Raw genomic sequence first — 72,089 nt, 5'->3', positions numbered from 1 at the left:
CATTCAGATAATCCTCACCCCTTCTTCCCCACAAGCACACAGACTCCTGCGCTCTACCATGGGCCTAGCAGCTGCAGAACTGGGATTTCCTCTATTAGGTGACAAGCCACTGAGGGCAGGGGCTGTTTCTCTCCCAGGCTCAACAGCCCCATCACTAAGCACAGGTTCTGGGCACTACCACTGCGTATGCCATCCTGTAACAACAGGGTAACATCAGCATGAAGTAGGTGACCCCAACGACTCAGTCACTGTGCTCCATGGTGTCACACTGTGCACCCATAGTTGTTGGCATCCAGCAGTTTTTTCTCAGAATGGTTGTCTGAAGTGAAACAGGACTCAAAATAAATACATTAATTAGCAAAACTTCAATTTGCCAAGTCTGTGGTCATTAGGTCAAGTCTTGAAGGGAAGACTTTTCATAAGAGATAAATCGCAGGGCTGAGCCCAGAGAGTCCAGTGTGCACAGGAAGTGGATACAAGGCAGCCTTCCTCATCCTGGTACAGGCCTGGTTGTCCCCTCTTCCACAGCACTGCTTCAGGAATACAGTGTCATCATCATCCACTGTGAAGTAATGGGGAAAAGTATGTTAAACTCATCCACCCCTGAGAGCACTCTGCGATAGTCACAACTGAACTGGACTATGGGGCATTGGAGATTTCCTGTCTCCAGAAGGAGCAGAAGCCATAATAAAGCACAAGCCTTAGAAGCCTGAAGCTTCTTGTTGTTTCTAAGCTATCTTTAAGTGATCAGGTAAAGATCTTTTATTATCTCTATTAAAAAGCATTTTTTAATGCTACAGAACAAGATGTGCAATGAAGCCTCTTGCAATGAAAGAGCCTGCATTTGTCAGCCAGGGAACAGGCTTTACCTCAGATTCCTGGAGATATATCCCTTTGCCATCTTGTGTTAAGTTGCGAAAGGCCTCTGCGAAAGAAATAAATGAGGAGCTTTAACTTGATAGCCAAGAGATCAGCACCAGGCAGACACTGTCTCAGGAAAAACCTCAAAGGCAGAGCTTGTAGGCTATTCATAAGTGCACGAGCTTCTCTTTCTGTTCCTGGAAGACCCCTGAGGGGTGGGACATGGGGAGCAGCTCAATAAAGTCAGGCATGTTACTGTCTGTCCATCCAGCTGTGAAACCTTGAAATGTAGGTGATCCCAACCTCACCCACTACAGTTTTGAGACATGTGCAAAGTGCCTACAGCACGAGCTCACAGAGTGAGTATCAGCTGTCTCATCATCACAACTGCACTCCCACCAAAGGTATATTTGAAGGCTCTCTTCTTCCTGGGAAATGAGCGGTCTCCACCTCTAATTTGCCTACCTCCTCCTACAGAAGGCTGGTGCAAACCTGCAGGGAGATAAATCACTCTGATATGTACAACCTAGATGCCTGTAGAAAGTGACTGGTGGAAAGGTAAAGAGCTTCATTTCCTCTATATTTGTCTCTTGCTTTAAGTTGATTACTCTTGGTCTATTCAGAAACCCAATCTTTCTAATTTTGACCTTCTCACTGCCATCTGGAGCAGCCTCAGAAGGGCCAGGGCTTAGCTGGGCAACCCAGCTTGCCTGGCAAGCCACATAGTGCCAGCCTCATCTCCCATGATCTCCACTCGAAGCATGAAGCACACAAAGCTCTCAAAGCTGATCTTCAAGTCAGGATCACCATATCTGATTGCCATCAAATTACAGACTTCACTGCTGAGTGAAATGCCTTCGTAAAAAGAGAAAAAGGAAAAATAGGGAAAATAGAATGAGATGGCAACCCCCAGCTGTAGGCAGCTGAATGTTCACAGCTATAAGTGTGCACACAGGTGTGAGTATGCACAACTGAGTGGTCTTCAGCTCTTCTTCAACAGCTTGATTTTTCAAACCTCCCCTAAGATTATCAAATATCAGACAGCCCAAACCAGACCACCACATGGAGATATCTCCTCCAAACCTGAAGGAGTTTCCCCTATACTCACAGTCCTGCCAGAGTTGGAATAAAGTACACATGAAAAAGAAAATCCAAAGGAAACTCATGCAGAAAGCATCAGTCCCAATGTCAAGCAGAATTTACAAGGAATAAAAGTATTTTCTACTCATGGCCTGGGATTTTCGTTTGCTTTAGCAGAGTTCCATCTGGGTTTCTCACTGTGCTTTCACTGACTCAGATGAACTGGGTAAACCACATGCCAAAAAGAGGAGTGATATTTAAGCTGTAAACCTGCGAAAGACTGAGCACCAGCCCCCACACAAAGCTCAGGAACAGCAACAAAGTATTTAGACCCATGTGTATGGTCTTCCATTTCTAATTCAAGCTTCAGACATTATATTAGCGAAGTCTGGCACTAGTATTGCCTCTGTGCAAGTCCACACTTCCAGGTTCAGTCCCTCAGCTGTCATCTTCAGCAGAGATAGCAATTTAATACGAGCTAGATCTGGCCTCCCGCATGTATCTGCACAACCCCACAGAGTCTTCTAAAATTACATTAGCAACGAACAGGAAGAGATTTAAAAACTGGGTGTAAAATAGACAGACACTTCTGTTTCAGAGAACTATCAGTATGAGACCACACTGGGCCAAAGGTTAAGTAGCCCATCCCACAGCTAAATAATTTTCAGATATGTTTACGCAGCTAAAGAGGGAAGCAGAGATGGCTAAGACCATGCAGCCTGTTATATTTTCCACTCCTCCTGGGTGCTACCTACAATTCTCAAGATGTTTCCCAGCCCTGGGCTTTTTCCAGCCTTTAGGAGGAAAAGGATGAGACTTGCCAAGATGTGCTGTGGGCTCACCTGTCTCCTGTACAGCTGCATGTAGTTCCACGAGGTCAAGCTTTCCTGATCTGCTAGTGCCTCTTTTCCGGAAAACTTCCTGGAGGGGAATGTATTTTTAAACAAAACAAACACCCAAAAAACAACAGACAACACCGAAGAGATTGTGAGCAGGGAGATACTGCAAGGGGACAGAGAAAATGTTGTTATACCAAATAGAAAAGCAGCCTTTTCCACAAGACCCTGAATTCCTGGATACTTAGTGTGCCAGATGCATTCAGCTTTGTGGGAGAATTAAGGTCAGAACATCTCAGTTAAATGTCAGAGAGCACCCATTACATAAAAAAGCCCAAACAAACCAAAACCTCATAGCCACTGTAACATTCACACAATTATAATATGAGGATAATGATTTCTTAGCCCACAAGCCTATCTATAGGCTTGATCCTCCTCCCACTAAAGTCAATGGAAACCTAGATGCTGATTTCAGAGGCAGCAGGAATAAACCCTTTCCCAAACCAATAACAGTTCAGTTGTGACAGAATGGAATTACGGAGGATAAGAACTTCAATAAGCAGAGCCATGTCCTAGTGGTATAGAAATCACAGTAACACCCAGTCCGCCCTAAGTAATAATGCACCAGTCAAGTAAAATTTGAGTCAGAAGTATCACTCATGCCAAGGATACATCCAGGAGTGCCAAGATGACCCGGCACGCATCCAGACTTAGGTGAAAACTCTGGAAATCTGGAGACACACACAAAAAAAAAAAGGGGGGGGGGGGAGGGGAGAGATTGTTTTGAGGAGTCATTGAACATCTCCCAGGAAAACGGACTCTTTCAAAATTCCCCTTCCCTTGAGGTGGCTCAGGCCCCAAAACGTTTGTGAAACTTTACACCCACTTGAGCAAACGTATAATTTATGATAATAAAAATGAGGCATCAGGATGGATTCTAGTAGTCTCAGAAAGTCCAATATGACCTCCCTCCAGGCATGTAACACAGAATGAAATATGGTGCACTATCTCTGGCTATTAGAAAAAATGGAAGGAAAAAGACACCCAAAGCTGTAATCCCAAACAGAATTTACTGCATGACCTTGAGCAAAGTTACTTGACCCCGAAGAGCTTTGGGGAGCAGCACTGCAGATTAATTGAAACCCTTGTGCTAAGCATCTCTCTCTCTGTTTCACAGACTTTCTGTTAATACCTAATTAAAATTCACCTTTAAAAAGGCATCACTGAAAACATGATGCTGCATCAAAGCTTAGCATTCCTGGTTCATACATAAGTTACATAAAGAGTAAGAGAAATAGACTCTAATCTCACTCCAAATCATGATTAGAGATTGTCTGTAGACTTCCACGGATCAAGGGACAGAACCGTACTCACCAATCCCTTCTCTGCAGAAAGTGAAGATATTTTAATCTTGTAATAGCCCTGTTTAGTAAATACGAATGTAGTACTGTAAAGTTTTTAAATTCATGTCTTAAAATTGATCATTTATGAAAAATAAAGACTCTCTGTTCAACATGGTCTTCTCAGAGGTAAGACAGTGCCTGGTGGGTTACTTCGCAAAGACAGAAAAGCTATCCTGGACTAACTTCGTAGAAAAAGGAGCAATGCCAAATTCAGCTTAAGTGGAAAAACATCACGTCAGTCTTTTTTTCATCTTCTTTGTCACCTATAATGGCTGGATGGTATATTTCCTGCGTTGCACGTTGGTTGTTACGAGTGAAGAGACTGGGAAGGAAAACTGGATTCATCATTATCATCATCTGTAACTTTGTTGTTGTTGTTGTTCAGAGAAAGCAGCCACTGCAATACCTCGCTGCTGTCCAGATAGCATTATTTGTAACTAGGGACCAAATTATGAGCTTGAGGAGTGCTCTGGGCTGCCACTGGCAGAGTGGATGTCAGAGTCCTCACGAGAGAGACAACCTGAGGGCTCACCTGGTTTTCACAAGTGTAAGTTACACAGGCTACCCGCATCTCCATCCTGTCTCCCAAACACAAACATGGCACGGAGCAGCCCTATGCATTGCATAGCAGGGAAGAGGAAATAGGAATAGCAGGCATGAACGAGGCACATCAAGGTAAAGACATGACCCCCTTCCACCGCATAACTGCCTACAGACCAGGCTAATTTTCTACACCTTCTAGTAGTGGCACTGCCGAGAATGTGGCAGTGGCACAAGGTGAAATGAGATACAGTTTCAGAAGCGAGGCTGAGGTCAAGCTGGGTTTTGGAGGTCAAATTCAGAGTCTGCATCCACACACAGTATCTACGTTTGCTCTTCTCTCTCATTCTTTCAGTTGTTGAAATTCAAACTAGATTATTTTTTCCTATAAAATTTCTACCATGTTGATTTACACCCCAGCAAATCCTTTCTCTCTGGAAATCTAACCTCGCATCAGAAGAGTCACTTCAGTCCAATTCAAGCCAGTTTCTCTTCCCAGAATTCACAAAACAGATACAGGAGTTGAGGCTTTTCTCTAAGAGGGTTTGTTTTACAAAAACATTATTTCTCAGCACTTACTTCTCCAAGATATATTATTCAGGATCCTCTGGAGCTGAACAGCATTTATTTCAGGATTCTGTGATATGGAAGAGAATTTTTTTTTAAGTATTAAATCACTTTTCTCCCTGTTTCGTTTTCCCAGCATGTCTCGTCTTCATTCTCTGCTTTTCTGGCCCTACTCCAGACACTGGGAAAATCAATAGAAAAGACTCTCTTCGAGTATGACAAGATTCTGAGCCTGCAAGAGGTGCAGTCTTCCCCAGGCTAAGTTCTTAGGGCTCCACACAGATCAATGCAGTACTGCAGATTTACACTGAGGAGCCAGACTGTTAACCTTTCAGCCCTGTTGCCAGCTGTCCCACCAAGCACACCGTCAAAAGACCTGCTTCAAACATTTCCTTTTTATCACTTACAAACAAAAAAAAGATGGAAACTCTTGAATACCTCCTCCCCAAACTTTTCAAAGCAGAGACTTTCCCTCCTCCTTGTTATACTAATGTTTACAAGTTTTTTATAAACTGCGACATTTGTTTGTTTGGAGGATTTTTTTTTAAATGTTGCACTTCAAAAATAAAAGCCTGTTTTCAGATCATTGAGGCATGCCAGGGAAATGCATTGAGAAATGCTTCTGTGCATATTCAGACCTCCTGACAGCAAAGGACCAGCACCTCACAATACATGGCAATTCCTAGTGAAAGCCACACCATTCTCAAAATCAAAATCTTAAACAAGTGGCAAAAAGTAAAAGCATGGCTTGTTTTCAGTAACAGCTTCCATTAAAATACTGCTATCAAAAGTGCAAATGTGTTTTTGTGAAATTGTGTTTGCCAAATACAGGGTATGCTGCTAAATAAACAGAGCAACCTTTTCTGAAAGGTGAAACACTTGCAATCCCTCACCATAGCTAGTGGGATCCCTGAATGTCAACTCTATCCCAAATCAGGCCAGAGAGACCATTAAAAAGAATCTTTCACAATAAGGATCATATTTCACTAGGAAAATTAGTGAAAAAGGAGATGATGGGACACCTGGAACATAGTTCACCTCTCAAAGCAAGTTAGCTGCCATCAAACTGTGATGAAGGATGTATGAGACAAGTGTTAATACTTCAGGGGGTGTTCTTTAATAGGCGACTTTCCCCAATGAGTGTAAGAACACCCTAAAGGGTAGGATGGATCCACACACCCCGCACTTTGTCCCCAATACAGGCAATAGGAATTAATCAGCTTCTGCAGTCCATTCTCTTGTTCCCCTGGTACCCACACCTGTTAGAAAAGGGATCTTAGACAGTACATCCCTGCCTAGTCCTTTAGTATCTGTTTATGGACCTGCTGCCCATCAGTTTGCCAATATCTTTTGAGCCTGTTGATACTGTCACATCCACAAAGTCCTGCGGCATTACGTTTTAGGCATTCACACCCTGTTGTGTAGAGAAGTATGCCTGTCTCAATGCTAACATATTCCTACGCTTTGCAGTTAAATCTGCTACATGGAATCAGCACTGCAGACACAGCTCAACTTCCTATGGCCCCCCTCTGTTCCCCACACTTCCATATCCAGACCTCCCTTGAACATCCATGTGCTTTTACTTTCACAGAGCTACCTAATAGCTCTGGAGGAGTTTACTCTGGCAGTTCATGTACACACTTACCTGTTCAAAATGCTTTGTGAAGAAATCCTCCCAAATCTTGCCTTCATACCTATCAACAATTTCCTTTAAGATATTAAAAAAAAATATATAAAAAAAAATCATTAACTCCAGGAAGAAAAATGTCACCATCCAAGAAAGCAAAGATGCTTTCCCAGAACTGCACTCTCATCCTCTGCCCTTCTACCTTCTCTCCACCACTGCAATCAGTGCTACATCACTAACACAGCCCACTGCTAAGACAGCATTTCTATGAGGTGGGGAGTTATTTCTTGGAAAGAAATGCTCAGTTAACACACAGTGGGGAGAAACATTTCCCTCCCACCAAGCTGTGTAACAACAAAGGATGGGGCTCACTCCATGCCAAGAAGAGAGAGAAGGCTCTCTGTCCTCCTTTGTACAGGAGAACAGAGGGGATGAAAGAAGCAATGGCCCTGTTTATGGAACAGACTATGCTATAAACTCCCTTGCATAGGTTGCAGATGTGCATGCACTGTCACTGAGCTCAGTTATTTTGAAAATAACCTATAGACCGCTGCATGGGAACAGTACTGCTGTCCCCATGATGTCTTTAAAACTGTTAAGGCATGAAACGAGCAGGGAGAAGTGCAAGAATGGACCAGGAGTCTCCAAAAAGTCATGAATAGGAAAGACTGCAGAGCACGTAAGATGGTGTCACTAAAAGAAGTGCAAAAGTTGCAAAAAGGCAACTAACAAAGGCATCCAAAAATTTGCCTGTCCCCGACATTTGACTGCATCTGTCCACATGGTGCAAGGGACTCTGCCTGCAAACCCAAACTGCCCTTTCAAAAGTGCTGCAACACAAGCACTCACATTCTCACTCAGCTTCTCCATAGGGCAGAGACAGGAAAAACCCAACACCTGGAGCTGAAGACTGAACCACAGACCCCCACTCCCCTCATACTCACTCACCTTACAGAGGGTGAAACTGGGGTTCCCACCCATTTCCCTGGAGATGCAAAAAAGCAGACACATTAAGGATGTATCACAGAGTTGTGTGTGTCATCACAGGTGGCATCCCCCAACCCCAGAAGGGGCCCCAATCTGCTGTTGCAGCATATGTTTTTTTTTTTCCCCCACAGTGTTACAGCTGCAGTAAGGGAAGCCCTCATGCCCATACAGCTCCCCAGGGGCTGCCGGCATCTGAAGTGTCCAAAGCACCATTTCTGCACAAGCAACCACCCTAGCATCGCCAGCAGGGTCTCCTGGCAAACCGATGTTGCATTAAAAACTGTTGTCCTTCTCCAGTCTCAAACATGAGCACGCTGCAAGAATCCCTTGTGTAGGCCTAGGTCAACACTTCTTGAAAGGATAATGCCAAAAGCAGTGCTTCATCCACTGAGCATCCTATGCCGGGAGAGACCCACAGCCAGCCTCTCCAAAAGAGATTGTGCTGCCTTTTGCATGGTAAAGTCTTTATGTTGCCCCCATTAGACTCAAAAGACCAGACCATCCCACCATCCCAGAGAATTAGGTGCTGTCAGAGGGGCAGCAGCTTCTCACCAAAGAACATGCTTCCTGGAGAAGACCCGCAGAATGAATTCAGACTCCTGCTGAGGCTCCAAGGTGGATGGGACAATCACATAGACACCAGGCTCCAGGTGGAAGTCATGAGTCACTTCCCGCTCATCAAGGAAGACCTGGTGCTTGTTCACAGGCTGATGTCGGGTAAAGAAAGCTGGGGGCAGCTTTCTGTTGCTTTCCTGGTACTGTTAAGGGAAGAAACAAAAGCAAATGTGTTCTGAACAAGTGGACAAAAGCATGTGGAGAATTCACAGGCATGGTATAGACAGCCTGCCTTCACACCTCAGATTTTTTTTACAGCACAAGCAGATAACTTCACAGAATCACAGAATCACTAAGGTTGGAAAGGACCTTCAAGATCGTCAAGTCCAACCATTAATCCAGCACCACCATGTCCCCTAAACCATGTCTTGAAGCACCACATGCACAGGTTTTTTGAACACTTCCAGAGATGGCGACTCCATCACCTCCCTGGGCAGCCTGTTCCAATGCTTGACCACCCTCCCAGTGAAGAAATTTTTCCTAATATCCAATCTAAACTTCCCCTGGCACAACTTGAGGCCATTTCCTCTTGTCCTATCGCTGGTTACTTGGGAGAAGAGACCAACACCCTCGTCATCACAACCCCCTTTCAGGTAGTTGTAGAGAGCGATAAGGTCTCTCCTCAGCCTCCTCTTCTCCATACTGAACAACCCCAGTTCCCTCAGCCGCTCCTCAGAAGACTTGTGCTCCAGGCCCCTCACCAGCTCCGTTGCCCTTCTTTGGACACCCTCCAGCACCTCAGCATCCTTCCTGTACTGAGGGGCCCAAAACTGAACACAGGATTCAAGGTGCGGCCTCACCAGTGCCGAGTACAGGGGCACGATCATTTCCCTACTCCTGCTGGCCACACAATTTCTGATACAGGCCAGGATGCTGTTGGCCTTGATTTTGCTTGAATTCTGACTGAGCTTCTGGGGTTTTTTAGCATACTGGTAAAGGTCTACATAAATTCGACATAAAGTGTCTTCTAGCAAATACATGTCCATTGTCTGTCTCTACATGCTTGCTCTTTTCAGGATGTAACTTTTTCTAGCAAGTGCTCCACAGAAATGTGCAGTCATCACCGGACATTAAGAATTTTTTTTCCTGATGAAGAGATGAACCTTTACCATTTCAAAGTTTTGTCTGCTTTGTCAGCCAGAGCTTTTCCCATTTAGACCAGAACATGTTCTGAAGATTGCATCTTTAAATATATATTTGCAAAACGTTCAAATGTATGCAAGTAGTTATGAACACATTAACATGGAATGCAAATAAGGTGACTGGACACCTACCTAATTTGACATGCGAGTTCATCAGTTGTGCCTGCAATTTTATTCCACACATGTAGTTACAAAACTGGTTATCCTGTCCTCATGTTCTCCCCCTCCTGGTCTCCATCCCTCCGTGCAATTCTAATTTGGCTCCATGGCTTCCTCCACTTCGATGACAGAGATGCTAAGGATTTCCCACCTGCAGGAACTGTGTATTTGTCTGCCTCTTTCTACTGCTTGTTCTAACTTAACCAGACGCTGTACTGACATCAAACACAGAAGGCACAGAGGTCATTTCTGATACCGTCGTTTCACAGAATCACAGAATCTTCACTATGAGGGTGGTGAGGCACTGGAGCGGGTTGCCCAGAGAAGTTGTGGATACCCCACCCCTGTAAGTGTTCAAGGCCAGGTTGGATGGGGCTTTGAGCAACCTGGTCTAGTGGAAGGTGTCCCTGCTCACGGCAGTGGGGTTGGAACTAGATGATTTTTAAGGGCATCTTCCAACCTAAACCATTCCATGATTCTGTAACAGGGCCCAAAGGACTCAGTCTTCTTCCAGGACATGGTGGTTCTCACCATGCACCACGCTTGCTCAATACTAAAATGACAAAGAACAGGGCTTTCTACAACATTATCAACAATATAAAAGTACTTGCAAGGAACAGCAGCAAGGACCAGGTGGAGAAGCGGCTTCTGTCAACCTAAGCTACTGTAAAAGTCATTTCTATACTGGTAGAAATGGCTGCAGGCAGGAACTGCTCTAGAGACTGTTATTCACTAGCCAGAACACCCCTCCTGTTCCATAGGTGCCATGCACTTTGTTCCCAGCTTGCCCTTTGTGCTAAGGATCTGGCAGCAGCAGATTTTTCAGAGCATCTGTGATCTGAGCATACTGTAGGAGCAACCTAATCCCTTAGCCTTGACTTCATGCATGCGTCCTTGATCTGCCTGTCACTCTTGGTTCTTACAGATGTTTTGCTCCAGAGGCAATTTTCTGCAATAGGAGGATGGATAAAGTGTTGATCCAGGCAACATTGAATTAATTTTTAATGCCACTGAGTGCCCAGTACAAAAGCCAAATAAATAAACCTGCTAGCTAAAACCACTGTCATCTTCTGATCTTGGCTGTTCCTCAAAACATTTAGCCATTACTCCACAGCCTCATAGTGGAGATGCTATTCCTCTTTCTTTGACAATATTTTTTCTTACTAATAAAACAATCTTTCTTCTGAAGGGCTCAGGGTTGCTCCTCTCCATGACCGTTATGTTAAATTTAAAGTTTTTATATTCCAGTCAATACTTTGTTGACTGTAGTTCCAGTACCTGAGATGCTCTCAGCTTGCCATCTCTCTGTATTGATCTTGGCAATCGCTACAAACCTGAAATTACAGTCCTGGCTGCCACCATTCCCCCCGGGTGCAGCACAGCAGTGAGCTAGGACCATACTCAGACCCACTCTGCCTGGAAGTTTAACTCACTTGTAACCCTGATGATAGTGCACAAAATATTTAAGTCAGGAAGGAGTGGCATCTTACTTCATGGTTACTATGCTGCAAATACAGTAACGGGGAACACAATTGTGCTGCCCTGACCATACATCCAAACTAGCTCTTTGCCAGCTCAAATTCAGAAGGACTCTCATTTAAGAGGTGTTCTAAGTACTAACAGGGTGGAAGATATGTCCTTTTAAGATAAAAGGAGGTAAACGTTTCCCTGTTTTAAATAGCCCTCTAAGGTCAGGGTCAAAATTGGGACATAGATCAGGGTTTAACTTCCAGGGCCCCTCCTCAGGTTCCAAAGGCTCCTGGGTAAAGAAAATGCTAGAAATACAGCTGGCCTGAGGAAGCCAAAAACACCTGTAGCATCAGCTCCAGAGCACCCCCAACCAGGAAGGAATCTGAGCTCCCCAGGAGACCCCTGACTTGCATGGGACAAAGACTCTGTTGCTACCTCATGCCAAGACTGGGAGGCAGCAGAAAGGTGGCTCTGGCTCCCCTGAGAGCTGCAGCGAGTCCAGCTCATACACAGCCAAGAACTGAGGCACCATCCCGCAATTACAGGAGGGACAAAGTGTTGATCAGGTAAACACTAATGCCACTCCTAACACCTTTGAAGACCCAGTGCAGAAGCTGAACAACTCATGCCCCTTTTTAAGGCCACTGAGCCCTCCTGATATGGCTACTCTTCAGAAGAGTCAGTATAGTTCTGCATTAAGAGTGACTTACTGTGGAGCCTCACTGAACTCAAATACACTGTTACTAGCTGTCAGCCAAGGAACAAAGGCAAACACAACACTTTCAGTGTTGTCATAACAGCTGCACCAGTCCAGGTCCCCCAGCAAATAGCCAGCAGCGGTAGCAAGGGACTCATCTGTAGGTCCACCTGGAGGAAGAAGAGAAACAGAGCATCTGTCAGACAGGGACCTCTGGGGCTCGCACAACATAGCCATATCATTGCTAGGAAGGAGCTACATATGTTCAACTGGGGTCTTTGCCTTCAGAAACCTCAGCCCCTCCACCTGAAAACCCTTCCCCACAGCCATCTCTCCATAACTGTGCAAACTCACAGCAGGAACAAGAGCTGTGGCTCTGTTCAAGGGAGGAGAGTGGCTCTGCAAGGCACTCAGATAAGCAGAGAATTGAACTCCTTCTATTGATACCCACTTACCCCCAGATACACAGGGAACTAGTAGTATTCACATACGGGCAGCTGCCACATCATACTAGGAATGCTTCTCAAGCACAATTTTATTATGGTTGGAAATAACCTGAGGGTACTGCTCTTCCTGCCCCAAAGTAGGGGGACCCCTGACATCCTCTCCCAGCTCTTGCACATAACTCTCAGAGAAGGCAAAATAAAGCCAAGCGTGCTCTGAAGCAAGAGGCATTTCTGACACACAGCACCTTGGCGAGGCAGCAAGTGGGGCATAGAGCCTGAGGGAACCTAGCCCTGATGTGTGAGGAGGCTGGCCACAGGCAAGGAGAAAAATGCACCGATCACCCTGAATACAATAAAACGCTTGGTCTGAAAAGCTCTACAACATACAGGGGCTCAAAGTTTTCCTATTTGTGAAAGCAAGAAAGGCAAAGCAATTCTTCACACCTTGTAGAGTGAAATTCCAATGAAGAGGTGAGGAGCTCGGTTCCAGTGTTTGCTGCTGTGTTTCTGCATCAGAGATATAACCACATTGCAGGAACCCAGGCTTTTCTTACTGTCTTCAATTGGTAAAACATTCAGCCAGTACTGAGGGTTCATCCAAAAGGTGCCTAAGCAAAACAAGAAAAACATTTTGATGTAATTTTCCATCACAAAATTGGTTGCCATCTTCCCACACAATGCCTGTCATCAGACTGAATGGGTCACAGGTTGTCTGGACCACCAGACCCCACAGGGATGTGAACTGCACCCTAAGATCAAAAGTCAGCAGTGCAACCACTATGTAAGACAGGCAGAAGGCCCAGGAACAAGGAACTACATTTCTACTCACCTGCAACTAAGAGCATATTTTGTTTATAAATGTATCACTATACCTCTATCGCCTCCAGTGTATGGGCTAGCTGACTTTCAGACCCCACCTGTTCTGCTTCCAGAAGGGCTGACCCTCTGCATTTCCCATTCACTTTAAGTAAAGTACCACTCCCTGGAGGTGCTGAGGATGCAAATTTTAACAGGCAAGTTTAATGCCCCAAAGAAGCTCAGTGTTGGCAATTGATCCTAGGATCCTGCAGCTCATTTCATGCCATAACTAGCCCACTGCCCTCTGTTTGCAAATGATAGCAGAAGCTAGTCAAAGTCCTTCAGCTGTTTATTTCTGATGTTTGTGTGGAGGGTTAAGCAGGAAGAGCATGTTGTCAATTTTGTGTTAACAGGTATAAGGTGCTGGCAACTGAGTAAGAAGAGCAACGTTACCCCAGAGTCATCCAAAAGAGCACCCCTCACCATTACAGAATCCCAGACTTCCTCTTGCTGTACTTCCTTTAATCCATCTCCCACTCTTCAGGGAGTACATCCACTTCTTCCCATCTTCCTGGCTCATCAGGTCTGGAGTTAATTTACAGATCATTAGATCTACAAAATGACTCTTAAAATCTCGCAGAGACATCCTGGGAAAAAGAGTGCCAAAAAACATCTTGTCAGCAGTTTAGTTTAGTCCATATGGCTTATAAAAAGACAAGGGAAGGGAGCAGGGAACTTCGAAGCCACACCATTCTGTTACATATGGTAATGCTCATATTTTATTAGGCAGTAAAGAATAGAGCGTCTGCTCCAACAGCAGCATCTAGCAGTAGCAAATGCACAACTAAAATTTCAGCAAAGGATAGCAGAACAGAGATTAAAATAATATTGCCACCAAAGGGACAGCAGTGAAATGACACAGGCAACACCATTGCCACCTCGTGGCAGAAGCTGTGTAGAAACCACGAGGCTTCTACAAGACAAGCAAGAGTTTCCCAAAGCTATCTTAAAAATAAAAGGCAGGACAAAAGCTCCTGAAAGCTGCCCATGTCTCCAGCAGCCCTGGGACACCTAGCAGTATCCTGCTTCCCCCTCACTCCTGCCATTGAAGAACAGCGCATCTCTTCCATGTCAGCACATGCTTCTCACATTGCCAAGCAGAGGACAGCAGGAAAGCAAGAGCAGGCTGTTATAAAGCAGATCACATCCACACCGCCCTAAGCAACAATGTGCTGCTTCATCTCCAGATGCAGCCTCAGAGCTACTGGCAGAGGGGGGAGAGGCAAAACTGTGCCATTACCAGAATTCTCCATCCTCTTTCTTTTTCCTCAGCAAAATCTTCTCCTTTGGGCTCAGCAGCTCCCATTTGTAAGAGCTGAGGGCAAAAACATGAGGTGACTAGACAAATGTGGCCTCAAATTCAAGGCAGAGTATATATATAATATGTAGTTGGCCTCTATAAAAAGTGGCCAAATCCCTGTCCCCATATATCTCCACATTTATCCTCCACTAAACATAGGCGCCCTATGCCTTCAGCCACGGGAGACACTCCACAAGCACTCTGGATACCATGAGAGATAGCTAAATGGCTCCAGTTTTCTCCAGCAGAAGCCAGAAATGCTCCATTTCCATCAGCCAGTCCATTCACTCGTGCATGTAGCTTCCAAGTACTTAAAATATAAAAATCTAGACCTGCTTTGTTGGTTAATTTTCTGTCAAAGGAGACATAATAGGAAGAGTGTTTGGCATAATGAATGAATGAATGACTAGGACAGCACAAGAGGCAGCTGGGAGTCGTTTAAAAGGCAGGCCTACAGTATGTTGCTCATTATGCTCTTCAACAGGAACAGCTGGTATGTTGTCATTATGTGACAGACATGCATCAGAGAAGCTACTGCTCATCAGACAAGGTGAAAGTCATTCACATTCCCAGCACCTCCCTGTGCTCTTCCCTCCTCCCTACCCCCAAGCCTCAGCGAAAGGGAAGGGGAAAGGGAAGGAACATGCTCCGCTTCAAAGAGGAATAGGACACAAGTCTACAGTTGCCCATGGTCTAGAACACAAACCATTGTCATTCATGGATCCCAATCAAAAAAATTCAGGCAGATGCAAATATAGGGCTCATTTGCCTCACTAGTTGCTTCCTCTCTTCTCATACCCAATTGTATTTCCCCAGATGGCCAGGACAGAGGACTCCTTTGCAGCCACTCAACTCCAACACTTTGCAGCCCGTGGAGGACTTCGCATAGTCCCTTCTGTGGTAAATGGCTGTGTGCCCTGAAACATGCTGTTTGTTTAGAGCCTCCTGCAGAGCTATCTGTCACTTTTTGCATGCCATCCAGATCACAGCAACATGGTCAGCATCTGATGTTCATATTCTGTTTCCTCTGGCATTCACTGAATGGAAAAGCAGAACTGAGTTTGTTGAAGCTGCATGCGTGAGAGGGCTCACATAGTTGGGCTCACATCTGCCCACGAAATACAAATCTATCAAGTCATTGCTTTGACACTAGAGGGTCTGTGCAAGCAACTGTTACTTATCTTAATGCTGCTCTCGGCACTAATTCATGCCTGAAGATGGCAGCATCTTTCCTCCAAGAAACCTTTCCTCCTACTCAGCATCAGACCTTCCCTCTTTTAAACTCACCTGTCACTCCAGTCTCCTTTCCATTCAATTTTTCCCCATGGATTTCTCAGTCTCACTAGGTTTTCTGGTCCATATTGACAGGTCACCTTCAGAAAACAGCAACACTGTGCCTACCAAGGTCTCAGCAGTTCTCATCTGGTTTATATCAATGTACTATGTTCAGATATTAACAAAGATTTTGTTTGTTCTCAGATGCCAGCAAGCATGGTGATAAAAATCTATGAACATGCAACTCTGCCAGCACAAAGAGATTAATATGCTTCATCTTACCTTCTATAACTGAAACCAGAGACCTCAGAGATTCCTAATTTGAAGGCTTCACTGTAAATTCCTTTCTCTTTCCAATGTCTGTTCATTTTGTGCTTATGTGGGGGCAGGACTGTACTACTGTGAAAGCTAAGTCATAGCCCAGTGCAATGGCACAGCACAATGCAGCCCAGAGGGTGACCACATAGATAGTGCCTCCTGAACTGGCTTGCCGTGGTGGGAGAAGAGGGAGCCAGGCTGACTAGGGGCTTTGTTGGCAGCCTAGAGCAAAATAGCTGACTTCACATCTAATCCATGTACTCGGTCAGTCCCTTACTCCTGCCTGTCTCTTCATCCCATCAAAGGAGGCAGACTGACAGACATGTTGCTGATAAAGTCCATACCTAAAACCCTCCTGTCGTGTGTGGGAGACACAGGCATGCATCATCCAGTTCATGGTATCTCTTCCAGTTTTCCTAGTATCTCTTGCTAGAGGTACTGAATGTGCTTTCACCCACATCTATATCACATGTCCAAAGCCCCACAAAGTCCTTTGCCATCCTTGTCAACCTCCTTTCGAGGCTGGACAAGATAGTCATCCACCAATCCAGGAGGAGAAAGGTTGAGCTTTCTCCCACTCTTTGGGACCTATTGTTTTACTGTCCATTACCTCTAGACAAATATCTTTAGGGGACTCCCAATGACACTTCTGCAGTTCAGTGGGGTCCACTTGCATTCTCTGCACAGGACCCCAGTTCTGTTCCCTTACTTTAACCTTGACTCACATTTCCACCTGCAGATTTTCATGGTTTAGCCCTTGTATTCCATTATCTTTACTTCTCTATGGCCTCTCCTCTGACTTCAGAGGAAGGCTTTTTACTCCAAGTAGGTTTCTGCACATCCTCCCAGCATCCCCAAAGGCCGGTCCTTTTGTCCTTAACAGCTCAGATGCATTTGTAGGTGATGCTCTCAGCAGAGCCCTATGAATCATTCCCACCCTTAGAGATACGCTGATCTATAACCATTGTCCTTTACATCAAGGTCACAATACTAAAATGGACACACTTCAAAGTGAATCTTTGCAAAGCATGCGGTCTCTTTTAACCTTAGACTAAAAGTGCATTGGGGACGAGATACCATAGTTGCCCTGATTAAGGGTTGAACCTATGACTGCAATAAAAATTGCTGACATCCAAGCAAACCTGGACCCAGGACATTAGGGCTAGTCTTACCTTTCTAATACCAGTTACTGTGTAGGCATGGCCAGAAACAAGCCCATTCTTCAGGACTTTTGTTGCCTGTATACAAAGAGAAACAGAAGGAAAATAAACCTTTTATTCTATCCCTGCTTACACAGCAGACTCATACCAATACGAGAGATCTGTTCCTGCGTAAGCAATGACTCTCAAAGCAAATGGAGAATGGTTTGAACTGCAGGGAAAAAAAAAAAAGTCTAAGCTCCTAACAGCCACATTTTGCAGTATGCTTGGAATTGGAAGGTTGATTGGGAAGGTCCCTTCCTAAATTGTGGCTCTTTGGCTAGAGACCATCTCACTTTTAAAAGGTCCAGGAGGTTATGTTTTGATTTTCAGAACAGCAGGGTTTCCCAACAGCTGAAGTGTCAGCATCAGGCTTGGAAGCCAAGAGTTGAATTCACGTTCTGAACTACACACCTCTTTATCTTAGCAATAAGCTTATTCCATGAGTCTGTGTGTCTCACTATACCATCTGTAAAAATGGAAAATTTATTTAACAAAAATGGGAAAATGCAGTAGATTCTTATTTAATAGAGGTTCTTTGATAGATAAACCAGTTCCTGAACATAACAACAGGGAGCTGAGAGCAGCAGGGAACCAATCCATAAGCAAAGTTCAACATTAAGAATGTGATTTCTACATAAAGTCACGTGTGGCAGCTTTGATACTTTTTGAGGCACAATGACTAGGTGAGCGGAGGGAAACAGGTCTGGAAAGGCTTTTAGATGTAAAACCATTTAGTATCACTCCAAGTGATCTCACACCCCTAAATGTGTCTGACAGCCCATGAGAGATCTGCTGTAGGTTGCTCTTGTCAGGATATCCCACAGATCAGGAGGAGCTGCTGCAAGCTTGATCCTTATATTAACACCACCAGTAAAATCCACCAAGGCTTCTGAAACTTGCCCAATCTGCAAATCTTCATAGGAGCCGTAGAGTCTAGTAAAAAAGACATCAATATATTCTTGGGGTATAGTCACAGATGATAGGTTGAGAACAGTGTGCCAATGAAAACATACAATAAAGGTTTGCAAAAGCAAAAGGAAGGCTGTAACTCATGTTTAATTTTGGGGGAAATCTTTGGCATTTAGGAGTCTAGCAAATTGCCTCCAAGATTGGCCACAAAGGGACTCTTCATTCATTGTCATCTCTCACTGCACAGTAGTGAGAACATGCCCATGACTACTTCTTTGATAACGCTGCCTTAGCAAGCGTTGCTTGAATTTATCACCAGACACTGTGCTGTATCTAAGATATAGTGCCTTGAGAGCTGTCTCCAGTCTGATTTTCTTTACCATTGCAGTGCAACATTCTCCAGTCTTTTTGTTCCAATCTTAACAGCAAATGAAGATAACTGAACTTTCTCTCCTTTGCTATGATCTTTCTCTCAATGTTAAGTAGGATTTTTCCCTGCTCTGCAGAGATTATTTCAGCCCAATATTGACAAACTTTGTCAGTTATGCCTTGTTGCTTTCTTCTTAGTCCTGATAAACTACTCTAGACAAAACAGCCGGGAGAGAAGCCAGTATCCTCACCACACCATGTGATTTGTTAAATGCCTCAGCTTTGGGGGACCTGACAGCAGGAACTTCTACCAAAACCAAAGTACAATGACAATACATCAAAGGAGGCATCAGAAATCATTCACCATTGAAAATCCCTATCTGTGGCCTTGTGCTCTTCTGCAGTATTTACAAGGAAGGCATCACCCCAGCCAATACACTCCAAACATTGATAACACTCAAAGTACAACCCCCCCCCCAGGATAGGTCTGTTTTCGCACCTACTCCTAAACCCTTAAATTTAAACTCAAAGGCCTGGATTGATAACAGCTACTGCAGTGGCAGCTTTTATTGTGTAATAATAGAAAGATGAGAACCATTTACTATGCTCCAAATGTGTCAAGGCCTAGGACATGCATTTATAAATAAGAACAAACTGCGTAGGCACCAACCAACATATTTTAGAAAGACTATCTGCATAACTTGAAATGAGTCACTTACTTAGCATATGCCTTCTCCAGAAGGGCTCCCCAGAACACGTTCTTATAGACTGAGGAAACAAAGACCAGCTCCCCCACCTCATTCACTGGCAGGCAATCATCAACCACCACGTCAACCCATTCACCAAAGTGCCAGAACTGTCAGGGAAAGGAACGAGCTCATGTTTCCCTTGGAAGGGACCTCTCCTTGAAGCAACAGGAGAGGCAAGATAGCTTAGCTGTGGGCACAGGACAAGCTGCCTTTGGGGGTGGGGAGGAACTGCTTTGGGTCAGTAGGATGTGCTGACTCACCCACAGAACCAACTTCTCAGGCCCACCCTGCCAGAGGAGAAAACAAAGCATGTATCAGGTGTAAAAGGATTGAGCAGGGAAATTAGGCACAGCTGGTCCTCTGGGGAAGGAGATCCTAACTGCAGGGTAGTGGAATTGCATCAAGAGCTGTGCAAAGGGGTAGAAGGTTGGAGCAGATGTGTTCAAGTCCTGCTGACTGCTGCTACTATGGAGAAAGACTTTTGTCTGGATTAAAATATGGGTAGCTGGAGAGAAGGACCAAGCAGAGGTATATCCTTAGACTGGCTTGTAGCTGATCCACTGCCTGCACTCTTTTGTGGGAGGGGTGATGGGCTACTCTCCAGGCTAGGATACCCTCTGGCCACTTGCCCCTGGCCAAAGGGAACCATGTGCAAATTCTCTAAGGGTGTGACACAAAAAGTGACAGAGGATTTCTGAAGACCTCCTGCACTCTCGGGGAGCAGATGTACCCGGAAGTGGAAAATGCCAGCGTATTTCCTCTCAAAGCTCTGGTTTTGTGGCACGACTACAGCCAAGATGTCCTGTTGGAATGTCAGGGCTTCCAGGGCCGCCAGGAACCAGCAGTTCTCTGCGCCAAGACAAATGGACACATGCAGTTGGCTGAAAAGCGAGAGTTGTCGGCCAAGTTCAGGAACACCATCGAAGTCCTAGCAGAAGAGCTGTTGTGCTGATGTCTTTATAATTATAACAAATTATACACAGAAAATGAGATGATCCAGACATGTGCTTTACTTAACCAAACCACGATTGGTTTATAATTATTCTCTCATGATCTCTTCATTTGGATACTGTTTGGTTAAACAAGAAGTTTTGCAAGAAAAAGCCCTCAAATGGAAACATTCTGGTTTTTTACTGACATTGCATGCTTTTTTTCTGTTCTCCGTAAAGGCACACTATTATATAAAAAAACAAACAAAACTTTTCCCTTTTTCTTTGAAAGCATTAACTTTTCAGAAGAGAAAAAAAATTTCCAATGCATGTCACATGCAAGACTGTACTTATCAGACTTTGTGTTTAAGGGCTTGAAGAACTTGAAAATTAATTTAGTCCTGCCCCTACCTGTTTGACAGATGACAATATAGCCTTTTAATTTAGGTAACACAGACATAAAAATTATTTTTCTAACAGCAAAGCTGGGAAGAGAACACACTCACACTAAGCCTTAGGTACACAGATAGCGAGTGTCAGATTTTCCTGCTTCTGTGGTCTCTGTTCAGTTGTCAAGCAGCAACATTACAGATTAACTAGAGCACAGGATCACTTCCTATTGCAGTATTAGCACGCACAAAAGCAACACAGAGAGTGGCAATTTCAGCTTGTGGAGATACCTCTTACCACTCAAATCCCACCTTGAAGCTTGCAAGTTTTTTACTGAGCCTATCCCATCTTACTGATTGCTTCATCCACACCATGCCGAGCAAAGAGACAAGGATATGCACACCTTCTATTTGTATGCCAAGTTTTATACAGTCAAAATTCCACACAAAATGTTATCTTGTATAAGAATACTTAGATATTTATACAAAGAAGCTTCCTTACCCACCAAGCCGTGGCAAAGATCAAGTTGCTTTCTGTTTGAAGCATAAAATACTGGACTTCTGTGCAAAGCCTGGGAAGCACATAATCAAAAAAAAAAAGAGGGAAAGTCAAGTCAGTAACATGAGCTGGTTTAGCTTGAAGTCAAGGACTTTCTGCACGCAGAGTTGCAATCTCGTAAGATGGGAAATCCAACCAGTTCCTAGTCTGGGATCTAAAAACCTCATAGGTATGTGACACAAAACACTCCCTCTTCCTGTTCAAAGCTTTCAACATAGAGTGCCTTTGCCCCAACAGACATTGTTCTGGTTCAGGTATAACTCTAGTGTTATCATGAGCTCTGGCTAACCTGACACAAGCCTGGGCACACACTTGTGCTTTGTCTACATTGAATTTGGTCTCCGACATAGGCCACTGGTGCACAGATGCATCGCCATGGGTCTCCACAAACACCTCGTTGAGAAGACAACCCTTCAGACCTGCCAGCCCTGCTCCTCCGTAATTACTGACAAGGTTCAGCCAAAGGAGGCTACAATGGCAGAGCATAACTCTTCTAACTTTCAGCTAACCTGGCTGATGTCTCCACGACTTCACAATTTGACTGACGATCAAGCTACAGACTAACTGATGGCTGCTAGAAGTTCCTGTTGCTGTGACAAGAATGGGTCTGTGAATAATTGTTCAGAGAGAAATTAGATTGTTATTTTTTTCCTCTCCCAAGTGCCTCTGGGGTCAAATTAATAACCTAAGTGTCAAATTTACGTTTCACTCTAATGAGCCACAAATTGCTCAAGCTAATTTTGACACTGTTGCCTTCCCCTTCAGGCAGTAGCAGAGAAACAGCAAACCCTCAGAAGGCAGTTACAGAAATTAGACATCAACCCCTATCCTTCATGAATGTGGGTGTTCAGTTTGCAGGCCATCAGTCATAATGCAGCAAGCTACAAGCCCACAGGCTGAATGGCAGAATCTCAGAGTTTCCTCTGCAACACGGGGACTGAAGGATGCACAGCATCCATCCTCAGACAGCCTTTGGTGGGCTGAGTCTGGCATTCAGAGCAAATGGCAGCCTTCTTCATGAGGCAGTTTTAAAGCAGCGGAATGGTGGACTGAGAGACAGAGTCGGTTTGAAGTCCATCCCAACATCTCTGGGGTGGAGGGACACCTGAAGGGCTTTGTAGAGGCCAGGACTCATGTTGACTTTTCCCTCCCAAATACCCCTATGCCGATATAGCTGCCTTAGCCACAGTGTCCAGCACAACCCAGCTCAGTCCCCTGAGGACTGTGCTCTTCCTCCGTCTGTACATCCTGACTTAACACAAACCATCTGTGAGACCAAACTGAGAATGAAACTCTGAGAACCAAGGCTGCTATTGCCAGGCTCTCTTGCACAATTTGCAAAGGTGCCTTTACTTTCCCAGTGATTTTCATGAGTTTTGCAGAAACTCAGCCCTTCGAAGAAACTGATTAAATCTGACAAAATATGACAGCTAGAAAATAACTTAGCTAGAGGAGATGTTATCTGCTATTACCTGGTAGAATTCCCTTACAGACACAGTAACAAAAGGAGTCAGTGCTACTGAAATTCTCAGATAATTCTATACATTGCTTTCAGGAAGATCTGATTGTCAATATGCTGCTCCATGGCTCAGTAAGAACAGAACTGACATTGCTAGTAACAGGCCAGAGCAAACAAGCCTTATCTAACTGTGCCAGTCCCTTGTCCTGGCCTCCTAGAGTTGTTATCCATTTGTTACGAGAACTTGCTCTGTGATCAGCGCTCAGTACCAGGTGTCTCTTGTTGTGATGTTCAGTTTAAGTGTGAGATACCAGCAAAGGCCTTGGAAATATGGGCACAAAGCAGAAAACAGAGGTCCCAGAACTAAAAACAATTCACTGATTGATGGTCAGTTACTGATTGTGGTAGAAGCTCAACCTTGAGAGCTGGGAAAAGACTGCTCTAAGTACAATAAAGAATAGACTAAACAGTTAAGCAGGAAAAAAACAGCCCAACAAGAGGATAAGGCACCTGCCACTGCCAGTGAAAGTAGCAACGGTATGTGGTCCATGGGAGAGGAGTCAAAGGCTAACTGACTAGAAACCTGGAAATCTTCTAAAAGGTCAAGATCTTGAATTCTGGGGAGCAGGATCATCGCCATGAGAACTGTCATCATGGAATCATGGTGGGACCATCAGAGCTGTGAGCTCCAAGGCACTCCCTTCACCTGCTTTCCCTGCTGGCTCCAAGGATATAAACTGATTGAGGCTGGTTATGATTTTGAGCAACTAATGCTTCAAAGGCAATTACGAAACTCCATGTACCATAGCTTCCAAAATGACAGCTGATACATAAATGTAATCTCTGGAGGCATTAAGGCACACCTAAATTAAAGTCTTAGAGTAGTCTGCTCAATGCTAACACTATTTGCCGGCTATCAGCTATAATTATCCTCTTACGTTAGAGTATTACTGAAAGTCACTTACATGTGGCCTCTTCCACTGTAAATTTTGGGGTAGTTTCCTTAGCAGTGCTCCTGTTCCAACAGAGCTGATGTGAGCAGGGAAGCTGTCATCTGTGAACAGGCATTTGTTCTTCAAGCACATCTCCAGCAAGGCCTGGTAGTTCTGCTGGATGTGTGGGGTGTGTTTTTGAAAGATACTCCTGCCTAAAGGCACAGGTGACTTCTTTTTTTTCAAGCATGGCAGAAAAGGCATGGTAATGTTCACAATAATGCCAGGATAATTTTTTCCACTGAGGGTTCTGCAGGGATCCTGCCCTGCACAGTCCTACTGGAAACTCCTTGTTTCTTGGGATGAAGTGTGTCTTCTCCAGAAGAATTCCTGATCATTAAAATAAATGTAAAAGTCAATTTAATCATTTTAAAATTTTCTCTTTAGCTAGTGGGGAGGATGTGAGGGTGGCACTCCTAGGAGATGTGGGGGACCCATCTGATTCTAATCTAGTACCTATCACTGCGTTTTCAAGGCTTTACATTCGCTGCAGGTCTGAGTGAAACCAAAATGAGTGACCCCATTGACTTCTACTGGGGCTTTGAAGCCATAGACACAGCTATTCTCAGTCTCCCTCTGGACTATGTAGGCTCTCTATGTTATTTTAATAACGTGCTGCAACATGAATGACAGTCTTTATTCAATTACATTCTGGCATGTGGACATTTCCTCTCCCAAAAAGAAGAAAAATAGCAAGACAAACCAACGGCTAACAGAAAAATGGAATACATTAGGTGTTACAAAGCCGTTACTCACAACCCCCCAATGGTAATTTTGCCCTTTTTGCCTCATTTTGGAGAATTATACAATCTCCCCCAAGAGAACACATTCCATCTTGCTGATTACCACAGATTCACACATGAAATTGCATGCTGAGATTTTTTTTTTCTTGTAACATCCAAGACAGATGTTTCTCATCCTCCCACTGAAAACAGCAAAGAGTCATTTTATAGCACTTTTTTAATATTAGCAGCTATGCTAAACATTAGCAGCCATCACCTTTTGCTGCAAGTGGTGGCCTCCTGGGAGAAATCATGATTAAAATCTCAGCAGGTAAATCATGGCCATCAGTGGTAACAAGGTGATCATAATCATAGCCTTCTCGTTACAGTGTGGACTGAAAAAATGAATCGGGCTACAGAGTTCAATAAATGGTTCACATACCATAATGATACAGTATTTGGAAGGCTTCCCTTCCCCTCGTTCAAAAAGGAGGCTCTCTGAGACTCAAAATCACTGCCCCAGGCCCACTAGGAAACTGGTCTCAGTTAGGAACCAGTTCATTGCTACTCCCATCAAAGTTGAAGGTCACCAGTGATCCCGGTGAGAAACCAAACAACCACAGACTGCGCTGTCCTCCCACACAGAGCCCTCATTTGTTCTAAAACCACTCTACAAGTGATCCACAAGGCTTGATCCTCAAGGACACCAAGAGAAATTCTTCAAAATATAACCCTGGAAACAAATATTTAATTTTCTATTGTACAGTAGAGATTTCAGACCTGAAAAAGGATTTAAGTGGCTAACAACTTGCCTACTTTTTCTCCAGATGAAAAATACTGTCTCTCCCTCCAAACCTTGCCTTTTTACAGCCATTGACCTTCACGGCTACAACAACATGAGCAACAGACCGAAAGATAGATTTAAGAGAAAAACAAGAGGAAGAAAACAGCCTGGAGATTGGCTGCACTTTATATAGACAGACAAAACATGTCTGAAGAAGAATTTCTCATTTTGCTGCTCCCCAGGAAAAGAAGGGGTGAGCAACTGACATACTTTGAGCTATGCTGAAGAGCAAATACTTGCAACATGATTTTTGGGTGTGCAGAGTATCCACAATGCCTGATAAAATCATTGTAATCTCTCACAGTTCTCACCTCAGTCTAGCATTTATCTGAAGAACTAAACTTTACAGATACGCCTTGAAACCCAGAGATAGTATAAAACCCCCAATGCTTTCCAAAATGGAGGTTTAAATCACCTGAGTGTGTAGCCTTATTTTCAAGAAACTGAGCCACCAGCCCCAACTGTACCAGTGTGTGTTGAGAGTCAATGATGCAGCTACTTTATGTGTTTTGAAAACCTCCCAACTGAACCTGCCTGTAGGTGTCTTGTTTAAAACTCTTTTCCAGGTTACCTGGAAATCTTTGAACAAAAGATGCAATGAAGCATTTTATGTGTCATGAACAGTCACTGCTTAGACAGCTACAAGATGTTCTACCTCATGTTTTAACCTTCTGCCTGCTGTCTGTCCACAGTCATGTGTATGAGCAGGCACCAGATAGATACAGTTGTATACAACTAGCCCAAGTATACCTGGAAGTCACTTGTACTCCACTCAGCAGTGTTACTCAACCAGACTGAATTGGAGTGTCCCACCGTGTCCTCCAGCATGGATGGAGCAGAGTGTGTGCATGTCTCTTCCAGCAATTATAATCTCTAAGGTAAAGCAGCCAAGTGTAGCAGACCGAGGTTAAAAGCTTTAGATGGAAGGTGTGAACCAATATGTTGGATGGATTTGATTCTCTATTCTTTGCACATCCCCCTAGTTAGTATGTTTGCCATCTAATTTAAGCCCTTCTACTACGTTAGCATCCTATGATCTCCCCTGATCTTTCTCAGCCATCTTAGATGCCATGAAATGGCCTCGTCCCTACATCTTAAAATAATAATCTGAAGAATCCACAGAAAGTCCTTCACTTTTAGTAAAAGTAATTGGACCATGAAAGAATTCTCTGAGAGCTGCTTACTCTCTCTACAAGAGGATTTATCCCAGGCAACACCAGGGCAGTGGGCAATTAGAGAGCTAAACCTGGAGCTGACAGAGCTCAGCCCAGTTCTGATTTAACAAAGACAATCTGTATATGGGCTGAGGAGCCACTCCTGATTTTATGGAACAGAGCAAATGTTTGCACGCAAATTAATAAACTTTAGGGTTAGCAGAACAAACGATGCAGTGCCATCTTTTACAACCATTCTCATAATACAGCACAACATTAGCCACAGAAATTAGCAGTCATTAGTCAAAATGGAAATGTGACTCTATTAGGCTTTGTTAATATTTATTAGTCTCTAAACACACAGCATGAAAACACCACTTGCAGGTACAACCTTAAGTCTTTGATTAAACATACTGGTGTATTTCAGAAATAAAAACTCAAAGCTGATTTTTTTAAAAATCCCCACTCTTCCTGTGGGTTTTTTAGCAAATAGAAATATCCTGGAAAGAAGCATTGAACTGTGTTTTCTCAGAAAATGAATGAATGTACAGATAGATGGGGCACCCTGCTCTGAATTTCCTCTGCTTAGATTACTGGCCCAAAAAGTTGATGAACGCTTTCTGGTGCTGAGATTTTCAAGGCTGAGCAGTGAACCTGCTCCAGAGCTTCCCACTGATGTTAACAAAAAGTCTGTAGTAAAAATGCCTGGATGGCTTTCAGAACTTCAAACAGCAAAGATTCACTTTTGAAGAGTCTGGTTAAGAATTTAAAATACATATTCTTTGCTGTGTAAATTGTCCAAGCTACATTGAAATCAGTGGAAATAGGAAAATCCCATTTACTGAAGACCTGTCCCTTAGCACTTAAGGTTACAACATCCTATTCATAATCACCCTGATCATTAGAGATTCTGCCTGCCCACAACTCCCATTAAAGTCAAATGAAACTTTTGATCTCTGCAAAATACTTTGTGATTAAGTACCAGGTAAACCACCCGTAAAACAGCAAAACTGAGAGAACAAGGGTACACAAAATCTAGGTTAGCTAAAACTGTGTTCCCAATGATTTGGCAGGCAGAAGCTTTGGACCTGTGACATGCAGGGCAGCTGACACGGCTCATCTAGTTGCTTTACATCACACTCATTCTTCTCATGTCTGCTGGTATGAACTTTTTGCCTTTTCCTTCAACACTTCCAGAGAAAAGTACAGCAGCAGCTGCTGCATTCAGCAGCCAGCAGCGTCGTGTAACTAATATACCCATTTGATCCTAAGAGGACAGCTTCCTCTCAGCACCATGCCTCCAGGAAGTGCTGACAGAGTTATACGCCTTCCAAACCCCTAGAAAATCCTAACTCTGTGCTGGCCACAGATGACTGCTGAATGCCAGCACCAAATCCCTCTACACAGCACTTGGTATTTGATGTCCTACCTTCTCCAGGTGTGTCCTCACAGTGAAGAATAATTGTTCCACTGGCAGTGATGCCTGCTGCTTATAAATAGTATATATATGTTACCTCTATCTATGTGTGTATTTGTATGCATGTGTGTGTGTGTGTATATATAAGTCTTGCCTACGTAACCCTGAGAACTAGTCCTTGCGTATCAAGCACTGTGGTAGAAGCAGGAGGCGGGGGAAAAAAAGCATGTTGAGTAACGCCAGAAAATTTCTGAAGAGCTGAATGCAAAATATTCCACAGAAGACATGAAAGAACAGGTCAGCCCATCGTGCAGACTATCATTTGACTCACCCATTGCTTCAGTGGATGGCAGCTTCCTTGTTTAGTTAGCCATCCAAAGCACAAAACTCCACGTCTCTCTATGTATCACTGATAAGGTAGAACAGGAAGATACATTCAACTGCATCTTAATACATTTTAACAGGATTTCTGTTTTCAGGTAAGAAAAAGTTCAGAAAGGAAATACCCACAAAAACGCCACATTTTCTCAGAACAGATGGGACCATGACAGTCTCCCCACTTTGTCAATCAGTAAATCAGAACAATTGTAAAAAGAACATTCATGTAAGTTTGAGGGCAGTATGCATCTTATGACAGACACAATCAAAACCATCCAGGATTTATACGAGAAACCTCCAAGGATGGCAAAGGGCTCAGTGGATTTTTCTTTCCAGCACTATTACAGACATCACATGAGTCAGGTCCCCTGTGTGCAATACAACATGCTTTCTTTGCCGTACAAATTTAGGGATTGAACTCTCTGGAGGCAAGCGTGCTTCCCACTCACTGTATATACATGATCCAACCCCATATGCTCCATTTCTGATGGCATTTTTTGGTTGCCAGCACCACGTTCCACTCCAGGCAATGGGGGAGTAGGAGCAGTGTGGCAAGGACAGGGAAAAGGACAACATGTGCATACCAAGTCATTTGAGAACAATGGTAGGAGAAATCTAATGGGAAATATTTCAGATTAATATGGAGGAGCAGTGAGGGCAGGAGAAGAAGGCAGAGTTGTAAAGGCAAAGTAATGAGTGATGAAAGGGATAGACTATACTGGACATTGTTTTATTTCTAGGCTGTGTGGCAACAGCAGGCAGTCAAGAAGCTTGATGTAGCTGAATCACAGGAAAATCTCCTTCCCTTATTTGTCAAATTAGTGTATTTGGTTTAATTATGGGGGCTTGCTGCACCTTCCTCTCCCTTCATCCCTTTCCCACAAACCCGGCTATTCTCTGTTGAACCCATCACGACCTGACCTTTTGACATTGTTTGGGTTTCTTACTTGGTAATGAATAAACAGTGACAATAACTGCACTGTCAGGAAGTGAATTTTACTGAACTACACTGCTCCCACAAGCTTCTTCAAACTGTCAAAGTGTTACAGTACTGACTGAGTCACTACCTCTTTTCAAACTCGGCGACTTGCTAATGTCTCCATCCATCCTCAGATGATCTTTTATAGGAAGTAAACCCGTCCAACCTAAGGCAGGATATAAGCAAACACACACATCACTATGACTTGATTTCACATGAAATGAGTTTCAGTTATACAACATTGTGTTTTGCCCCTAAAATTTAGGTTTCAGTTTGAATGCAAATACTATGTGACTTAGTCCAGCGCCATTCACTTTCAGCGAAGTGGAAATGAATCTTCTCCGGCAAAGTCTCTCTCTCCTGGTCAAGGCAAGCGTCCAGCTAAGTGACTGCCTGCCATGTTACCAACAGCAGGGACACGACTAAGAAGCTACAGAGCTCAAAGTTTAATTCATCACGACTTGAGAGAAAAAGACAACTTGTATAGTAGAGGGCAGTAGCAGCCCCCCATCAGTATCAAATACTGGTATGTCCTGAGCACTGCAGTACAGCATTTTCTGTGCAGGGCATTCAAAAGGGTGCTTTTGCATTTGAACGGCTCAGAAACTGCCAAGAAAAACAGCCCTTCTTCCAGCATTGACATTTTAAATTAAAAATCAGTGTTTGGAAAAAATTATTTAATTGGTTTTGTTCTTTTTCTGCTTCAAAATTTAACAAATGTAAATTTTTTTTTTAATTGGCTAAAGATTGCACCATGAGACCAATCTGTCCAACAGGAAACTACCCATTAAAACATCCCTGTTTATGAAATGAAAAGGAATATGCAGTGAAAACAGATTAAAATTTTCAGTTCAGAGTCTGGCAAAAAGAAAAGCCCAATTATACTCTAAACTTCCTTTCCTAATTTTACTTCCATTTGGTTTTGACAAGCTCTATACCTCAAGGTAAAGAGAGTCCTTAAGGAAGTCATCCTTCCAGAGAGAAATGGCTAAGAAAACAGACTGAAAAATAAATAAAATTGTGCAATGTTGGTGAATGACCTAAAGAAAGTCTATAAAAACTGTCAAATTTGGTTGTGAACTGCCCCGGTGATAACAAATCCAAAGGAAAGGGACTCTCTTTAGATAAGGTGAGGAAACTTTTTTTTTTACATTTGGCCATTGGCTATCCATGTTTATGATAAGCACAACTAAATGATTAATATCTATCCTCTTGTAAATGTGGGACAAGCGCGCCTCTGCCGTACCTGTAGCAGTTAGCTCCCACAGCTTGCACAACAGAAACTTTGCTTTCCTCCCCCATTCGTTGCATTCAGGAAGGACATCAAGGTGGCCTGGGGAGATTTACAATCAAAGGCTTCCTGGCCTGACCTTTACTCAGCTCTGAGGATATCACGAGTAAGCACCAAAGAGACTCCCTATATAGCTGGAGAAATACCAGAACAGCATTGGAGGAGCGCAGCCCTTAAATGGCAGAACTATCTAGAAGACGAAAGCGATTTTTCCCTACAAAATGAGGAATTCTTGCCAAAGCATGTTGCTTTCTACACGACCTTTCATTTTTAGGAGTTTTCACTGAAAAGGAGTCATCAAATTCTTAAAACCAGAAGTCTCTATTTATAAAACTAAAGAAATGAGGGAGGTTTCAAAACATTAATTCTGCTTTCAGAGTAGCTTTAGGCATTGGCAGGACAGCAGAGAAGACTGACCTTCAGCAAATACAGTCTGCTTGCTATTTTTCTTCCAGAAAAAGAAAACCGGTCCCTGGAGTCATCGCTTGCACCTCACGGGTCAGGCTGCGCTGACGAGCGTACAAGCGCATGGGATCACAGAACGGGAACAGCCAGGAAAATGGCTGCTCCTGCAGCCAGATGCATGGAAAGGGACCTGGATCATTGTCTTGGGGAGGTGGAGGGAGGGGGGGGATGGGGTGTCCCATGAAAAACAACCACATTTAATGCACCGCCGCATCTGCTTACGCAAGGCCAGGCCTCCTCCTGTCTGCTAATGGCTGGGAAAGGGCAGGAGCTTGCAACAAGCAGGACCACTTCCAAAACCGCCTCTTGCCACATTTCTCAGACCCACTGGAGAAACTCAAGTGAAAAAAGCAGTTTGGAGATATTTTAGGAAAAATTCCCTACTCTCGTCCCAGCTGCTCAGCGGTGATGAGGAGAGCCCGGCAGCGGGGTGTTACAGCCAACAGCCGGCCCTGAGGACACGCCAAGCCACGGGCCGCCGCTGGAAAACCCCCCGCAGGCTTTGGCCCGAGCGCTGCAGCTTTCGCTCGGCAGCTGTCCTGTCAGCCTTAATTGCTGAAGGAATAAAGGAGTGGAGACAGCGGCTAATTTGCCCGTCTCATCTGCTTACATAGTGAACTCTTCCAGGCGCAGACAGCATCGCCTCTGTGAGTCCCCGAGAAGTGAGGGGTGGCAGCAGCAGTGCAGCCGAGTTATTGGCTTGGGTAAGGGCTAGGGATGGTAGCGTTCAGAAATAGCCGAGTCCCTGTCAAATTTGCACACACTAGGGTTTATTTTAAAGTGAGGTGAGAAGGGGAATTAAAATGGCGGCCGGGCTGCAACTCCCCGCACCGGCCTATAGGGGGCACTGTGCCCCACCGCGCTCTGCGGGGCGGGCCCGCCCCCCCAACATTTCCTCTGCGTCATGCCCCGCCTCAACATGGCGCCGCCCGGTGCGGCTTCACCCGGAGGGGAGAACGGGCGGCGCCTGCCAGGAGCCGCCGACTTCCGCTGCCGTCCCATTTCCTGGAGGGCCGCCCTTAAACACCGCCCGCCGCGCTCGGAGGGCGCTGTCGCCTGCATCGCCCGCCCCTCCCGCCCTGCCTCCGCGGCATGCCCACGCCGGGAGCCGGCGGCGTGAAGGGAGGTGGTGTCCACCGGCGCCGCTCAGCCGAGGCTGCGGGGGGAAGCGCCTTTTTTAGCCTCCTGGGGGGACCGTTTTCTGACTGAAATCGCCGGTGCGGGTCGCGTAACGGAAGGCGGCCCTTGCGGGTGGGCGCTGGAGGGGAGCGAGGCCTGCCTGGCCGTTCTCCAGGCCCCGCTGCCCGCCCGCCCGGCCTGAGGGGGCATGCGGGGGTAGCCCGCGCCGGCAGTCAGCTAGCCAGCCCGCTGAGCCTCCCTTGCCCGCCGCCCCCCGCCCCAGTCTCCGTGGTCGCCGCGGAGCTGGCTTCAGGCGGCCCCAAGATGTTCAGCTGGCTGGGCACCGACGACCGTCGGAGGAAGGACCCCGAGGTGTTTCAGACGGTCAGCGAGGGCCTGAAAAAGCTCTACAAAACCAAGCTTCTCCCCCTGGAAGAGCACTACAAGTTCCACGAGTTCCACTCGCCGGCCCTGGAGGATGCCGACTTCGACAATAAGCCCATGGTGCTCCTCGTGGGGCAGTACTCCACTGGGAAGACCACCTTCATCAGGTAAAACCCGGCTGCCTCCCTCTCCCTCCTGGGCTTGCCCGCACCCTCGACGCCCGTAGGGCAGAAGGACTTTCTGCTACCCGTGCTATGCCTGGATCCCCCTTTTGTTCCCCCTCTCCCGGTGCCCGTCAACAGCTTTACATTGAAAAGCCACCTCCACTCAAACTCTGAGAGTGCTCCTTTGCAAGTACAGGGTGAGTGAGATGTCCCATGAAATACCGACGTGGCAAAAAGCAACCTAGGCAGAGCATTAGCGTGGAGACGTGAGTCACTCGGGGCCCTCTTGGCCGTTCAAAGTGCAAAGGCTGCGGGAAGCCTTGTGCAGGGTATCCCCGTGGCTGCGCAGGTCAGGGTAGCCCTTCTTACCAACTTGACGTAGCTTTTGGGTGGTGGGGCAACCTATGGCCTGGGGAACCTTAAAGTGAGTGGCTTGGGTTTGTAACGATCTTTGTCTCACACTTGTGTCTTTCTTGCTCAGCGTTGCCCAGAGGCAATGCTCAGGGCCTAGTTTGAGAAGCATGTGTGATTGGGGGTGTGTGTGCACAAGAGAGATCTGCCCAAGGCTCCAAAAATAAGCCCTGATTTAACTGTGTCCTGCTCTGCTGAGATGCTGGGATCAGCAAGTTCGTTCCTAACTGTAAAGAAAGGGCAGCTGCCAGTAGCAGGTTTGATGTGGAACTTCTCAAAGAGAGGGTTAAACTTTTCCAGGTGGACTCTGTTGCGGGGATATTTGTTCAGCAGCACTGCTAGTTCAACTTGCAGCAGCCTTTCTCTCAGGAGTGTAGCTGAAGCTGTGCTGTCTGTGTTTCCTATGTGATTCATAAGCTTAGCATTAAATTCCAGCCTTTTTCTGGTGTGGCTGTGTTGAAATCTGTGGAATTACCCCAGTGTAAATCTGGACGCAAGCCACAAGCGGCCAGCCCTTTGTTCCACCAGTATTTCTTGGTGGAGGAGGGAGCTATGGAGAGTAGAGAGGTGAGTCAAACTGACTGTACCTCTTCAGAATTGACCTTGAGAAATGCAGGGTTCTTTTGTGTGCTGTAATATTCCTGCTACTTAATGCCCCAGCCAGGAGCAGAATGCATTTCTGCAATCTTGTCATGCACCTGGCAAACAAAGCTTGAGTGAAAAGGCTTTTCTCATGTGAGCAAGTCAAGTAGATGGTGAAGGGGTATAAATGCCCCTAAGAAGCATTTGGCACATGGTTAGAAAAGGATTTGCTCTTTAGAAAATTAGAGAGGTTAGCTTGGATAACATAGTTGTCTGGTTCCACCCCAGATCTTTCTTCTGTGACTTGGTACCAAAACTTATTCAAAAGGTCTCTTCTGTTCTCTGGGTTACTGACATCTCGGAGCAGAGCTTCCTCTGAACAGAATGAGGTTGCTGTATATCCATTCTTGAGGTTGGTGCTGTGTAACTAGATGATCTTGTCCTAATGCTTCTCTCTGGATTGCCAGCATCAGCTTTTCCCTGCAGTTTCACCTGCATGCTGTTAACAGACTTCTTCCCTTTGCCCCTCTCTGTTCAGTAAAGTCCTTTTTCTGTAAGCCTGATCTCCTTTGGCAAGAAGTTTGCCTTAAGCATGTTCCAGGCAAAGGGAGAAGGAGAACATTGAGTCTTTGCTGCTGTGGAATGGCAGCAACTCCTTTGCTCTGCTGTCAGCAAGCTCATCGGAGCCTCTCTTCAACCAGTGTGTTTCACTAATGCCTGTGTCCTTGTCTCCCAGCCTTCTCTGTGCACAGGGCTGGGATGAGCATACCCAGGCATTATGGTCAAGCAGAAGTGACCAGGAGCTTCTGCTTCACAGAAGTGCAGAACAGACCCGAGAAGGCCTTTTGGGAAGGCAGAGTTTTCTTTGTGTAAAATAATGCATAAGGTGAAAGTTGAAAACTGTTGGAGGAGCCAGGGCCTCTTATAGTAGGAGTGTGAGGGTCTGGTACTTCAGTATGATTCCCAACCAAAGGCAGGAGGTGCCAGAAAACTGAGTGCTGCTTCTGATAGGCTTCCAGAATGAGCTTGCAGGCACTGGTCATTAGAGAGCTGGGATAAGCACCAGATTAGCATCCAGAGTTATTGTGGGAAAGCAAGTGGGAGCTAAAACTGAGATAGGGGAGGAGTTAAAGGGGGCTGGGGGAGGAAGTGGGAGGGGAAATAACCATTGTATCTTGGTATTAGAGTGAAGCAAGAAACAACCTCTGGACATCTCTTCCATAATCTTGTCAGGATGGGGGATAATTAGTGTTATCCCTATGTATCCACTCTACTCTTACATTGCATGGCAGCACAAGCAGGATGCAATTTAGGGAGATGACTTAGTGCCACTAAACATTCATGTGGAATGAACTCAGTCCCAGTTCACCTGGATCCCAGTACACCATTAAAAAAAGACAGATGACTGTAGTCACTTACCTGAGGTGGGTTTGTCTCCCAAACACTTTTTCTTGTTTTTAGGGGAATCTGAGGAGAAACAAGAAAGATATGCAAGGCTCTGAAGCACCTAAGCTGCAGCATCTTGCAGTGAGGCTGCTCTCTTGTCAGGGGCTGATGACAGAAGAAAGCAGTCAAGGTCAGCAGTGAGAAACATTCCTAGAGGCTGGGGGGGTGGGGAGGAGGAGGGAGGCAAGTCGTGTTGGTCAAAGCCAGTGAGGCGAGACCAGAGCACTGGCTTGTTTTCAGTGGAACCAAGCTGTTCTCCCCTGCTTTCAGGGACCCAGAGAACTTAGCCTTATTTTGCTATGTGGAAGATACAGCATTGCTAAGTGCAGCTCTTCCATTCCTGCTGCATCATCTTTTGCTCACTCCCATTTCTCTCCTCAGCATGCATTTGGCTGAGGCTTTTCTGCAGGGCTGGGGTCTGAAAGGCTGTGATGGCAAGGGCAAGGCAACACCTCTACCAGGGAATAGCTGATGGACACAGCAGGATGTCGCTGGAGCCTGCCTTTATAATGTTATTGCTTTTTATGTTTCCTGTAAGAGGGTGGGAGTGTGGGACAGAACATTACTCTCCTAATTAACTTAGATGCTGTGGTCTTTTCTAAAAATAATCCTGGCTTCTGTCCAGCCATGCTGCTAATAACGAAGCCTGTCAGAGCCCTACGAACTGTCAACATGCCTTGCTTTTCTGGTGTAGCCACCCTTTCCTCTTACAGCTAATCATCTACATGTCCTAGCCTCTCCAGACTGTTTGTCACAGGCTACATGCAGAACTCTGGTGTGACCTCCCTGTGCGGCCCTGAAGCTTTAATCTCTGCCTGCACCAGGCAGTTGTCACCATTTCCTCCTGCTCAACATCACCTCTGCTGCCACACACAGCAGCATGCTGCACAGCTCCTGTGTGACTCATCATGGGCAAGCAGCCCCTTCCCCCACATCCTGCAGCACTCTTGCCCAGAGAGCCTGGGATCTCCTTGCCTGACTCCTATGCTGCTCCAAACCTGCCTGGGAAAAGGTACCTCAAGCCAGGCTGGCACTAATGCAGCTTTCCTGACCTTGTCCCTCACCTCCTGCCTCACCAGGAGCAGGGACAGGCCTGAAATGGGTCAAACAGCATGATGTTCCCAGCCACATACCAACTCCAGACGCTTTTCCAAAAAGCAAATTTGTCATGGGGGGAAAAAAGCATTCACCTCTTGCCTGGCACTCTCTGCAGGCTTCCCCAGCCTGGCTGGAGGTTACACCCCCATGCCCTTGAAGGTATTCAGCAGCTCAGAGTAAGGCATGCTGCACTAGGCAGGGGAAATTGCTCACTGTCAGTTGGTGTTTTCCACAGCTATTGTTTGCTCTTCTCTCCTAGAAATCCCCACAAATGTGACAATTGCATGTGTTCTCTAGCTTCTGTTAGTGGAGGCAGCCTGTGTCACTGCCTAGCAGAAATGCCTTCCCCACCATCAGACAGTGTCAATAAATCCCCTTGTATTTGTTCTGTGTACAGTGAGATTCTTGTGCTGCAGACACCCTGCTGCACAATGTGCCTGAATCTCCCAGAGAAGCCTTACTTAAAATAGATGCTATTATACTAGGCAGTGCAAATCTTCACCTCTCTGATTTCATGCTACTTGTTGCACATTCAGTCAATTAACATTGGCTTGTAGCTACTTCTGTGTGACAGTGCTTTTGTTGGGACTTTTTGTTTTGTTATTTCATGTATAAGACTTAAAAAAAAAACAAACCCAACCACAGTATGCTCTGAAATACCAGCTGAGCAGACCTGTGATAAAATGCTTTCAAGCCCCCTGGCTAGAAGAGAAGTGTTATGCAGGACTCTTACTTAGACTTTTTTGGAAGCTTTGTCTATAAATGACAAACAAAACCCCCAAGGCTTTATTTCTCCTGTTGCTCAAAAGCTATCATATTCTCAAACCTGAGAAAAACACCCACAACACCAATGCCATGCCACCCCACCCCCCAAAAAAAACCCAAAACCATAAAAACCCCAACAAAACCCAAGCAGGTTATTGTTCTAGCAAGGCTGTGACCTGGCACTGGGAGTAAGGGGTGTCTCTCAAAAGCGCTTTGCTTGTTGCATTTGACAATTGTGATCACTACCTGTTTTGTTTCTCTAGTATTTGCAAGGGCAGAACTGAAAGATTTATTTCTATGGACTCAGTGAATGCCAATCTGTAAATCACTCTTAAATATATTGTCAGACCAAAAGCAAAGTACAAAGCGGAAGCAGAGGAAAGCCGACAGCAGTGACTAGTATTGCAGCAATGTCCATTGGGGGTAACATTTTTGAATTGCCATTCAGGAGGCATGAGCTGAGTTTCCAGAATCTAGCCAAGTGGCTTCTAACCTAGCAAACGGTTGTTTCAGTGTAAAGAGCTTTCCAGGGAATGTAGCCAAGAACATTCATATGATAGTCTACAGAGCCCTTGGTGGGAGAAAAGTAGCTGCTCCTTGTTCTCAGCTGCTTCAAGCTACAGAGAAATTACTGTAGATGCCCAGGAAGGTGTATTGTGATCACCAGCCTGGGAGGTGGCACACACCAGCATTAGCTGCAGTTGTCTCTTCTTGAGTAATGACCCACTTTTATAGGAAAATTCAAGGAACCTCTGCATAGGCTTTAGGTAGATAGGACATATCCACCCTAGTATAGGAGGTCAGAGGGCTGTTCCCTTCCTGGAATCCTTAGATTATTTCAATATTTTGGGAACTGCTGAACAGCTGCTGCTTCATCTCAGAGTTGGTCCCGTTAAGAGAAGTCACTTCTGGTGACAGTCTGGCGAGCACAGGACTTGGAAATCACTTTGGATGGAAGATATAAGAAAATACATGATAAAATACCAATAAGGGAGGTGGCCAGCTCTTAAAGGAATTCTGGATATCATTGATGGATTTCTTGCTGCAGCTGTTCTCCTCATTAATGTGTACCAAGCCAGATAAGTAGTGGTGATTTGCAGTATATCCTGGCCATATCCTTGCCTTTTTTTTACCTCAAGATCCAGCTGACCTGGCCTTGCCCGTTGAGAACTGAAGATGCATTTGCTGACATAGTGTCAGTAAATAGCCCTGCTGAATGAGCACAGTTTTTCTTGTTCCTAAGACACTGGATGGTGATTACCTCTGTTAAAATGATGGTGAAAGCAGGAACTCTGAAAATGCCAGTGGTGCTGCAGTCTTTCACATAGGAATTACCCTTTCTGATAAGACTCACCTGAATGAACCAATGCTGGTGGTTAAACACAGTGGTCTTAATCATGAAAAATCCTCAGCCCTTCTTCCATTTCCTTTTTTGCTACCCTCTGAATCTACTTTTAAGATCACTGCAGTTCTATATTTACATTTTCACTTCTACTTTCTACCTACTAAAGATTAGGTCAAAGCAATGGAAGAGGAAGTGCCAGTTATCTATGGGCAGCAAGCAACACAATATTATACTAATTTTTCATAACCTGGCAGTCATATGTTCCCCATGTAACAATCCAGAGCTTATCACCAGGACAGGTGGTCTGACACTATTTGACACTGGAGGCTAGACCAGTTCTAGCTCCCTTTTGCAAGACATACGGACACAATAGCCTTAGCTTTCAGCACAGGACTGGCAGCTGGGATGTTTTCTGCACTCACAGATACACAGACCTGACCTCAGCAGTAGCATTTGGCTCCTTCCTGAGCCAAAGGGAACTGTCTGATGCACACTATTGACCCACCCTGAATTTGGCAGGGTGAGTCAGCATGTGTTGCCAGGGTCCTATTCAAAGCCCTACAGCTGTGGGTGACTATCTTTCCCTGAAATTTGCCAAACTGTACCTTCAGAGAGGCTGCCAGAGGCTTATGAAAAGGGATGCTGTGCTTACTGGGCTATTCAGCTTGATACCAAACATTGGGATATACTCTGCCACCCACGTGCTTAATATACTTGAGCAGTTTGTATTGCAGACCTGTAGCTGCATTGCAGAAACACACAGAAAGAGAGACTTGAGACTTCAACAGTCAAGTACAGGAGAAGTTGGCATCTGAGTGATTTGGACTGGGGGCTAAGCACATTAGTTGGATGAATCTCCTGAAATGAGCAGCAGTAAAGTAATTGATATTGGCACCAAGGGCCAGTAAGGTTTCAGGATTAACTCTGTCATTGCAGTGAACTGCTGTTTTTACTTTCCTGTGCTAAGTCTGCTCCAAATGTCTTGAGGATTAAATACACAAAGTGATCAAACATGATGAGAATCTCTTCCCAGTAGCTATAATCTTCTCAATTTCTTAATCCACCTGAAATAAGAAAGCTTTAAATGTGCAGATCCTGAATAGAAAAGCTACAATGACATTTATCAAGTGATTCTGTGAAAGTGCTAAAAATAGTCTCAGAAGGATCCATACTCTCGAGCTTCAGAATTACACTGCAATCTTCAATACAACTCATTTAGGATTTAGGCAGCTCATGTCTCATGCCCACACCCTGTTTTTTCGCCTACAGGTACCTGCTGGAGCAGGATTTCCCAGGGATGAGGATTGGACCAGAGCCTACAACTGACTCCTTTATAGCAGTTATGCAAGGAGATGTGGAAGGAATCGTTCCTGGAAATGCGTTGGTGGTAGATCCCAAAAAACCGTTCAGGAAACTCAATGCCTTTGGCAATGCCTTTTTGAACAGGTCAGTACTCAAGAACTTAGTTGCTCTGGAGAATAAGGCTAAAACCTTATTGCAGCATAACTAGCAATTTAAAGGGATAAGGCATTACACTATTCTTTCTTTTTTTTCCTCCCATCCACATGGCTGATGCAAAGCCATTCCGGTCCTACCAGGTGCATGTAAGTCACTCACTGAAGGGCAGACTAACAAATTCAAGTGGGACAAACCTTCATTTTACTTAAAACAAGAACTATAGTACAGCCTGTTAATCTCATCCTGTAGGAGTCTAGAGGTAAATCTCTTTATTACATTTTGCTCTCCCTTGCTTTTATATTCCTAGCTTTTTCCATTCTGTAATCAATTCAGTTCCCTGAAACTAATAGTCCAACCAGACCTCTACTGACTTCAATGGCGACAAGTGGCACTGACACAATATGCACCTCTTTGCTTTTTTGCATTTTTTGACATTGCTTGAATGTCCCCCTTGTAACAAAATGAGGCTTTCTCTGTTCTGATGTCTTGTACATATAACCTCAGGTGCAAACCAATGACAGCTTTAATGTCTTTCCTGTAAAAAAAATCCAAAAACATAATAGGGTGTTTGGACAGTGGCTCTGTGATGTGAGGAATGTAACCTTTCCATCCCCTAGACCTAGTCCAACCACACTTGAGTTTTGGATATAGGCCTTGCAGGAAGCCAGCAGCACACACCCATATCCTAGATGAGCACAAACTGTGCTACAGCAGGCAGATGGGAACAAACTGGCTGACTACGCCCATCATTGACACCTTCACTGCTAACACAGTGGTGGGAGACATTGCAAACATGGCAGCTGCTCAGCCAACCAACCAGGAAAACTGGGCTTATGGCTCCCTTTCTAATTTTTGAGCTTAGGGAATGTCTATCCAGAGAGTGCAGCATCTCCTGCCAGCACTGACCACGGGAGTGCTGGTTGTAGGCTGCAGCAAGACAGGGAAGGGACTTTGTGGAGAAGCTTGATGAGTGAAGAGGGACCTAGCTGGAGTCACTACTCCCCAGAGAACCTCACAGTGCCTCAGGGTGACTCTGGGAACAATATCTGATCACTACACAGGCTCATCATTTAAATACATCAGTGTGGTCATGCACCAGAGAGACTTTCAGATGTTTTCAATATTTTATAGGGCCCAGAACATCTGCACCTGGCCAACAGTTAGGTCAGGTGACTGCCCACTGCCTACACCAGGGCAGGAAGGTCGTTTACTCTAAGTAACAGGCCTCCTGCCTGGAGTATGGAGATAGATGAAGAGAACATTATTCAAAGTAGCTCTGCTGATAGCCAAGAACAGCCACAGCTGGGAGACTGCAGAGGAGAAGCAACTTCAGGAGTAAGAAGGCCAGGCATGGAGGGCAAAAAAGCAACTGGACTAATTGATGTGTCCTGAATGCAATTTTCTCCTAATACAGTAGCAAGGGATCTCTGTGTCGAGAGCCTAGTTTGCTGTATCGTGCTGTGCTCTTGTTACTCTCCTGCTACTTTTCCTTCTGTAAGGACGGAGTCAAGCATGTGCCTGTGAGGACAGCAGGGTAGAGGGGCACAGCAGTGACACAGCAGAAGTACAGTCCTGCTAGCAGTGCAAGAAGTAGCTAGAACAGCTTATTAACGCCTTTTCATCTGACAGATAAAATAAAGGGGGCAATGATTTCTAAACTGGCAGAGGAAGACATGCTAAGGGGGACTAGCTCAGTGGTGTGAGCAGTACAGTGTTGAAAATGCGGATGGTAATACCCTGCTAATGAGGCAATTAAGCACATACAAGAATTCACTCAGAGGGCTAGAAATTTAGCAGATGTAAGTCAGGGTGCACCCACTGGCCTGGATCAAGCCACCCATACTTACTCCCTGTTGTGGGCCTGGCTTCTTGGCAAGAGAAAATGCAGAGCTGTCTCTGCCTTGCACATACCTTGCTCCTGCTAAGGCACTGACCTCAGTTAAGAGACTGCGAGCAGGAAATTTGGAGAATTTGGTAATCTCCAGGAGCCATGCCCTCTAAGCTGAGATAAGAGAGTGACCATGGGCAACTCTGCTTTACCTGTGTGTGGTTGAAGGGAACGGTCATCTGTGGGCGCCAATAGAAAGGAATAGAGCAGCACAAGGCAGTAGCATTCACATAGACCATGCTGGTCTCGGCTGAGAGGTGGCAGGCCATGGCACTGTCCTGTGGGGTGCAGAGCCTGCTGCTCCAGGGGAGCTATGTGGAGGAGCAGAAGGAGTGAGCATCCAGCCTCAGATGGTACTGCCTTCCCAGCAGAGATGGGGATCTGCTGCCTTCCAGGAAGCAAGGGAAGAGTGGTAGAGTCAGGATTTGGCTGGGAGACAGCAGCTAATTGCTGCTCAGAGCCTGTCTCCTCCCTCCCTGGAGAGATGGAGCACCTGCCCATACCTTCCTGGCTAAGGGCAGAGGTAGGGCTGACAAGCTGCCCAGGGCTGAAAGGAGGATAGCAGCTCTGCAGCAACCCTGCCTCTTGCCCACCTCTCCTTGCCCCACATGGTTCCTGGGTATTGAAAGAAGGGTTTGTTTTCTTCATTCCAATTCTCCTGGCAGTACCCCAGCTCTGGATGGATCCCAGCAGAGAGAATACAGGTTGTACCTCATTATCAGGAGAACTTGTTTGGCACCAAGGGCCTGGAGCAAAATTGGGAATCTCAGCCGTTACTTTCATATCACACTGGCTTGGTTGCAAGATTCCTCCCACCCCCAAAGTCTGTCTTGGGATGCTAAGGTGGAGTCAGTCTTGCTTTTGTGTTCTCAACAGTGGGAAACGTCATGGATAACAGGTTCCTCCTTCAGCCCTGTGCTCTGCCTGTAGAGGTAGTGAAAGTCTAGTTTGGCACCATGTTCTTCCCTTCATATGGCCCCAGACAGAATTAGGTCATGCTCCCTGAGGTCCTGCAGTTCTGCTGGGACAGCAGGAAGGCAGCAGCATTAACAACCTTGCCAACAGAGCCAGAATGCACTCACTCATGCTGGCCTCTGACCTTATATCTGAAATCTCCTGTGGAGTACTTTCGCTAGAGAAACTGGTGGAAAATCCCCTTGCCTGAGCTGTTTAATATTAGACCACAAGGAATGCTCAGGTCTATAACAATGGAGAGCAAACCTGGGCTGGCAGGCCAGGGGAAAAACATAACCTCCTAAGCCTTTTGTTCTCTGCTGCTTGTGCCTGGCACTCAATGGGAGAATCAAGCCAGCCTCCTGCTTCTACATGAGGTGTTACACATTCAGGAATGCTCCCTGTTGCCACCTGCCAAGCTGTGGATGTGGGAGAGAGAGGCTGTAATATGTAGTCTGAAATAGCTGACAGCTGAGGAGAGAAGACACTCATCTAACCCATGAGGATTCACTCTTGGAATCAAATGAGTAGAAAAATTGGGGTGAGGTTGTAGCATAGCCTGGAGGAGTTTTAGCTGCAGGGACTTCAGCAGAACCAGCCACTCAGGGCGCTGCAGGGCTCTGTCTGCCTTGACTGCATCTAGTGGCCCTTGTGCCAACCCCTGCCCTTCATGTGGTTCTGCTTCCTCCCACAGTAACATGTTTTTTTATGCCTGGATGTCATGCCCCACCCTATTAATATGCATATGTACATACACACACATATTTATAGCAGCCTGGAATGCCATCACAAAAAGCCTATCCATGAAGTGCTACCAGAGACCACTTAAGTGAATAGGTTTTTACTGTCCTTTGCTTGTTACCAGCAACTGAAATACATGAGCTGCAACCCACTAAGAGGCAGCACAAATTACTCTTCTTAGGCAGTGATTTGCATAGATATAAGATGTAGAACAATTAGCAAAAGAGCAATTACACAGAAATGGAGATGCAGAGCGGGGAGGAGTGAATTACAGTCAACAGTGTCATACTGCTGTTAAAAAAAGCAAACATCTTACTGAGATACATATGACAGTCCTGTTTATGTAAGAGATAAGGAGCAATCTGTCTGCTGTGTTCACCACTGGCAAGGTCACAGCTGGAGTACCACGTCAGCTTGGGGCATCATGCCTGAAGAAATATGTGGAGCAGTCTGAGAGGACCCAAAGTAAAGCTGCAAGGGTCTTCAGGGATTTAGAAATAAGCTGGAAAGGCAGCTAGAGAGAACTGAAAGACGGGAGAAAAAAAAACCCAACACTGTTTTCTTTAGAGGAAAGACTGAGGGGAGACAGGATGACATTGTGACAAGAAGGGGAAAAATACATCATTTTCCACACCTACTGTGTTTGAGACTGAAAGGCATGTAGCATGGGAGATTTAGATGTTAAGAAAAGATTTAGATGTTAAGAAAAAGAGGTTTTGCTGTAAGGATAATTAAGTAATAGAGTAGATTTCCAGCAAAGGTTGGTGAGTCTGCATTGTTCTGGATTGGAAGAACACTTTAGACAAACGTCTGATTGATGCAGGAGGATAGACTAAGCAACCTTTTGAGAGCTCATGCTGCCTATGCTTTAGGATTTCCATGGTGCAAGAATACCACACTTTCTGTCTGTTTAAGACCAGATTTGAACGAGAACAAAAAATTCTTCAAATTGCTGATTTTTTTTTTTTAAAACAAGTTATTTCAGTTCACTTTAGTCCAGGACTCTGCAGGGGAATGCTTAAATGAAGAAAAACAAACACTACTTCTTGCTAAAATCTAAACAGCAAATGGATTTCCACATTTTCATTAATAATTCACAATTTGGGGGCCACATAAAAAACACTGTTGTAGGTCATGACTGAGACCCATGTTCCAGAAGCAGCAAAATTGTCAGAGAAAGTTCTCAGTTCTGGCTTCTTTCTCTTCTCATTTCTTTAAGTCAACAGTAGCTCCAAACTCCAACTGAAGACTTGTATGTGAGATCACAGCCTGGCTTGTCCCATGCTGTCTGTGATGTTCAGCACATCATAAATTTTGCTTTTATTTAAAAAAAAAAATTATTTTCACACAGGTTTGTTTGTGCCCAACTACCTAATCCTGTGTTAGAGAGCATCAGCGTCATTGATACGCCAGGAATCCTTTCTGGAGAAAAACAGAGAATTAGTAGAGGTAAGTTCTAAGTTCAGTTGTCTTCCAAATGACAGTAGTGAAAACCAAAGGGACTCTACATGATTTTTGCCTCAAGCTATACAAGCTGCAGACAGAAACACTAGTAGGACCCTCTCAGAGGTACAGCATGACTTTAGCAGTGTCCCTTTGGACTCGACTTGCAATCTGCTGTAGAGAATTTAAATGCTTTCAAAGGCGGCTGCTGACAGGGTCAGCAGTACCTGTGTCACAGTCCAGTATTTCCCAGACTTCCATCAAAAAGTGTTAATACCTATCAGCTTTGCAGAAACACTTGCGGTCAGTGACTTATTGATAAGCCATGGGCAAAGCTTCCACGGCAGTCAACCTGGTTTCTTTCCAGTTGACCTAGCAGGTTTCTTGCACTGTCCGGGCTTCCTAAATCTAGCACAGGATTGGGCTTAAGAGCCGTTGGCACCTAGGTTCCTCATTGCAGTGAAGAATCTGGAAGTCCTGGGAATACTTAAACTGGTCTGAATAGCACAGGCTCTCTTAGTGAACTGACTGTCTCAGGCTGACCCTCTGGGGTCAGAAGTGGGCAACATCTTCATACATTAAACCTAACATCCGTGGTCACTTTCTTACTCTGTAAGGTAAAGGTGGCATAGCTCACATTTCTTGCAAGTTCCTTAGACAAAGCTCGTAGCTATGCATCATTTCATTGGAAGAAAGCCAAGAGCAATAATCGCAGCATTCAGGTTTGAGAAGATCAATTCTCATTCACACTGCTTATTAACAATGCACAATTAAGTTTCATCAGCACAGGGTTTTCTCATATTTTGGTGTTCTTTCTCATAAGATTTCTGATGACTCATGCCTTTCCTGCTTCTATAACACTCCTTTGCATTGAAATTGCTCTTGGAGAGTTCTCTTTTGATTAAGCAGCCACCTTCCACAGAGCCAGGTCTTGTTTGTTTTACTGGGATCTTCCACTACAGGGTCCTTAGCTAAAGAAGTGTAAATAAAGCTATAAAGGACAGCTAGAGTTAGTTGAAAACTCACATTAAGCTTTTTCAACATGAGTCTCTGAACAGCTAGGGGATCATAAATTCTTTCCAGGCTGTCTACAAAAAGTAGCAATATGCACACACCTTCATCAGAAGGTTGAAAAACATGCTGTGCAAGCATTCCTCCCTTCAGCAGAAAGTATTTAAAAGTAGAGTTAAATAAAAATTTATATTACATGGTGTAAACATTTTTTAATCAAAAAATGCCACTGAAAGCAACCAGTTCTTTTGTGGAACTATCACTGTAAAGAAAACTTGTTTAGGAGGAAATATTTTTGTTAAAAAAAAAGTATGTGAGCCACAGTGGACCCATTTCAAGTCCCCAAAAGGTTTCCTTAGCCCCTTTCCCAAATCTCTTCACCAATTCAAATCCTGACATACATTGCAAGACTTTCAATTTCCTAGAACTAAAAATATCCTCCTGCAAAATGTACTGGCATTTCTTGTTCCTTCTTTTACAAAATTTCTCTGTGAGCCTCCCAGTGGGCCTTGGAATCCCATTCCTGCAGCCACTCTCATAAATGTCAGCAATGCCAGAACATGCTCATGTACACCTGAGCACTGTTAGGAAGGTCTCTGGTGCACTTTGACCAGAGCCAATAATGCATCTCCAAACATCTGGGAACAGCTGAGAGAATATTCCTTATAAGCAGAGAAGGCTAAAGGGGAGTCCCAATTCTGTAACCTTTTGCATGCTATACCTATTTGTAGAACTAGAGATCTGTCTCAGCATGTGAAGCAAGTTCTTCCTGGAAGACTTTTCTGCCCTGAGTGCAGTTAAGTGCTTGTGCATTGGCCCTGTGAGTGCAGTGTGTGGTCACTCCACCCTTTTGCCAGGAGGTGAGAACTCTAGCTGGAGCACAGCCATCTCCTGCGCATCCTACCATCCCAGGAATTTGCTCTGCTACCCCTCCAACCAGACAGGAGGGCTGTCACAACCTGGCTGTCACCTGACCTAATCACAACAGTTAAAAGGACAGAGTAGGTGGGATATCACTATGTCACCATTTATATCCAGGACAGCCTGAAACTGGTCACATGAGCCACATTAGATGGCCTTTCAATAGCTACGGGACAAGTTCCTTATCTGGTTTAGATCAACGTAGCTTTGTTGAAGCTGGCAGAACTCCAACAGTTTCTGTCTGCAGGGGATCCAGCCCAGGGAGCAGAAAGAGTCAAAAGAGTGCTGAGGTGCTTATGGTTAGGAAGGGCTGCTGCCAGGCATTTGCTTGAGCTTATCTTAAGGAAGCTGGTGTTTGAAAGGGAGTGCTCACCTCCTGGCTCCCATGGAAGAGGAACAGGGAAAAGTGGTGTGGCTGGCGCCTTTGCCACCAAGCTTACAAGCCAGCTGCCCTCATTAGCCAGTTGGTTTTGGAGGCAGATAGTGCAATAATGTGGTTTCTAGGCAGAAAACAAGACAGTGCTAAAAACTGCTGACACAAGAAAATGCTTCTGCCCTTCTACACCTTCCCAGCCTGCTCAGATTTCACTTGGGAATGAAGCAAGACCTGAGGGAGTCTTACAGAGGTTTCCCAAGAGAACCTTTGAAGTTTCTTAACTGCTGGGAACAGGGGAATTATTCTTACCCCCACTGTTTGCTTGTAATAGCTTTTAAGACCCTCAGACTGGGGTACCTGTGATGCAAGGTCAGGGAAGGGAGTGGACAGTAAAGCAACTTTCTGTCACAAATTTGAGGGGGAAAATAAAGCAGCAAGAGATGTGGCAGGCTTTCCCAGCCTGCCCATCCCATGAGAACCAGCAGCATTTCTAAAAATAGGAAATTCCTTTCATTGGGAACATCTCAAGTCTGACTCCTTTCCCATTAGCCATCAAGAGCATTAGCTAATCTATACAGTGCCAGCTTAGCAGAATACCATGGTATCAAAGCTTAGCAATTTGTGATGGCCACCTTATAACCCTGAATTTCAAGGCAATAGCTGTTCCTGTTATTTCGTCCTTGTTTCAAGGGGCAGGAGCGAGGAGACTGGGCTTAAAGGAATGCTTCAGGGGCCAAGTCCAGTTTCTGAAGCTTTTCATTTGTCTGAACTCAACTCTGAATTAAATTCACTGCCTCGTTGCTGTTGGAAAGACTAACATGACAGATAAAACAATCCCTTCCCTGATGGACAGACAGCGTGTGGAAGCACCAGTGCACCAGCGTACCAGTGTTAGTGCCAGCAACAGGGCTTTGCAAATAGGTAGTAAGCTTTCCTCCAAGGAATGCTGTATAATCTTGAGAAACGGAGCTCTGTGCTGGCTCTCTTCCAGGACACTGCTAGGTGATCATAAGAGCCACCTTGCCCCCACAGAGCAGTTTCCCAGTAGCAAACCTGCAGGTTTAGGCCTGTTAAGCAGTTGAGGGTGATGCAGTCTGTCATAGCTGAAGTTCAAATCCCTTGGCATGCCATGAGATCGCTGACACCACTGCTGCTGCTCCTCTCAGGCTCTGGTAAAAGTGTAGCCAAGGAGCTGCCTGCAGTGATTTGTCCTACTGAGCTCCTGTGACTTCTGCTCTTCTTCTTGGTGGGCACCCGTGGTGTCACACGTGTGGTAGCTAGACCCCTAGGATATACAAGTTTCATTTACAGGCCTAGTGGGAAGCGTTACCAGGATGTCATGGCCCAAATCATCCTGCTCTTCACTGCTTCTGTATTATTCTTGCCTGGAGAACAGCCATTTCTTTTATGGTCTTTTTCACATACTGGGGCATGGCTCTATATCCACATGTAAAGAACTAGTTGTTGCATTGCCTTGTCCCTTGCTCTGTGTCCTTCTCCTTTCTTTTATTGTTTCCAGCTGAGCATGAGAACAGCAGGCTGCAGAGATGCCCATAGGGGAAGGTATTTGTACGAAAGCAGCATGGTCTTGGCTGCTTTGACAATTTGTTAATAATATGGATGCTATCCATTTGCAAAACACTGTTCTGGCATCACATAATGAGCCCAGGCCATCCTGCTGGGAGGGAAGATGAGAAAGAGATGACTGTACTGAAATAAATGAGGACAAAGGGGAAGACCACAGGTCAGATCATGCAGTACAGCAGAGCCGGGGCAGGAGTTAGGACTTCCTCATAATTCATCATCTTGCGCAGTCTGCCATGCTAATTGAGCCACCTGGTAACAGTGACTGATGTGCTTCAGGAGCAGTGCCGTCCCTGGGAGGCTGAGCCTTACACGCTCTGCTGACTGTCAGTCTTGACCTGCCCATGCTCTGAGCTAAGCAGGTCACAGTCTGCCAAGTTCAGTGATGCCTGGCCAAGTTGTATTTGATCCCTGTTTCAGGGTAGTACTTCCTGAATAGATCCTGAACACTTACTTCATCTTCACCCTATATATGTCAGCTCTTTCCTTTCCTGCATTAACGGTGAGCACAAGGTCCTAGCCAGGAGATAAGGACTGGCAGTGTCATTTGCCATCAGCTTTCTTTCCAGTATGCACTATTTCAGCCTTTTTCCAGCCTTCCATCCAGTTCCATTCAGCTGGCTGCAGTGCAGCCCCAGATTTCCCATAGCCAAGGAAAAAAAACAAACCCACACACCCCAGACACTTGCTGTGTCTCCTGGGAAGGAAGAATTCCCAAATGACCATCACCTTTGGCAACAGGGATATTTAGTCACTCACCAGCCTGAGAGTGGGAAGAAAAATGCTAATGGCAACAGTCTTAGGCAATGCAGAGCTCTTGGACTGACTGTGTCTCATATAGCCATGCTTGGAAGAAAGGCAATCACCAAGGGAATTGATGTTCTCCCACTTAATGCAATGTTGTTTAGGGTACAATGGCAACAAGAATATATTTTTCCAAAGAGTTTTGTCATGTGTGCTAGCAACAGCATGATACACAACTGAAAGCATCCACTCTTGAAGCCTCTAAGAGGGAGGCATTTCAAATATTTGCTATAATACTCCCCACTGCTGATGTTTGCTTATATTTTGTATTTCACTCTGTTGGGGAGGGTAGAAGCTCACTGGTTATTCTTACTTCCCAGTTCACCTCCGTTACTGCAGTGCAGTAGATACTGTGTCAACTTGCCTGATTTTATCCCAGTCTCACAAATGCATAGCGTTCCACTGAAAGGCTCAGCTCCTGCAGTCATACAGTTCTGTGCTTCCTCTAAGAGCAATGCAAAAATGAGCAGAAAATCTGCACAGTTTTCATCCTTTTTATTCATAGAAATATGTGAAGCCACGAGCCTAACTCTTCTGACCTGAAAGCAGGATGCAAACAAAAACCTCAAGATTATATTTGGGTTTTGGGAAGACCAAACCATGATTTTGTTCAGGAAGAGGGGAGGGGGAGCTGTCTTAATGATTTGAGTTGGAAATACTGCTATATTTTGCAGTTCCAAAACTGGAATAGAAGAAAAATTAAGCAAAAGAACAGAGATTAAAAGAGTTGCACAGATAGAAAGGGCTATGCTTTTTTTTCCCTACGCTGTTAACATACAGCAAGCACTTAATTTGTGTTACCAAACAAGTCTGATTTTTAGAATAGCTGTTCAATTTGTCCATTTTATTGTCCACTGTGCACTCCAGAAATATCCTAAGTATCTATTTTATCAAGGAAAGATAGTCATGCCCATCAGTATCTCAACAATTTGCATTATTTATGCTCATCATGTATTCTTTTCAGCATCCTGAGTAACAATGAGGAAGGACTGTGTTTCCTGGTCACTGGTACCAGCTATCAGTTACTAATGGCCATTGCAGGCCAGGTTTTCAAACATTATTTCTCCCCAGATTTAAACTGTGTACTGGGAGAATTCAGTATTTAGTGTATTTAGACATTATAGTTAAAAAAAACCAAAAACACAAACTTCCCTGGAATTCCAGCTATGCATCAGCGCTGCTGTGCACTGACCTCTCTGGAAAATTTGGCCTATATTCAGATGCCTTCTGAGGTCTCAAAATCTGGCTAGGAACTGTTTTTTCAGGATTGGCCCAAGTACCAGGAAACGCTCAGTCCCATCTGTCACAAATGATAAAGTTATAAACGTGGAAAAGGTAGAAGGGACAAGTTCTGCTGGGTGTACATAGAAGCTAAACAGGCTGTTGTAAGGAAACTTTGCTCTGGAAAATGGTCTCCTCAGTTTTACTCCACCTGATTTGAATAAGCCTAGTGAGGTTTCACTCGGTTTCCACTGACATAAAGCAAGAGCCCTGTCAGACTCTGGGTCTCTTCCCAACCCTGAAACCCTTGCAGTAAACAACATGAAAGCAAAAGGCCACACAGTCTGCCATGCCAGGTACTGGTTAATGTAAATGTTAGCATTAGAAATCTGACACACCCTCATAGAACATAGGCGGATTTGCTGTGCTTTTGAGTCCTTTTGCCTTTGTTTTGGAAACCTTCAACTCTCCAAAACTTCAGTGATTTTTCTATTAGTTCTTGGTACTGAGTGGGGAGGAAATACAGAGCACTGACTGGAGGATGTCGCTTCTAGTGCTGTGAATCGGCAGCTCCAGGACAGATTATTTCTTTTGCGTATAGGCAAAGACAGAAGTGATTGGCAAGCTGAGGCCTGCTCTAGAAATTATGGCATGTAACATTCATAGAAGTCTTTTCATCCTGAAGGACTTCTGTCTGCTTCCTAACACACCCACAGATATACATTACAGGAATCTCTTTAGATCCCCTTGGAAGTCAGCCACTTCCAGAGGAGTATGGCAGCTTTTTACAAAGATGGTTTAGGATGAGCTGCAGTGAGGTATATCCAATACTCATCCCTTGCTTTTCATCTTCCCTTCTGTCCTCTCCTTGCTGGCACCGCCAGCTCCTCACCTTGAGAGAAACTTGCCCAGATCTCTGTTCTTCCACCCAGTCCCAGCTGTTGCGTCTCTCATACTCTTCCCCAGCGCCCTCCTTTCTCTGCTGCACCATCCTTCCCTGGGTCTGACAACAGCCACCCACCCTGCTTCCCACTCACTTTGTGTGTCCTCAGAGGGATGTGTCGCTTCCCCCGCCCTCCCCTCATTTTCTTCTTCTGACCATCATGTCACCTTGCTTCTCCTTTGCTTGCAGCCATCTGTCACACTCAGGTGACACCTGCCCCTCCTGGCACATTCTCCCCCTCCAGTGTGGGCTGCCACCTTGTTTTGCCATGCCATAGTCATCTTCCCTGGACTTTGAAGGGCTTTCAGGCAGGACATCACTGTGATCAGTTAGACTAAACCTCCAAACCCTCTTACTCAATTTAAAAATTCAGATCAAGTCATTAGCTTCCTGGAATAGGCATTCATTTTATTTCCAAGAGCTGTTCCTTCTCTAGGTAGTCAGTGTTCATTATGCCAACTATCCCATCTTCTGATGCTGTCCTCGGCTACACAGAGCCAATCTATCAGTTGACAAATAGGGACACAGCCATAAAACTCTGCCCTATAGAGGGCCACAATCTAGTGAATTTTCAGTCTCTGGATAACACCAGCTTTAGAAGGACAAGAAGGGAGCTCCCAGTGTGACTAAAACTCATCAGGAAAGAGGTGAATTGCTAAAAGCACCAGCACAATTTAAAGCAGGAGTGACAGTAAGCTGTGAGATCTGGTGCAAAGCAGCAGCTTTCAGTTTTTCAAGCATGTCTTGATCTTACTCCTCCCACTCCATCCCACCTGAACTCCACTACCACAGGGGTTGTGGCCATGGTTCCACAAGGCAGGAAATCCACTAGTGTGCTTTCTATCAGACAAAAAAAACCCAACCCAACAAACAAACGAAAAGTCAGTGTAGCTACATGGTGAGAAATGCTGAACCAATACATGCACACTCATTGCTGGTTTAAATTGGCTTAAAAATGTTACAGCCAGGCAGATTTTATGCTGGGTCAGGTATCCTCCATCTTCCCACAGTCAGCATAAAGACTGTATCATGCCTGGTCTGACTTGACAGAAATGTAATTGCATAATCCTACTAGATCTTAGTGAAATGCATGCTGCCAGGTATTCCACACAGACAAGTATTCATTAAGCCAGTCTCTTACGGAGTCTAGGTGGCAGGGTGTCTGCAAGAAGATCATTTTCTCTGTAGGCTGAATCCACTGACAGTCCTGCTGACTTGTCAGCTTTGTGTTAAATCTGTTGAGTCCTTTTTATTGTGTCAGAAGGAAATCTGTCCCATGAAAAAACATCTGATAATATGTTCATCTTGTCCTCCCAGTACTGTATGATTTGGATTCATTTTCTATTCATGTTCACCTTATCTGGAGGTTGTGAAAGAAGCTGCATCAGTGATATTAGAGAATTTTTTCAACAAAAATGCAAGCGCAACCATAAACAGACAGGAATTACTGAGCAGAACATTCTCCCCTTACATTTCTGTCTGAACATCCCTGTAATAATGGTTTTGCATTTGTGCACTTTTGGCAAGCAGATGGCTTCCCAAACGCCCTGTGACTTCACAATAAAACTGTGCTATGTTATGTGGACAGCTTCGCCCATCACTGAAACGCTGCCAAGTCAGAGCTAGTAACTGACTGCTTTTGTGAGAGGCCTTAGCAACACTCTACAACACTAAGAGAGTCCGTAAAGAGACATAACACATATGCAGTGGTATGAGCAAGGGACACTTTGAAAACTCCTAATTTGACTGTAGATCAAGACCAGTTCTTGGTCTAAGCTCACACACTAATAAACTGCCAGAAGAAAGTTAGGCCCTATGCATTTCTGAAATAAAAAAGAGGCAGGGGGGAGGAAATCGAAGTGAGGCTATAATACTTAGATTTAGTTACAGAATGAGCTTCATGTGTTTGCAGGTGTTTAGCACCTCCAGGTCTGGCTGGAGTCAGGCAAAATATCCTGAGTTCTCTATGCTATTGAAGAGTCCTCTGAAAATGAAAGCTCTGAACTAAACATCAAAATATTAATTTAAGACCTTATTTTTAAACACTGTTTATTAGTAGCTTGCCCTTAGAGTTTTACACTGTCATCCTGCTATCTAAATGCTTTAGTAACGATCTGCTCTTTTATATACTAAAAACAAAACTAAAAAGTCAACCCTATGAATCACCTACGTAGCAATTCTCTAGACACTTGTCTGTGTGAGAAAACACCATCACAGGCAATGACTCCAAGTAGATAGCTGTAAACAGAGGTCTGTCCCACCTGCCCTTTCCACATGTCACGCTACGGATTAAGAAACAATACAAGACTCAAAATTTTCCTCTCTTTTCCTCCAAAGTGTTCTGTCATTTAAGAACAAAATACATACAAGTGCACCTTGGTTTTCCTGTCAAGTACCTCCATACAGGAGAATGCAGGTGTGATCAGCACAGAGAAATATTTCTTGCTTAGCTGGGCACCAACAGGAAAGGTCTTGCATAGTCCCTAGGTGCCAAAGCAAGCAGGACAAACAAGAAGAGTGTGTGAGGTGGACTTTTGTCCCAGCATGGGATGCAGATGAATCCATGCTGTTGTGGCTGCTCTGGAACATCACCAAGTGTTAGTCCCCAGGGCTTTGTTCTCTCTTTAGTGTAGATAATGCAGGACAGCTGTCAGGAGAATATCTCTGAACAAGCAAAGAAGCTGGGAAAGAATGTCTGCTAATCAATCAGACATTTAATGAAGTCCACAGGGACATTCAGAAGGCTCACTGTATGTTACTGTAACAGCTGGGAACATACAAAATGTCTGAGCAGGTATTCCCTTGTGGTGTTGGGTAGAGCAACATTTTTGCTTGTGAATAGGAAAGAGAGGCTCACAGAGGAGATAGATACCTTCTAAGTGCTACTGTGGATCCAGGCTTGATAGATGATAAAATTAACAGAGCTAAGCACCTAAGGATACTTTGGACAAACTCTGAGATCCAGGCAGATCAAAGGGCTAAGGTCAGTCTCCCAAGTCCTCAGCTAATACCAAAACTACAATACCTGCCCCCCCCTTTTTTTTTAAAATGTATCCCCACTTTTAGTGAATCACTGAAAGGTGGGCTGAGTGTCAGGTGCAGACACTTTCTCCACCTCATCCCAGCCCCTGTTAACAAAACAGAGAGCCTAAAAAACAGAGAGCCTAACAGTGGCCGTTCACTCTATTGTTAGAGGAAAGTCATCCACACAATCTGTGAGAGGACATCACTGAAGCATTACAAGGTGCCCTAGAGAGTGTGAGACTCTCTAGGCTTCCCCTCTTAAGCTCCCCAAGAAAAAGGCTGGAAGAAGTCGTTGTGGTGCAATTCAAACACATGCCAGCTTGACAAGAAAGCAGCCTGGTCAATAAGACTTGACAAGATTAAATGTACAAACATCTCCAAACAAAATCGCCCTGACTCATTGCTTCCATGCTGAAAAAGCAAGCTGTGTAGCTCTGCGTATAAAGAATAAACTATCCTGCTATGCTAGATGACTTCTAGTACAGCCGAGGCAGAACCAAAAATTAGGTGTGGGTGTACATGCCGTGTTTAGCAAAGTTGTGGGGAGGTTGTCCCCATTTGGAAATTCGTTGATCTGCTTGCAGAGGGACAGCTTACAGCCTGAACCCAGTCCAAGTGCAATGAGGTATCGGCATTGACTCCATCCTGCTGCCGGTGCCTCCTAGCACAATTTGGGAAGGAGCCAGCATGCATAGCTTTACAGCAGATATGCGGTTAGACCCATGGAGGTGAGCTCCCTGCAGTGAGACCATCTAAGCTTAAAAGGCTGTTAATATCTGAAAGCAAGCAGGACCAAGTTTATTTCCATTTTCAGTTGTAAGATGGTCTGACTCGTGATTGTTACTGAGGTCGGACGCATGGACTGGGCAAGATACACAGATACCAGTATAATATATTGAATGCTCAGCAGGTCTCTGTCAAAGGTAGTACTAATTCTGAATTCTCTAAAGTTCTCAGCATCAAACACAGCTGAGCGAAGAGCCAGGGCCCAGCACTGTTTGCTGCTGCTGCTGAAGAAGGCACCAGTGTCCTAAGTGGCTGGAAGGCCGCTGGTGGGACAAACATCTCTCTGTCGCATCTATGATTTCTGTAGATCCCATGGGAAGAGAGCAGGGCAAGCTGTCCACAGCCAAGAGCGCTCCCCCACTCCCCCTTTTCTTGTAAGGAGCAAACTATAATTGACCAAAGCAAAACACTGCCCAGTAATAATATTTTGCAGTTGTATAACTGTTTGCCACTGAGAACTTACCATAACCATTTATCCAGTTGAAGAGAAAGTTCACACAGGCTTTACTCCTGACTTGAGAGCCAGGATTTCATCCTAGGTTGCTTAGTCACAAGGGAGAAAAGGACAGTGGCAAAAAAATCAAGATCAGAGGTCAGCAATCCTCCCTTCTGTAGTTCTGATCTAATGACTAGGTTGCACTGGGTGCCCTCTAGGTTTTGGAGCGGGATAGAAAGATGGGGGGGAAGCCATTATGTATGAACTAATTATCATACATTTATTCATGAAAGCCGAGATTAAAATAGTACGTTCAAGGATTTGAGTGGAAATAGCATATGCTCTGTCCTGAGCTCTCCTGACAGAGTGCAGCACTCTGGCAACACAGATAACCCCAAATCTTGCACAGCATAAGGGGCCTGACAGAGCAGGGAGAGAGCACTAGTCTCTCAGTGAGGGTTTAAAGAAGGTGGAAAAAAACTACAGAGCTAGAAAAGCAGGTCATTTTCGCTGTTGTTTTGAAAACATCTCCACACACACTATTCATCACTCCCTGTACTGCCTAGAGATGGACCCAAGTCTAACACTGTGCATCCATTATCCTTAGTTCTGAGGCATGTGAAATTTGAACCCGCTGTTTGTAGCTTGAGTCCACCTCTGGTGTTCACAGCAATGCTGTCTTCTACTTAGCAAAGTAAACACAAATCATTTTGCTTTGCGCACATGCAGCAGGTATGACAGAATGATTACTTGGGTTATTTGCATCCTGTGTTTTGAATTGGATGGGCTAAAGTTAGTCTCACACAACTAGACAAGACCTGAGAGTTATTAAGCAGTAGAGATATACATCTCAAACCAGTCTGGGTGCAAGTACTGCAATTATCCAGCTTTCTAGACCTTTTGTAGGCTGTGCTGATGGCCAGTAATTCAGAAACTAGACCTCTCTTGTTGCCTCATGCGAGACTTCTGCAGTACCTGTTTGAACATAGCAGTTTCCCCCATGATAAGCATTTGAATGAAGCATCTGTAGCACAAGTTCAGCTTCTTTGGGTGATCTCTCAATGTGGAGAAGATGAGAGCTATCCTTAACTGTGCACATCTTGGGCGTTTCAGCGTGAAGGGCAGTGCCTCATCTCCACCTTCTTTGGGACAAGGAATGATGTTTCGTGTTTCCTTTATCAAGCTACCTGATCTACTGGGGAAGCTTCCTCTTTGCAAGCTTACCCTCAGAGGGCACAGTTCAGGTACAGCAAGTAGGCTTCTCAACTCCCATGCATGTGCATCTCTGCTTTTCCTCCACCCCTTGCAGGTTATGACTTTGCTGCTGTACTGGAGTGGTTTGCAGAGCGGGTTGACCGCATCATTCTCCTTTTTGACGCGCACAAGCTGGACATCTCTGATGAATTCTCTGAGGTCATCAAGGCCCTGAAGAACCATGAGGACAAGATGAGAGTTGTTCTCAACAAGGCTGACCAGATAGAGACTCAACAGCTGATGCGCGTGTACGGTGCCCTCATGTGGTCCCTGGGAAAGATCGTGAACACTCCTGAGGTCATCAGGGTCTACATTGGCTCCTTCTGGTCCCATCCGTTGCTCATCCCCGACAACCGCAAGTTGTTTGAGGCAGAGGAGCAGGACCTGTTCAGGGATATCCAGAGCCTGCCCCGCAATGCAGCCCTGAGGAAGCTGAATGATCTCATCAAGCGAGCACGGCTAGCCAAGGTGGGTGTTGGCATAGAACCCCCAAGCATTCTGTTTGGGCTGTCTGCAGTATGCAGACTATGGGGAAGTGGTTTTGGCCTGTTCAGCTTGCAGAGCTGGTGGATCCTGCTCTTTCTCTATCCCATTTCACTCAGGCCCAGCATATTAGTCCTTTGTGCTTCGAGGAAGCAAGCACCTTCTTTGCTTGGTGTATCAGTCATGACAGGCCAGAGTGATGAAGATAGCCACAGATGAAAGCAGGTAGCACTTGAAGGGACCTGGAAAGCTGTTGCTCTGTGGTAGCAACTTGAGAATTAGGACCACTTCCGTATTTCAGAATCACACAGCAAGGGAATTGGGAAGCTCTAGGTCTTTTGGCTTAAACTTTCTTAGCCAAGAGAGATAGCTGGCTTAGATGGATGCACAGGAGGTGGAGACTCAGAAGAATGGCAAATAAGCCTACTGTATCTTTGAATATTTAAAATGAGCTGAATGAGGCCCCTCAGAATACAGGGAAGAACCCCATATCAGTTGAGAAAAGAAATAAAAAGATCCCGAAAAAGCTTTCTGTGCAAAAATCTTCATTTCTAAGAGAAAATGGTTGATCCACCATTAAAAAAAAAAAAAAAAAAGCCCAGAATGTCACATAAGTTAAGGACTAGTATTCATACTAAAACATTAAACAAAGTCCAGAGACATACCAAAACCTGTATGTTTAGTTTGGACTGGAAAGGGGCTATTCCCTTGAAGGCTATGCCCAGTGTAAGAACACCACCACCACCACTCCCTCCAGGAAGCGCGTGTGAATGTTACTCTGTGTATGTCCAGGACACTTACGCTGTCTTCACCTTGTCTCAGCCAGAGCACACAGCTGGGCAGCACTTAGCACTGGAGCAATAATCATAAAATGGTTTGGATTGGAAGGGACCTTTAAAGATCACCTAGTCCAGCCCACCTGGGGTTGGACACCTTCGAAGTCCAAGCAGGGACATCTTCCACTAGACCAGGTTGCTCAAAGCCTCATCCAACCTGACCTGGAATATTTCCAGGGATGGGGCATCTCCACCTCTCTGGGCAACCTCTACCAGTGTTTCACCACCCTCATTGTCAAAAATTTATTTTTATATCCAGTCAAAATCTGCCCCTTTCTAGTTTAAAAACATTACCCCTTGTCCTAGCGACGGAGGTTCCTCCAATGTAGCATGGCACCCTATGGGACAGCGATGGCATCAGTAGGTACAGGCAAGCTGAGGAGCTGAGCTTAGTCGGCAGGGTGGAACAAGATGGAGTTGAGTCCTAGGCACAGATACTCTCTGCTGGGAAGAATTTTCTGATGTGCTCTTTCTTTAACACTTGTCTTCTTCATTCCATATCATGTAATACCCTCCAGGTCCATGCCTACATCATCAGTTCCCTAAAGAAGGAAATGCCCTCAATGTTTGGGAAAGACAATAAAAAGAAAGAGCTTGTTAACAACTTGGGAGAGATTTATGCCCGGATTGAACGGGAGCATCAGATCTCACCAGGAGACTTCCCTAACCTGAGAAAGATGCAGGTAAGCAGTGGCATCTTGGCCAGAGTACCAAACATTCAAGGAAAGAGCATTAGAGTAACTGCAGGGAATACGACAGAAGCCACACAGACATTGATTATTGTTGCTTGTGGGAAAGGCCTGTTGTAAACGGGCCTTGAAATATGTACAGGCTATATTTGGGCATGAATACTTTTTGCACGTAGAGCTCACGTGAAGCTACAGCTGCCTTCATTTCTCAAATCTTTGCCTGAATAGCACTTTACAGCAAATTATTTCTTCTATTTTTCTTTATTTTTAATTCCAGGTTCTATTTGCAGATTTTTCAGGCCTAAGAATACTGCTAATTTATATTAAAAGAAAGCTGTATCCTGAAAAGCCTACATATGCCCTCTTCTCAAGAGCTGCAGTTTTTTTGCTTTCTACTTCACTCTTCGTTTCTAGAGAGAAAGGAGGCTGTGAAAACTTAAAGCCCCTTTTCTATTTTAAGCAGAGAAGCAGGTTTTCTGTTCTGTAGAGCTGAGACCTGACCCAGTGTTCATGTAAGTCAGAGACTTCAAAGGACCTTGGATCAGAGCCTTGTATTGTATATTCAAACAATGCTGGATGCTGCTACATTGCTGCGTGGCTTCGGTCCAAGCAGAAACCTGTTCCCAGTTGCTAGCTGTTGAAGTCATTACTAGCTCCCTATGGAAAACACAGCATCTGCTTTTTTTTTTTAAAAAGTGTATTTTCCATAAGTTCTTGGGAATGAGATCTATGGAATGCATCCAATAGAAGATCCCATTCACTGCTTGTTAAAATGTGTGTTTAAACGTTTTAAAATAACTGTAGCAATCCAGTAGGAGTGAATACAGTGGATTTAACAAGTAGGTGGTGAAGGATAAAGCTGTAGGTCATTTTGCAGTTATTAGAAGAGTTACCTGCAGGCCCTTTCACTTTTGCTTGGCTGTGAAAATTACATGTGAAAAGCCGCTGTAAAGACATGCTTACCTCTTCACAGACATGCGACTGTCTTTATGGCATCTGAAAGATGCACTGCATGATGATGAGTAAAGTAGTCTTTTGCCAGTGGCATCTCCTTCCCAGAGCACAGAAGGGGAGGGAGTGCAGAGGTTGTTGCAAGGGCTGCACAACCAGTTTACCTTGAACAATTTGGTCTTCAAGGAGAGCATTTCCACATGGCTTGGAAAGGTAGAGTCTTATTTGCATATGGCCATCATCTGGGCCTTTGAGTAAACCACTTCCCATCTCTGTACCATGCCAGCCCCTCTTTGTAAGCTGGAAAGATCATTTTCTGTAGGGCTTCAAGATTTAAGCTGCAGCCAGGGAGACGGCATCACATGCTGAGGAGCAGGGCAGTCAGAGGAGGGGATGCTAAGCTCCCAGCTCCTCCACTACAGTAGCAGGTTTTTTGAGCCAAACAGCAGACAGGCATCCAACTCTTACACTGTTACTGCACTGTGCACGGCCGTATCACTCACTCCTTGCTATGTTGTCCTACTTTAAGGATCAGTTGCAAGCCCAGGATTTTAGCAAGTTCCAGCCTCTGAAGAGCAAGCTGCTGGAGACTGTGGAAGACATGCTGGCCAATGACATCGCCCAGCTCATGGTGCTCGTACGCCAGGAAGAGTCACAGCGACCAACCCAGATGGTGAAGGGAGGAGCCTTTGAGGGCACCTTGCATGGTCCATTCGGCCATGGCTATGGCGAAGGTGCTGGTGAAGGGATCGATGATGCCGAGTGGGTGGTGGCCAGGGACAAGCCCATGTATGATGAGATCTTCTACACACTCTCGCCTGTCGATGGTAAAATAACTGGTGCCAATGCAAAGAAGGAGATGGTAAGGTCTAAGCTGCCCAACACGGTGCTGGGAAAGATATGGAAACTGGCTGACATCGACAAAGATGGCATGCTGGATGATGAGGAGTTTGCTTTGGCGAATCATCTCATTAAAGTCAAGTTGGAGGGTCATGAGCTTCCAAATGAGCTCCCTTCCCATCTCCTCCCTCCATCCAAAAGAAAAATAACAGAGTGAAAGGAAGGTTACAGGGGAGAGGGAAAGGGAGGGGGAAAAAAAGATCTAGAAAAACATGTTTACTTAAATTATACCTTTAGATGTGAGATCACCTTTGGATTTATACCTGTTTTGCTGTATGAAGAAAAAAACTAAAGCAGAACAAAAAAGTCCAATCTTCTTCATGATAATATGCAGTTAACTCTTCCAGTATAATATCCCAGCTTTCTAATGCTTAGTCTGTAAATACAAAGGTAAAGAAAGGATGTTGAGACTAGGAGAATCTGATAAGGAGGAGGAGAAGAAATACTGAAGTGGGCTGCATTTTTTGAGAGTGCAGTAGGCACTGATAGAAATCGGCTAACTGCCAGTGTCGCTCCTGAGCTTTGACTGCACCATCTGCTGTTTAATGGGTCTCACAAACCTTAGGAGACTGAGTTCTTGACAGTAGAGAGGAAACCACAAGATCTCCAAGCTATTGTCCAAACTAAAGAGCACATCCTAATCAACATAAGTCCACACTAAAATACTAGATACTAAGCCCCAGACTTAAGAATTTTAGGAACCTTGATGCACTGTTAGATGCAAATTTTACAAGTGTTTCCCTGTCCTTAAAGAAAAAAAAAAATAAAATCTGAAATAGATCTGAACTGGGCAGCTGGAGTTCCTCATTGTTCACTGTGGGACAGGCACTAAGAATTCCCAGTCACCTCTACCTCCCATTCAGTCCCTAGGGGAGACTTGTTCTGCAGGCATGGCCAAGAGAACCACCCCCACAAGGGAAACAGAAGGAGGGGGCACTAGAGGCAGACACCAGAAGGGAGGAACAACCAGGACTCACCACTCCCAGGCTCACTGAACATTTCACAACCATTGGGTAGTGATTTCTCCCTCAAAAGCCTTTGAACAGTGGTGGTGTTTATCATTCCTGTGAAGTGATAGGTTTACTCTCATCATGCACAGTGAAAGCTACTAGGTCCCATTCTTACTGTAAAGATAAGAACCCTGCACTGTCAGGTAGATGGTCCATCATAAGAGCAGAGAACACCGTAGGGCAGAGGTCAGAGCTTGCTCTGCTGCCTGTGCCCCCACAAATGGAGCCAGGACGTTGACAACCTTCACCCACCCTCCTCCTCACCACACAGTAACACTTGATGCCCTCCAGAACCTCTACCCTGAGCCAAGAGACCTTTCCCCCACCCTCTTTCATGCTCTATGAAATGTCTGTTTTCAAGACTTGATTCTGGCAGAAATGCCTCAATTTCCTATTTTGTTTCCCCACACATACACACTCACTCTCTCTCTCCTTGTTTTTGTTGTTGCTTTGGAGCAGCGTGTTGTTCCAATTCCTGTTGTCACTTTATATAAGCTGAGCTCCTACTGTGATGAAAAACCAAGACAAGTATAACTTATTTTATATCTCTGTGTTCATATTATATAGAGAAATATATTCTGTGTATGTAGGATGTGCTTATTGCAGTACATTTATCACTTGTCTTAAAAATGAATGCATTAACCTTTTTTGTACCCTGGTCCTAAAACATTATTAAAAAAGAAAGGCCAGATCTCTCTATTTCTTTACATAGCAAAATGAAATGCAGCTGAAAAGGAGAAAAAAAAAAGGCTGATTTTCTACATGCAACAGAATGAGGAAATCATCCTTAGAACATTCCCAAACGTGCATGTTCAGATCAGCCCTGCCAGACTCGGGTGTGCACTGCTGAATGACTGGTTAACATCTGCAGCATCTCCTTTCTCTTCTGGCAGTCTAATCACAAGCTCAATACTTGCTGAAGCAAGTGGAATTGTACCCAAGATTCACCTTGTTCAACATAGAGGAGAGGTAACAACCAAATACGTACTTCATTAGGAAAAGGAATATGTTGAAAGAGTTTCCTCCTGCCAGTCACAGATGAGAATGCTACGTTTATCAAGATCTAGAAATGACACAAAAAAAAAAACTTAGTCTTGAATCTTGCTGGCTCTAATTTTACTTCTGTCTTCACTGTCATTTCTTTACGTGTTCATTACAGTGATCATTATCCCCAGAATAGGGCAGTGAGATGCACTGAATGAGACAGTGAGAGCAGTTAGGATAGTGCTGGTGAAGCAGTCAGGAAGAGGGCGTGAGCTATAACGGTTGGCGGAGTTTCCATTTAGCATTTGTACAAGATGAGAGAGGAAATTGGGGTGGAGAACAAGCAGCAATAAATGCGGATTTAGAGAGAAGTCAGCAGGCTGTATGTCACTCCAGTTCAACTACCCAGTAACCCCCAGTTCAACTGTCGTTACAGTGTGGACATCTGCTAATGCTGTCCAGGTCATTCTGTGGAATTTGCCTCCGACTCCAGGTTGAGGGACAAGGTTGAGGCTGAACGGAGCACCCCAACTCAGCCCTACCTCTGTGGGCCTGATTCTCATCTGATGGCTACTCATACAGCTCTTGCTTGTGCCAGTCGTATTGTGCTGAAACTTAACACTTTATTAAAAAACAGAAGATTGCTGGTTCTCTCAAAGGGGATGGGAGAAGATGAGGTCTAGTCTTTTTTCAGTAGAGACCAGCAAGGTGTTCTGGTAGGCCAAAAACTCATTGATGGCTTTCAGGGTACAAAGCCTTTTGTGTTTGTTTGGGTGTACGAGTTCACAAACCAAACCACTAGCCTGTTGTTAAAACACAGGTCGTAGATTTGTTTTCATCGCATTGACTGCAATTGTGCTTTAGCCAAGTCAAAAAAAAAAAAAAAAGAAAAAAGCTCACTGTTGAACAGGAAGCAGCAAGAGATTTTCTGTGTCAATGGTAGCAGCAGTCACCCTGCACATCACAGGTGGGGCATGCCAGAACTCCAGCACATGCCACGGTTCCTGCCCCTGCTCTGCACATCGTGCAGCAGCTCCTGCTCTACATCCCCATGCCAGCCTCTCCGGGCGTTTCAGCAGGATTCAGTCAGAAGTGCCAACAGGACAGCGGCACAAAGAGCTCTGCCAGCACAGGTCAAGCGCAGCACTGCAGTGTGGATTTTTTTTCTTTCAACGCTCACTCAAAAAACACTTGCGCTGTCAGGGTGCAACTTCCCCCATTGTGTTGGAGGGGAAAAACCAACACAAGCGTTTTAGCGACAAAACATGGTTACTTAATACAATCGCACTGCGGTTCAGCAGCAAGGCAGGAGACGAAGCAACCCTGTTACAGAGAGGGAACAGGACAGCAACTCAAGAGGCTCAGTTTCCGGAGAGGCAAGTTACAAATAGTCCTCCATGTTCAGGTAAGTTTATCCAGCACACTTCACTCTTGCTAAGCTCTTCAGGAAATTAAAAAACACACCAACAAACAAACAGGAAAACAACGAACAACCCACACCAAACCTCAAGCACCCTGTGGTTCTCTATACAAAAGTACAGGCAATCCTGCCTCTCCGGTATGGCCATGAGAAGATGCATGTATTTCTCTATTCCCTTGCCACAGACAGCAGCTGCCCCCCTTCAGAGTTATGCCTATCTGGGCAATCCCAGGCACCTGTACTGTGTCCCACACCTGTGGCAAGGATGTGATTTCCCAAGTCCACCAGGACCTCGGCACCCCTTTGGCCTGCGCGTGTTCTTGCCGGTTCAGAGCGCCATGCTCCCAAAGGCGATTCTCTTTTTTCTAAGGGCAGTTCTCAATTACTGAACAAGGTTTCCCAGGAAGTTATACAGAAGAACCTATTCATTTGCTCATGTCTGTGGGTGTGGGGGTTATATCATGTGAACATACCAGTATCACTCACTTTTCTGATCCTCTCATTCCCCTCTCTACTCATCCTCAGACACAAGAGCTTCCACAAGGTCAGAAGAACAAAAAGGTCCTTTCTCAGAGTAGGAGCTGCATTTGCTCTCTCTTCCTTTCTGGGAAGGATTTAGAAAAGAAAAATCTGTATCTACATGCTATATGGGCTGATGTATGGACTTCTTGAAAACTAAGTTCTCTCTATTGTGGAACATGACAGGCAGATTGGATCAACAGCACTATACAACCATTTATTTGAAGGGAAGGATAGTAATTACACTAAGTTCCCTGAATAAGGTTTCACAGGAGGTGTGTAGTTTAGCAAAAGGCAATTACTTCTGTGAGCTGGAATTTATCCAGCATGCTGCAGTTCAGAGGAATCTTTAATCAAACAGAAAAGGTTAGAATCAGTTTTTCCATCATCTTAAGTTCCAACTTAAACTTTATACAACAATGAAATTCAGATTTAGGTCTGGAAACTGTTCTTTTAACTTGCTGTCCTTATTATGCTTTAATGATTTGTCCACATGACAGCAACCTTTCATTGTGGAACACAGAGTTACAGGCTATCTAACCTGACGTAGAGCGACAGTGTTCCTACAAGCCCAGCAGGAACCAGGGACAGCTTCTCCAGAATTCACCTCAGAATGTGCTACACCTCTTGCATCATTGATAGCTTCCTCCTCTGCTATTGTTTATCTCAATGTTTCTCTTATTACAGGGACAAGCTGTGGGAAGAGGGATTAGGTGATTCCACATTTAGGCTATGGCAAATCTAGGGACACGATAGACTATTTAACCCCTTCCTAGGCTCAGAAGCCCTCAAGTTCTTCAAAGCTTAACAGATGGGTGTTTGGAAACCCGCATGGAGAACAGCAGTGAGTTATTCCAGAGGAGCAGCGTGGCTGTAACATCCAAATTATTTTTGTGGAGTTTTCATAATACAGCATCTATTATTTTCTGGTCTTTCCCTCTCCTTCCTTGTGCTTATAAGCTTTTCCCACCTCTTCCCAGTCTGTGCAAGGGCAGGGGAAAACAAGGGTTAGTTTGGAAACTTGACATGATAAGCTGAAGGCTCGTGCAATCACTGTGTCGCTTTCCAACTCCTCCAGGCGCTGCAGATAGAGCAACCCAGCCAGTATTCAAAGCGGGATGAAGACACTTCATCAACAATTCCTCTCTGCCCAAAGGGAGAGTAATCCCTGGCGAATACAGCACACATCCTCCGTGGCGTGCCCGTTCTGCTGATCCCTTCGCTGGTCAGGAGCACGTCAATCACTGTATGAGTTGCTAGGGTTTAAAATGGGCTCTTCTCCAGCTAGTTACGTGTCACGTAAACAAGCGTCAGCCAGGGCTCCATTAGTGTCTTCTGAAGACATGAACGTGGGAGATATTTATAGGCCTTGGATTATATTGTCCTCCTCGCCTGTGCCGTTGTGTAGACAAATGAAGGGTGTACGTGTGCAATTCCTCTCCTTACACCTCACGAGATCACTGCAAGCAAATGCCAACTAAAAACTCTCTCTAAATAGCTTTTACCCACCACTCAGTCTACCACCCTGGGCGTTTATCAGCGAGATGAGAATTACAGAAGCTCCTTATAAGGCGATGGCAGCACAGGGGCCAGAAGGAAGCGCGGCTCCCAGGGAAAGCTCTCTGGCCTGTTTTCCCGCCTCCTTCACCCAACAGCTTCAGCTTTTTTTTTTTTTTTTCCTTTTTTTTTTAATAAAGACAACAGAAAGGAGTCAAAATAAGAGCTCGCTGCTTGTCTGCCTACCGTGTTTAAACCATTCACAAAAAGGACAAGGGGGAATTATCTGCATCCAACCAGCTTTAAGGTTCACATGTTGCACAGCACGGGCGCCTCCAGTTTGTACCATAACTGCATAACTAGGGTCCCAGCTGGCAGGTATGTTAAATTCTCAAAAGCAGAGTTGCTCCCCGATTAGGATGGAAGGACCCAATCCATCAGTAAAGAGTTCCTTCATATGCCAGTCAGGATTTTTAATTCCTCTATATGCACAGAAAGGTCAGAAGCCACTTAAGCATCCATAATAGCTAACTAGCACCCGTCAATCCAGTTCTAGCATGGAGCAAACCTTTGGCAAACTAGGGAACTTGCACCATTTGCCACAAGGAAGACTACTTCTCTAATAACATCACCTTTGATGACTCATCCTGCCAAAGGGTAAAAGCAGACCGATGACCACCGTCTCCGCCATGAAACCACAGCTTGCAAACTAAATCAGAAAAAATGGTGGCATGCTTCCTGGGGTCACCAACAGAGCACACCTAAATCCCTTCTTCCTTCTGAAGCTGAGCAGCGAGGAGAGGGCAAAGGAGGAGAGGGCAAAGGAGGAGAGGGCAAAGGAGGAGAGGGCAAAGGAGGAGAGGGCAAAGGAGGAGAGGGCAAAGGAGGAGAGGGCAAAGGAGGAGAGGGCAAAGGAGGAGAGGGCAAAGGAGGAGAGGGCAAAGGAGGAGAGGGCAAGATCTAGTAGTTGCCATTTAGTGCTAGTCTGGAGCTTTGTAGGCTGCTCGGGGCCAATAGATAATCCAGCAACTGGAAGAGCAATTGGGACAAGTTTTACTGCCCAGAGATGTCTCACATGCACAGGGGAGGACAGAGGTGTTTACAGAATGAGGGTTGTGCAAGCAATAAATGTCAACCCCAGGTCTCTCAGGGAGCCTTAATCAAAAAACCCACTATGGTCAAGTACTGATGATACATTGGGACCTAGTTTTTAAGCTCTGGCTCAAACCTGCTTCAGCCTGAGGCAGGCAGTACATGCTATAACCAGCAATTAGTTCTTGACAGAGCTACACATGGACTTTGCCTTGCCAGCTGTAGGCATCAAGTACAGCAATGCTATGCAACAAGAGTGGTTGAATGCCTCATAAACAACCAGGCCCACAGGAAGCAAACCTGATGATGTTCTCAAAGATCATGGTACTTGGCCTAAAGCTGTCTGTGCAACCACGCAACCTTTACGGTGGTGAGTTTTTGGTGGTTTTGGTTTTCACCCCCCACGTAAGAACTTTGCAGAAATGGTGGCTGACAAGGCAGTAAGGTTTGGCAGCAGTACTTTCCTTTAGGCTCTGCTGATTCAATTGCTCCAGCCTGCAGTACTTTCCTGGCCTTGCAAGCCATGTTCCCCATGTGAGGGGAGGCTCTACCAGGCCTCAGGCACAGCCCTCAGGCACAGCAGCACAGAGAAGAGACCACGTGCTGCCTATGAAGTGGCAAAGTCAGGCTTGAACAGCTTTTTCCCTCCCCCTCAGTCCTCTACACAGCTCAGTCAAACCTCAGAAGCACAACATCATCTCAGCCTTGGCAGCATTTCAGTACCAACCCAAGGTCAGAGTTTCACATCTCTTGTGAGAACCTGGAAGAAGCAGTTACGGGCTTGCTTTGTGGTTTTTCATAGCAATTCCTCTTCTCAAGGCCACTCTCTGTCCTTTTTCCACTCCCACTAGGGCTTGGGGGAAGTAGTACAGATCTCCATCCAACCTGCACAGTGCTGCGGGTGGGGGAAGAAAATGCTTATCCTGACAACCCAAAGACCTTCTAAAATGATAGGCAAGAGCGATGACCCTTGTCCTGTAGCCCCCTGGAGAAAGCCCGTCCATGTCAGGACCCCAAAGCAACATGGTAGAGGTGGTTTCCCAGCCCAGCCCAGCCCAGCAGAGAAGCGGCCAAAGGCACAAAGGGAGTCTCAGGGACTCAGAGGTGGGACTAGGGCATGGCGGGGGTGGAAGCTGCTGGAAGTTGGCTGAAGTATGACATAGGTGCAGGTGGGGCAGGCTGGTGCAAGCAGGTCATGCCTCCACAGAGGGTCTGTCCAGCCATCCCAGAGCAGCTACTCCCCACCGAGCAGAAAACATGGATGTCTCCTTCACAGGGGAGATGAGTAAGCCCAGAGCGGGAGATGACAAACTGCTAAAGCAACAAACGAGGACATGCTGCCCTTTCCGGCTGCCTCTATCCCAACCCTGTAGGGATCATGTAAGGTCACAAATATTTCTAACGATCTGCTTCCGATGGGTCGCCTCACTCATTTCACTTCATTTCACAGAAATAAAGGCGCACTGGCGGCCTTTCACTGCTTCCTTTCAGGAGGACAGTTACAAACAAAAGTTGGCACAGTCCTGCTGAGAGCCACGGGCCACTGTCACAGCCCGAGAGGCAAGCGCTGCCTGCAGCCCTTCCCCTTTCCCCAGAAGGGTATTTACTCGTCCAGTTTTTCGCAGCAGATGTGAATGTCAGAGCTGTGATGTACATGGAAAGGCTACCAAAGTCAGGATGACACAGGGCTGGCAGGCTCACCTTAGCCACCTGGAGACCCCTGGGGAAAGGGGATGCTCAGACCTGGCTTCCCATCATCTCCAGGAGAGGTCAGACCGGTTCACAGCCCATTTTTCCCACCCTCTAGCCAAGAAAATGCCTTTTGAGGACCCCACCACCCTGTCTGGAGGTTTGCAATTAAGCCACTGGACCCACCAAGGAGTTTATAGCATTAATTATTCTTAAGGCACCTCAAAGCATCAGATGCAACCTCCTCGCCTGCTCCAAAGTCCTTCACCAGAGGGGCGAGGGAGACGAGCACCTCCCGGCCCCACAAGCAACTGCTGACCCCAGCAGCAGCAAGCGGGCCAAGAGGCTATTTCCAAGAGAGGCAGGCTGCTGTTATCAGCTCCCCAGAGATGAGTCTGCGAAATACCTGGCATATTATACCTCTTGGATCATTTGTATTCAATTGTACAGCCAAGAGGGAAGGGGCGGGGAGCAGGGAGGAAGAAAGAGGCTCTTGTCTTCTGCCCAGGAAGATGAGATAAGGTACAAGGAGAGGAAGAGTGATTTTTACAGCCCCAGCAAATAACTATTTACTTCCTTACGAAGTGCAAGTGCGAACACTGAATGTAGTCCAAGGAGAGAAAGAGGCCACAGTTTACTGGGTTTCAGAAATATGTCTTCAAATGTCCTATTAGAAAGATAAGTGCATATTAAAAGAGAAAAATGGGTTCACACACAAATGTAGTTATTATGCTGTACCTCTGCGTGTCAACTATGCTTGGCCAAAGACTTCAAGCAATCGTGGAACAACCCCATTTTCCAGAAGCGCTGAACACCGGTGTGCTGAACCTCTTTGCACAGGGTGCTCTGGGATTAAGGCCATCATTTAAAAACTGGGGGTGAAAAAAAGTTGATCCTAGTATTTAAAGATTTGTTTCAGAGGGGGAAACCAAGACCAGAAGCCAATAAGCGCAGCAAGGTTTCAAAGTGCGCTCATTATCTGTTATGAGATGGAAGGATGGAGCTCTCTAACCTCTCTGATGTTGGTTTCACAGGGTCTCCTCCAGACCAGAGGGACCCTTCCAGCCAAGAGGGCCCCTAAGCCATGATGAGAAACGCATTGCTCCCAAAAAAGCATGACTCCCCACACTCCCAAAGCCTGGTCACGCCGCTGTGCATTGCTAAATGCCAGGCCAGAGCCCAGGAGCCCACGAAGACGTGCTCTGTGTCGCTGGTGGCACTCGGCAACCTTAACCAGGACATCATCCCGGCTCCCCTACATGGCCCTGCTGCCAAGCTGCCTTTAGGAGAGCTGGTCATGGGTTACACGCGCAGAAATTCTTCTTCATGGTCCAGAAGTTCAGCTTTCCAGACAAAAGTTCAGTTCTTATTTTTAAGCAAAAGAGATTTGCCAGCACAAATTAAGAGATAAACAAGCACTTTAGTCAGCAGTCAACGCGACAAAGACAATGACCTGGCAGCAGCATTGCACTTCCTTCTTCACGCCGTGCCTGCCCGGTACAGTTTGCAGGACACAAAACAGCTCTGTTATAGAGACTGCCGTAGTGTCAGGTGACTACAGAGGTGACAGCAATCCACAAAGCACTCAAACAGGTACACCAGAGCTCAAAAAAAGGCAAAATAAAAGGAAATACTGGGCAAGGGGCCAGCGCTGTTCAATGGCATATTTGAATCATAAGCTCCTGATCTCAATTCATAAAGCACACACACACACAAACTGAGTTTTCAGATACAGTTTGCTATACCAATACCACTTTTTTTGTTGTTTGTTTTTTTTTTAAATCCAAAGACACTTTGGAGGAACCCTATCTTTAAAGAAATTACTTCTGGACATGAACAAGCCCACTGTGTCAGAGATGGGCACACCAAAACTGGGGCATGAAAAAGAACCAGCCAACCCCCCTGTGACAAGTTTTAATAGCTTCTTTTTAAAAAAAAAAAATATATAAAAAGATATTAATATTATATTTATATATAAAACTATATATAGTTTTACAGAGACACCTGCACACATTTGGAAAATAAGCACACAGAATTTCTTACAGCAATAATTTAGAAATTCCCCTGCCAAGAAGTTACACATCATCCCAAGTCCCTCGATTACTTCTGCTGAATAACAGTCACCGAGGACTAAGCCTGTGCATTTTTTTAAGTCATTGGTTTGTTGTTTCCTGATCTGAATACAGAACAAAAACAGGATCATAATTTACCATAGAAGACAATGAAAATCTTATCGTTGTAAATATATGTAGTAAGATAATACAAATCCTGTTCCTTGGTATTTCCCCTCCACCCTCCACTCCTACCACTACCCCTTCCAGCTTTAGGGCCTCTCCCCTGCTTGCATGGAAGATTTGACGCCCATCTTAAAGCCGTAAATTACTCACAAACAGCTACTGAAAGTAGCAATGACCGTAGGGTAACACTTCCACAAAGCAATAGAGCTTCCTGGCAAGCTGATAAGAGTTTCCTGTTTTGAGTTTTGGGTTGGTTCCCCCCCCCCGCCCCGATAAAAATTGACTCTCTCAAACATCTCAGAAAAGGAAGGACTGACAGATATTTTTTCTTTTTTCCTCCCCCAAACATGTTGTGTTGCAAAATATGTTCTGTTTTGCTGAGTGCAAAACAGGGACCGGGTCCAAGAAACCCAAACGCATCAGCTGAGGAAGCAGAAGAGAGGAGCATGTTGAGTCCATCACCATTTAGGGATGATGGATCGGCTTTGGCGCACACCTTTGCTCCTACCCTGCGCTCTCTCTTCTCAAGTTCTGCATTTTGCACTGCCTCTTGCAACACTCGCTGTTTCTAGCGCAGGCAAAAAAAAGCTGAAATCTCCAGGGACACGAGCTCTGCATTTACCTATCTTATTGGGG

The 72,089-nt window shown here is 45.2% G+C and overlaps 2 protein-coding genes across 2 annotated transcripts; one reads left to right on the top strand and one right to left on the bottom strand.

Annotated features, from left to right (window-relative positions):
- Positions 1–535: 535 nt before the first annotated feature.
- CAPN14 (calpain 14) lies at positions 536–24,063 on the bottom strand (the record flags this gene model as incomplete). The annotated part of the gene is made up of 20 exons (XM_081998605.1): positions 23,712–24,063; positions 21,231–21,300; positions 20,141–20,259; positions 19,381–19,517; positions 18,142–18,316; positions 17,354–17,419; positions 15,876–15,961; positions 14,529–14,603; positions 13,712–13,875; positions 12,875–13,038; positions 8,454–8,659; positions 7,863–7,899; positions 6,933–6,995; positions 5,300–5,357; positions 3,450–3,508; positions 2,975–3,043; positions 2,784–2,862; positions 1,600–1,716; positions 870–925; positions 536–562 (listed from the first exon to the last, which is right to left on the bottom strand). Exons 1-20 carry the CDS (start codon positions 23,940–23,942, stop codon positions 536–538), a joined length of 2,058 nt encoding a protein of 685 aa, XP_081854731.1. The 5' UTR covers positions 23,943–24,063.
- An 8,368-nt stretch (positions 24,064–32,431) lies between these two features.
- On the top strand, positions 32,432–61,162 carry EHD3 (EH domain containing 3; the record flags this gene model as incomplete). Its single annotated transcript, XM_081997671.1, has 6 exons — positions 32,432–32,658; positions 39,572–39,748; positions 44,695–44,792; positions 57,202–57,614; positions 58,984–59,148; positions 60,635–61,162. The coding sequence occupies 6 exons, from the start codon at positions 32,432–32,434 to the stop codon at positions 61,160–61,162; spliced, it is 1,608 nt and encodes a 535-aa protein (XP_081853797.1).
- Positions 61,163–72,089: the final 10,927 nt, after the last annotated feature.

Source organism: Phaethon aethereus (assembly GCF_964289735.1).
Source record: "Phaethon aethereus genome assembly, chromosome: 3".
NCBI lineage: Eukaryota > Metazoa > Chordata > Aves > Phaethontiformes > Phaethontidae > Phaethon > Phaethon aethereus.
The sequence above is the reverse complement of the archived record's forward strand: the minus strand, read 5'-3'. Positions and strand labels throughout refer to the sequence as shown.